General features: G+C 35.9%; 1 long non-coding RNA gene across 2 annotated transcripts; it reads right to left on the bottom strand.

Moving 5' to 3' along the window:
• Positions 1–28,707: 28,707 nt before the first annotated feature.
• LOC146761809 (uncharacterized) lies at positions 28,708–50,162 on the bottom strand. 2 transcript variants are annotated; one of them, XR_014943705.1, is made up of 3 exons: positions 49,966–50,162; positions 45,423–45,539; positions 28,708–29,058 (listed from the first exon to the last, which is right to left on the bottom strand). It is a non-coding gene; the product is annotated as an uncharacterized LOC146761809 (long non-coding RNA). The 2 variants fall into 2 exon arrangements; XR_014943704.1 differs by lacking the exon at positions 28,708–29,058 and adding an exon at positions 44,310–44,431.
• Between the last annotated feature and the right edge of the window lie 21,927 nt (positions 50,163–72,089).

Genomic DNA, 72,089 nt, shown 5'->3' with positions numbered 1-72,089 from the left:
TATTTATATGTGTGTATATTTATACCTTTATCAATGTATAATTCTTCTAGTATAGATGGGAATTTTTTTTAAGTTAAATAAGGAGAAATAACATATAGATCACTTGTTGAGCAGTGGCACCCCAGTTGTTCACCAGTCATTTACTGTCAACTTCAGATCATGAAAAATGATCTTGAACAGAGTACAGAAATAAACTAAACAGATTATTGTCAGTTTTAGGATGATTAGATTAGTTTCCATAAAATGTTTGGAACCTGAAAATAAAGCAATGGGTAAACAAATATTTAAGACACAATGTAACAAAGTATTTCCTACTAAACCATGTCCCTCAGTACATCTAAATGTTTTTTGGATACCTCCAGGGATGGTGACTCAACTGCTTCCCTGGGCAGCCTATTCCAGTGCCTGACCACCTTTTGGAGAAGAATTTTTTCCTAGCATCCAACACGAATCTCCCTTGACACAGCTTGAGACCATACTCTCTTGTCCTATCATCAGTTATATGGGAGAAAGACTCATTCTCATTTCACCATAATGTCCTATCAGGTAGTTGTAGAGGTCAATAAGGCCTCCCCTGAGTCTCTTCTTCTCCAGACTAAACAGTCCCAGTTCCTTCAGACACTCCTCATATGACATGTGCCCTATACCTCTCATCAGCTTCGTTGCTCTTCTCTGGACATGCTCCAGGGCCTCATATATTTCATCTAGCAAGGGGTCCAACACTGATCAGGGCACGTGAGGTATGACCTTACCAATGCTGAGTACAGAGAGAGATGATCGCTTCCCTGCTACTGTTGGCAACACTACTTCTTCTTGACCATGTGGGCATGCTGCTGGCTCATGTTCAGCCAAGCACTGATCAGCCCCCCTAAGTACATTTCTTCCTCGCAGTCTTACATCCACTCTGCCCCAAGCCTGTAGCATTGCCTGGGGTTGTAGTGGCCAAAGTGCAAGACTTGGCACATGATCTTCTTGATCTTCATCCCACTGGACTCAGCTAGATGCCCCTGAAGGGTCTTTCTTCCCCCAGCAATATCAACACTTCCTCTCACCGTGGTGTTATCTGCAAACTTACTGAGGGTGCACTCAAAACCTTTGTCCAGAACAATAAAGACACTGAACAGGACAGGTCCCAGTACCAGTTCCTGAAGGATACTGCTTGTGACTGATTATCAGATGAATTTAACTCCATTCACCACCACTTTCTTGGCCCAGCCTTCCAGCCAGTTCTTTATCCAAGGCACAGGCTTCCAGGTTCTCTAGGAGAGAATGTTGTGAGAGGTTTTTTTGTGTGCTTTGGGGTATTTTATTTTGTAGTTTTTCTTTTTCTTTTTGTTTTTAACTCAAAATGAGATGTATGTCATTACTCCAACAAAGATACAATTTGAAAGACACTCAATGTTATTGTGAGGTTTGGTTCTAACCACTGGCACTAGTATTATTATCAAAAGTAGTATATATATTTTTGGCTATAAATCATGTTTCAACACTAAAACAAAACAAGCATTCTCCAAACCAAGGCAAGGTTTTCAGTTTCTAACTTATTATCCCATAATCACAGGTGCTTTTGATTTGGAGGAACAAAATGACCACAGTTACCACATGGAGGAAAGAAGTAAAGACATATTTCTTTGTCTTAATTTGAATGACTTGTGCCATCTAATCTGCACATTTACACTTTTTATAGAGAACCCAATTCCATCTCCCCCCAGCTTCACTTGATAGCCACATATTGTCAAAATGAACTTTGAATAATTTACCTTCTCCATTGCTGTCACAATTTTGTCATCTCCTTTCTGTCATGTCTTTCCTAAAACAATTTTTTTTTTCTAGGCTGAAAGAATCCAAAGCTATTAAAAGCATATAGTGCATCCTCAAAACAAGAAACAAACAGGAGACAGACGTCATCCAGGTATTTGACACTGTTTCCTACAGCATCCTTGTAGTGAAGCTTAGGAATTGTGGGATATATGAGTGATCAGTGTGGCAGGTTGAGAACTGGATGACTGGTAGAGTTCAGAGTGTTGTGATCAGTGGTGCAGAGTCTAGTTGGAGGCCTATAACTACTGGTTTACTACTCGGTAAAAGCAAGCATATAGTGTTGTACCTGAGGAGAAACAACTTTTTGCATCAGTACAGATCAGGGGCTGACCTACTGGAGAAGAGCTCTGCAGAGAAGGACCTGGGGGTCCTAGTGAAGAACACATTGGCCATGAACCAGCAATGTGCCCTTGTGGACAAGAAGGCCAGTGGTATCTCAGAGGGTGGCTAGCAGAGCAAGGGGGGTGATCCTCCCCCTCTACTCTGCCCCGGTGATGTCACATCTGGAATACTGTATCCAGTACTGGACTCCTCAATTAAAAAAAAAAAAAAAAAAGAGAGAGGGATCTCCTAGGAAGAGTCCAGCAAAGGGCAACAAAGATTATAGAAGGCCAGGAGCACCTCCTGTACAAGGAAAGGCTGGGAGACCTGTGTCTAGATGTTCAGCCTAGAGAAGAGAAGACTGTGAGAGGATCTGACCAGTGTTCATAAATATCTAAAGTGAAAGAGACAATTGGATAAGGCCAGGCTCTTCTCAAAGGTGTGTACTGATAGGACAAGAAGCACTGGCCAAAAACTGGAACATAGAAAGTTGTACACAATATTCAGAATAATTTCTTTACAGTCAAAGCGACAGAGTACTGGAGCAAGTTGCACAGAGTGGTTGTGTGGTCTCCTTCTTAGGAGATATTCAAGACCCTTGCAGGCACCTGCCTGTGAGACCTCCTGTAGGGAACCGTCTTCAGCAGTGGGGTTGGATTCTATAATTTCTAGAGGCTTCTTCCAATCCCCACAGTTCTGTGATCTTGTGAAAATTTAGGAAGACATGAAAATTAGAAAATGTTTCTATTTTTATATTTGCCGTATGTTTTCTGATTCTTTCAGGATTCTTGGTGATTACACTGACAAGTTACAGCCTTCTTGCCTTGTTTCATAAACGTACCTAGATGTATTCATTTTAGCGAGGAGAGAAAATAGTGTCTTCCTCTTTCATAATATCTTTATCACTTCTTGACAGAAGTACACCCTGCTTCCCTCTTCTTATTTGCTGCCTCTGTGAATTATTGATCCCAGCAAAATGAGACTGATGCAATGTGAGAGATCACCCTCCCTGTGTGCCTCTCTGATCTGCCACAGTAGATAGAAAAGTCAGTGGTGTCAGATACTGATTAAAAGAAGTAGACAAAATCCTTCTCTATACAAGTTTTGTTCACTGCCTAATTCCACATACATGCTCAGGAAAACAAATTGGCAAATCTAAAAGTGTGCCTAGCTGCTGGCACCAACAGATGAGGAAAGGTAAAAGCAAAATATGTAGAACAGAGCACAGTGTGCCCAAGTAGTTAGTATAGGAATATTTACACAGCTTTCTTTCTTTCCCATTAATAATTAAGGTAAAAGGCAAAAAATATTGCTTTTCTTGCTGAGATTTCTTGGAATTCTACACTACCAAGAAGAAAGGGTTTTTTTTCTTTTTTTTTTTGTTTGTTTGTTTGTTTGTTTGTTTTGTTTATTGTTTTTGTTATTTTTTTTTCTTAATGAGTTTTCCTCACTAAGTTCTCTGACTCAGTTTTTATTTATTTTGTCTCAGTCATAATCTCTCTCCTTCACATCTTAATATCTTTTGAATTCTTGACCTAGTGCTAGAACGTGGATGGGAAAGTGAACTTACCTCAAGGCCAAGGTGGGGCTGACAATTAGTTACAATTTTCATTTTCAAACTCACCACTGCTTTTGTAATCAGGTGCCCCATCACATCTTTCTCACATATTAGCTGAGATTATGCATTACCATTCTTATTTTATTTTATTTTTTTATCTTTTTAGCATCTTCCGTGATAGGTTATAAGTCTCTTATTTCCTATAACTCATGACCTCTCCTCTCTTTTTCAGATTTCAATGAAGACATTTTCTACCATAACAAAATAGAGGACAGCCTTGCAGCCTCAAAAAAAAAAGGATTTAACTAGCAATCTTTGCTGTGCTTGGGTTGGTTTTGGTCCTTGTGATCTTTGTGATCAAGCCCCCTTCTCACCATTTAAGGAAAAGAGTACTCTCGCTACATAGGAATATGGCCACAGTAAACCCCATTATTTTAAACTACCAAAATAAAAATAGAAATAAAAGGGGGGGGGGGGGGGAGAAGAAAAAAAGAAAAAAAAAAAACAACAAAAAAAAACCCCAGGCTTTTATGATCAACACACAGAATTCAAAATTGAAAGGTATTCTTTGAAAAAAAAAAAAAAACAACAAAAAAACAATAACAACAACAACTGTTTTTAAATAATAACATAATGTGGAAAGCAGTGGTAATCTATTAACAAGGAAACAAGATGCGCTCATTTCCTACTTACAGACTACAAATAAGACAACTTTATTATTTTGGGTTTTTTTTCCATCTTTTTTTAAATAGCACTCTAAACTTCCATAGTTGTATTCTATTCATACTTGTTTGTCATTTTTTTAACAATTTATATATGATTCAGCCACTAATATAATAAATTTTTGTAAGATACAGTAATGAGAACTTGTGAATTTGACTTGTTAAAGTTCATACAGTGGCTATTAATGACACATTACAGAGCTGTGTTGTACAGTCTGCAAAATCTCATAGATTTCATATCCAACTACTGCAAGAAGGCTTTGGCCAGATTTTTCATAGCCCAATGGTGTCAGTGTATATGCATCTAAGGACAATGCACATGCAGAAGAAGCTAATTAACATCAAACACTAATTAGTCCCTCAGTATTTAGCAATGAAGTATCAGCAGCTGTCTTAGCTGCCATATGCTAATTAGCATTAATAAACTTCAGAAATAATTGTCTCCATTGTTCTGTGTCATAATATTCCCTCTAATTATACTTTGGAGAGCATTGCCTATAAATGGTAGCAAGCGCTACATTGCATTGCTTGAAGTTTAATGAGCAATTTATAGCAACTTGTGTCAATAGAAAAAGATTCTATATCAGAAAAAAAAAATTAATAGAATTCTATAAGTCTATAATTAATATGTTGGCTTGTACCTGTGCTTAGGTCTGATGGAGACATTTTGTTGCTGTTCTGTGTGTCTTAGTGTATACAGCAAAAGAACAATAAGGTAATATTTTAATGAAATAGAACTGATTCACTGCCTCTGCATGTAAATACTCCTAAAGATCTGTTTTATATCTTAGACAAAATGGTGTGAGCTATCACACTGGAGTTTTTATGCTCCACTCTTGCATTTTATGGGTGCTCAGAAATCCATTTGTCTAATGGTGAGGAAAATAGAGAAGCACTATTTTTGTCTTGCTCTCATCACTATGGATATTTTCCCATAGATTTATATTTTCTTTGCAACATTGAAGAACTCTGATTGTTCGTGCTTTTAAATCAGAACTACAATAAAATCCATAGGAAACAAAGGTTTAGTATTTGGTGTGTGGAATAAAACCTTCATCACACTGAGACTCTGGAGGTCCATTCAAGCTTGCCTGAAAACTTGTAATAACCGTTACTAAAGACATTCAGGTCTGTATTACTGGCAATGCAATCTTCCATAAAGTGATCCCTCTGCACTGCTCAGTGTCTATGTTACTTTGTTTAAAGCATGACAATAAAGCTAATTAGTTCAAATACAGCAAGCATACATAATATTTCAGAGGGTTAAAAAATGTATCAGAAAAGGGCACATAGCATAGCCTAATGAAACAAAGAAAAAAGAAAAAAAGAAAAAAAAATTGACCTGAACAATATATGAGAAAAGGAGCCCATATCCTACAGAAAATCAAACCCTAATTTAAAAGGCTTAATCCCCAAAACAGTTCAAGGTCCAGAATAGGACAGTTAATGTAGCACTTGTGCTTGTTTCAGCTACTTGTATTTGTAACATACATGTATTACATAAACAAAAAAATTCTCCACATAAAACTGTTTTTTTGTTTTTTTTTTCTTCACATCACTTTTTCTTTCTGTATTTACAGGTTTCCAACCAGTAGAACTGTAAGAGTAGAAACTACTTGAATAAACAAACTAATATGTACACGCATAAAGAGACAGAAAATATTTTCCTAGAGAATCCCTGTAAATGTTCTAGTGGAGGTAACATAGCATGAAAATATCTCAAATTCCATATATTTTGACTCATGGTACATACTATTCTCCTTTAAGAATCTAATTTTTGAGAATAGAATCAGATCCCTGAGACTAATAATTGGTGAGATTGTAATTTTTCCTTTCTGGAAATTCTTTGCCAACTGCAGAAGAAAAGACAGGAAAGAAAGCAGACCAACACCCCACACCCAGAGAAGATGAGAATTTTTCCATTATTCCATATCTATGTTATAGTTAATCAAACATTCACCCTGATGGAGCAAAAGCATCTAGAAAGGTGATATGGCATGTGTTGTTCAACTGTTAGGTGATGTTCTTTAAAAATTGTCCACCTTACTCCTTTGGTTTGATAGGAATGCTCAGGATGAAAGGAAAGCAAAGGGTCTACAGAAGCGATTCTTAAAAATTTGTGTAGCAATTGTTATACCCATTAGAGCTTAACAGCCTGATCTGAAGTTTCAGTAATTCAAGATTGTGGTGGAACTTTGTAAAACATTATTTCCTCCAAGAAAAGGGATCATTTGCTCATTGCAATGACTAATGTTAAGAGAGGTTATTAGTCTATTATTTCTACCAGTGCATAACCTAAGTATAAAGATTTCATTCACTGCACTAGTGCCCATAAAATAAATGAACTGAAGGGGAAAGAATGCATATGCTTAGAATGAATGCATGTTCATCTGAAAATGTGCAGCTTAACATCTGTAGCTAGCGTGAGTTTGCAGGAAAAAAAAAAAATAAAAAAAATCAGTTAAGGGTTGTGTTTGTACTTGCAGGTTATAAATAAGAGCCACCACAAGCCCTCTCAGTATGCACATATAACTTCCCCACAGAAATAATGGTAAGAATGGACGCCAGAACTGAGGTTTGATCCTGTAAACAAGGTTACGAGCCACAGTTTCAAAATATTCATAATCTAGTTTGCAATTATATCTTATTTAATGCTTTCTCCTGCTTTGAAACCATTTAATTGCCTCACATATAGGAGCTGGAAAGAAAGAAAAGGAAACCAATTCACATCAGAGCAAACTAAGGTTATAATTATTTTATATGCATACATTTTTATGAGTTATTAGTTGTTTAATAATATGAAAAAATTACATAGATTGTACATCTCTGTTCGTATTCACCTGTAGGAACATAAAAATAAAAATAACTTAGTAAACATTTCTGAGCATTTACATTAGGAGTAACTTTTTTTATATCTTAAAGAGTTTTCCTTAAAAAAGTTTCACAGTAGTTTTGAAAAGTCAAAAATAAAAACTAAGAAAATTTATTCTGGCCCGAAGGGCTTTCTTTCAGTAGTTAAAGATTCTGCTTGGACCAACAAGGTGATTTATGTACCTGTGCTGTATTTTTATTATTTAAAAATAGTTTAATGCAATTGATTTGGGATTTTGTTTCCACAACAAGCCCTAGGGCTTTTGATAAAGCTTTTAAATGGAAAAATTTCTACCTCTACTGTTGATCAAGATTTTATATCTGGAGTTAATATACTATGCATGTAGTTGATTTAGATACAGCATAATTTTTCTCATTTTACATTAACAAGATTTGTTCCTCCTGCCAAGCTGATGCTTCCTTGTATAGTACCATGTGTTGCAATACAACATTTTTCATGATTAAACATATTAAAAATATAAAAATATAGATCATTGCTGTAATTTTCCCATTACTACTATATACAAAATTATGACAGTATCAGATTCCTACATGCCAGTACTCAGAGTTCTAAGCTGCCCGTTTCTCCCATGTATCAGAAACCTAGACCTTCCCATACTTTATGGACAAGGTGGTGACATTTAACTAGGATGGTGCGCAGCCACACTTATTCCAAGAGGAGCATAAGAAGGTACTTTCCCAAGGATTTTAATTTGCCTGTTGAGGGCAGAGTATGGGAATGAAAAAAAGAAAGAAATTATATGTGTATATATCCATGAAAACTTTTGTAAGTCCTTTTGTAATGAGGGATTTAGCTGGCAAATTACTTTAGTTCCCCACCCATCCACTTCTACCCTCAACAAATCCAGTAGTCTGGTGACTGGGAAAGAGACAGTAAGGAGATACAGCTGACCTGAACTGACCAAAAGGATATTCTGTGGAGTTTGACACCATGTTCAGCAATAACAGCCAGGGAAAGTTGAGTCTCACTCCAGTTTATAGAAGGGAGGCAAGATTCTTTGATATATGTATACCCATCGTGAGATTAAGAAAAAGCAAAAGCATGACCTCTTACAGTTGGGAGTGAAGAGGAACATTTGTGGTTAAGATGTTTATATTCTGAAGCAATTGTTATGTGCACTGAGATCCTGAAGAGTCTGGCCATGGCAAAATGTGGCAAAATGTATATGAATTCTCCCAGTTGTTTTTGTTTTGTTTTGTTTTGTTTTTCACGTGTTCCCTTCCTCATGAATGTTTAGGTACCTGTGTGGATCACTGTCTAATCCCTGGTGCATTCTGGTTGTCTGAAAACCTAAACAACTCCACTTTCCTATTCAATATCCACAGTACAGGTGAGCTCTAATCTACATCCTTTTCTCTCTACCTATTTCTTGAAGAGGCCAAAAAGAATTGCAGGCCTTGTCTTCAAGGAAATGAAGAATGTGCAGCAAACAATGAGATCCACTGGGAACACGTTTGTAGTTAAATAGTGGATATTTTCTTCACTTTAAATATAGACACACTATGAGCATTGCAAGAGGCTTGAATTCAGACAGCCTATTGTCCAGCCAACTGAAAGCATACTAACAGTCTCTATGAATGTGGTTCTCCCTAAGTTTCATTCAGAAAGAAAACAGGCTGTGCAGTTCAAATAGATCTACAATATAAACCACAGTAGGAATAATTAAGAGTTTTGGTTCAAAGAGAAAACATTTAATTCTGAAGAAATACAGAGGGACTGTAGAAGCCTGCAATTCTGATCTGTGACTGTAGGAGCCTTCAATTTTGATCTGTATTCTCTTGCTCCCTACCTAAACCCTGTTTTCTACCAAAAAAATTCAGAAAATTCTTTCTCTAAGAAAATTAAGAATTATTTTGTGAATTTCATGTAATCTTTAGAACATTTACTCAAAACTATCAGGAACCTAAGACAAAGATATTTAATTTTCAAATGACTTCATGGACTTGAGTGTTTATGGCACTTCCATACTGAACATATTCACTGTGATATAAGTAGCTTCTTATGTTCTGTACTACTGATCATTACTGAATATTGAGGACCAGAAGCCTTTTTTCTTTTATTTTTAGTTATTATAAGACGTAAGTCTTTCATTGGTATTTCATCTAAAAACAATAATTTTAAGAGATATGTGGTCAAATTACAGCTTAACAGCTTCCCTTAATCTTTACATGTAGTTTATTTTATCTATATAATTGAATTTATACACTTCAATTGACTAACAGAAATAGCAGATGGCTTTCACATATGGATAAGGAAATTAATACCCATGAAACATTAACTGTATTCATTTCTATTAATTGAAGTGGATGTTCTCAGAAGTCAACATCAACCCTGCTGGGCACTGTGCAACTCAAACAGGTTTGAACTTGAGTTGATTTGATCATATTCATTCAAGAAATTAGTTAATATTTTATTTTTGATTCAGGATTATCACATTGCTTGGCTTTAAGTACAGAGAGTGCCAAAGCCCAAGATCTATTCATACTGTTGTTCATCTAATCCTATCTACCTTCAAATTCAGATTCAGAAGCTGTTCTTTTCATAATCTAATGACAATTTATGTGGAATAGGTAGACACCAGCTCTCTTTACTGAGGTAAAATTTGCTAACAATTTTTTCTTCATTTCATACTCACTCCAGAAAAAGGCCAAACTACTGCCTTCATGTCACTCTGTCCAGTGACCAAAACACCTTAAACATCCAGATTCACACTAAGTACCTGTCTTATAATTAGTCCTCCTTCACAAGATCTGCTTTCTCCAACTCCCAGAAGTGTTCAGATTTCTGCAGCTGGCCTTGTAGTGCTGGGTTATCACCTTATTTGTTCTTCTTATGATTCTTGGAATCACTGTGTCATCTTAATTCTTCAAGAAACGAGCTATTCCTTTTTAAAGGATTTTCAATTTAATAACACTGAGGAAATCCTGGTCTCATTGACTGTCATTCCATAACCTTACAGAAGTGTTTGAAAGAACTTACAAAATAACTAACTATGACCTTAACTTCTCAGCCATTTCTATCACTCTGGTCTTATAGTTCAGTATATTTACCTACAGCAGACCACTGTCCTTGAATATAAGTGAACATATAGTCTGAACCAACTTAAAGAGGACCAGCTGTTAAACACAGGCTCTAATACTAAGCACTTTACTTACTTGTCTTCAAGAAGAAGGGAAAACCATGACTGGCATGGATGTTCCTGCTTCTTCAAAGCCAGATTCCCTGAAATTCAGGAAAAAAAATATATATAAATATATTGTCCAGGATAAAAATAAATAAAATAATAAAAGATAAATATCTGCAAAAGAAAATTGAATTTCTTGTTTAAAATCATAGAGCACTGATCTTATTTGGCTGTGCTTATTGTATAAAAAATATTATTAGCAAATATAGCATCTTCAGGTTCCTCTGGCCTCTTCTCATTATGTAGATTATCAAAGACATACTGTACCATTCCGTTTTCTCGATAAAAGATCAGAGTAAAATATATGAATTGCCCAAAGAAATTCTTGAAGTTAGATAGATAGCTAACTATTTATTGGCTAGAAAGCTTCAGTGTTTCACAGCAGACAGATGTTTTCTAAAGATCTTCAGCAAATAATATCTCACAGGGTTTCTAGTGACAGCAAAGTGACACTTGTGTAGAAACGCATACATATATACTTCAGTGCAAAGAAGAGGAAAGACCTATTCTTTCATTAACAAACTAAAAAACAAGTGTGTGCAAATGCGAATTTTCCTTGGGCAAATCTTTTATACCATACCTCTACTTATCCAAGCCTGTAGTGATCTCACACATAAAATATTCTCATTAGTGTAGTTATCTCTGTGGTATGGAGTAATTGAGTAGTGTATGAAAGTAGTATAAGTAAGTCAGTACCAGGGTGTTTTGTTTGTTTGATTTTGGATTTATAAAGAAGACAAGTAGGATATTTCAGTAAAAATAGAAACAACACAGTATATCTCATACTAACTGAACAAAGCAGAAGAGACACACTGTGAACATGGAGAAACTAAAGTGAGCTGTAAAATAAGAAGATTAATAATAGTTTATCATTACAGGTGATCCGATAAATAATTGAATCTGCAATGAATCTTGTTCTGAGAGGGAGTCATTACAGCAGGGCATTACTTAGACTGACAAAACAGAATTTCACATTCATGTTTGACTGTCAGCCCTACCAATGTGACAGGCATTAAAAGTAGAGGTACTCGCGCTTCACACATTTCTTCCAAACTGTTATCAACATTTTTTTTTTTTTAAATATTAAAAGAAGAAAGCTTTTTTTCTGCATTACATAGAACCTGATAACATGGGAGATTTTACAGCTTACATGCTATAACAAATATTCCTCTCAGTCTACTGACTCGTATAAAGCAATCCACATAGGTAGTAAACACTTAGGCTCTTGATAAATGTTGTAGTTGTCACTTTTGCAGAAGAGCAACAGCAACAACAACAACAACAAAAAGACATTGATTTACAGCTTTTTCCCATGACTTTGCCTTTACAGCTTGAAGAGTTGTTGCCTACCTGACACTGACTTGCGACTTAACAATTGAAAAGAAATAAATATATATAATGTCAGCTGAGAAAAATTTAACCCTTTATAAGACTACTGAGCTTGTCAGAAACTATAAAAGAAATTGCAAAATTATCTTATGTTAGAATTCATGGAGTGTTAATATCAGTGTAGTAAACAGAAATAATTTGTAGGGAAATAAAAGCTTACATTTGTACAGAGACTAAAAGATAAAAGCCATGCTACAAAACCATGTTGCTTTAGATATGGAGATATCAGTCTTCACATTTCTATTTCTGGGATGCCCTGCAAGATATGCAAATTGAAAACAATGTCAAATGTAAAGGGAACATCAAGCTAGCTGTTGAAGACAGTTGGGAAAAAAAAAACAAACTTATAACTTCCAAGTAATAATTGCAGCTTCTGTCTAAAATAATGATCATATTGTTCAACAATTGTTAATTATTGATAAAATATAATTTTCCTTTTATTTACTTTTAAGTAAATATTTCAAAGCATTTAAAGTACTTCAAGTCAAAATATTAGAAGATGGAAAAATTGAACTTGTAGTTGAGGCAGGTAATAAATTTTGTAATTTCAAAAAATCAAATAAGTCTGCCCAGTTCACTCTCTTCAATCCTTCCTTTTACTTTCTGAGATAAGAGGACCTTTTTTTTTTTTTTTTTTTTTTTACTATTCCTTTTAAAGTAAAAGATCAAAATCCATTGAAAGAGTAATCATAAAGTGTATTATTTCAACCTAAATTAAGACTACAGGGAAAAACATGATGAAGAAAGAAAATAGACAGTGACTGGAAGGTAGACTTTATCCTTATTTTAAATGCATCATAAAGAGGTGAAATACTCCAAGTTGTAACACAGAACAAACAGTGGCTAAACAAGATTGCTTCAGAGGGTATTTGCCTTTATGTACAACAACCATCGTGAATTAGTAACATTTGCTTTTTATTTCTTAGTCATAGCAAGAAATCAGTTAAAATATTTTATAATTTATTTATTTGTTTGTTTGTTTGTTTGCTTGTTTATTTATTTTAGTGGTGGTGGTAGAAAAAAATGTCTACTTTTCCCATTAGTTGATGCATGTAATCATCTTTTCTGATCTTTTCTGAACCTTATATTACAACGTTCTTACCTTAACCTGATTTTCAGTGTCGTGATCCTTACTCCTGAATATACTTGTCATTATACTTTAAATGTCAGTCAAAAATATTCATTAAGTTTTGAAACTCCCCTATTCAGGTCTCTTCATATCACATCCCCACAAAATTTGACAGGACAATATTTTACTCTCAACTTCACTGGTCTTTAAAGTGTTTCTACTCACACCATTAAAATTTCATGTTACTTCTGTCATAGAAGCCACAAGAACAAATTTATGAAATTCTGAATTTTTTGAAAAAAATTTTCTCAGCCAGGAGCCTCTCATCTCTTTGTCACACAAGGTTAGTCACTTATACTGTTTTCTTACAAATGACAAAACTACTCTTTTCCAGGGAAAAACAAAAGCAATAGAAAAAGAAAGATATACATCAATGCAAGAAAAGATTGTCAGATGCTGAGACTAAGTGACTAAGTGCTGATGTGGGTGATCAGTGGCACTTCAGGTCTTGCATGGAAAAATCACTATATCCATAAAAACATTGTAAAAATTGTAAAAAGTGTTACTTACACAGAGCCTTTTGAAGGTTATCAGAATCAAAAATCTTTTGTGGTGGTTTTGAAACTTGAGAGAAGTAATGAAACAATAGACACCTTCACCATGTGGATCAGAATATCAGTGGACCTCTCTGAGTAACTTGGGCACTCCACAGTCAGACAATTGAAAAGCAAAGTTTACATATAGTTAGCAATAGTGTATAAGCAAACATTGGATAAAACAAAAGAAAAAGTCCCTATGTTATCCAGACACTGGTGAAGAAAAAAAAGGGGAACTTGTACAGCAAGAGTAAAAAATATGCTATTGTGAGAGACACTTTGAAACAGCAGACAGAAGAAGGACAAGTTAGCTGACTGTTAGAGAGTGCTGTAAAAAGTTCCTGTGGTTCTCATGCCCTAAGGCATTTCTGGCATTAACTGTCTGTATTTGTGCCTATAAACTTCAAAACTGACATCTAAGAAGTTTTGTTCCTTGTGTTTATATTTAATATTTGGTCTAACTGAAAAAGCAACCACATTATCAATATTTGAGTAGCAGAAATGCATTATAGATGGAGACTGTGAAGATGGGACAGCTGGTAAACATTAAAAGATATTTACAGCCTCATGGATTGAAGATTTAGTATCATTTCTAAACTACAATGGTATTTATTTTAAGTTTAAAATGATGAGATATCACTGCATTACTAACAGCTATCTAATAATTACAATAGTGTTTCAGCCCATTTTTTCCTGCTTATCTACAGGGGTGGATATACCAGGTTTAAAAGATATTCTCTTATTTTTACAAATCCAGGAAAAAGTGATATTAAAATTGTGGTCAATGGCAGCTCTGTTGAATCCTCTGTGAATTTCAGCTACCTTTGTTCTGATTCTTAAAGTACAAACTCAGTAATTTTGGCACAGTCAGTATGCACATTTTCTCTTTCTTTTTGGTCATTTAAATCATATTTTATCTTTCCAGATATATTAAGTCACTTTTCAGAAAGTAAAGGGTTTCAATTTAAAAAAATAAAATTCAATATTTGAGTTATGCAATTCATTCTCCCAGTTAATAATTTTTCTTTCTTTCTTGTTGTTATTGTGTTTTTGTTTTGTTTTATTTTTGTTTTGTTTTGTTTTGTTTTGTTTTGTTTTTAAGTAAAACATCTTGGACATCAGTGTAATTAATGAATTGATATTGAGATGAGGCATTTGTCTGGAGTAAGCTTTCAGAAGTATGCATGTTGTTTTTATTGCTTTTTTCTACTGTGAAAAGAAAAATGCCATCAAATTTGACTGCAGTGCTGCATTACATTATTTACCTAATGTGACTTATTTTCATTAAAATAAGGATGCATGATTCCCCCCCCCCTTTTCCTTGTGTTAACAATACATTCTAATTTGCTTTTTGAGGATTACTATAGTAAGCCAGACTCAATTTACAAAATGATACCTTGTGGGCTGGTGGACACTGACAGAGATACAATAAAAAGTTCTGCTCTGTTATACTATTTTGCTTGAAGCCAGAAAACAGCTTCAAGTTCAGCAGTTTCAGAATAAAAACTCACAAGCAAGCATCAAATGCTAACGTGTTTAGTAAAGATTTACTTTTCCTTAGAAACAACAGCAAAAACAAAGAAACAAACAAAAAGTGGCTAAAATGAAAAAGCACTACCCATAAAATGACAGACAAATTATGATTAAGAGCATAAATCTTTTATAACCAAATGTCTGAAAGCTTTTCCTGAAGTGTTTTTGTTTTGTTTCTTTCATGCTCTGACATGGTAGATTACGCATTCATTAAGATGATTTACTCCACAGCCATTACATGCTTCAGGTTCCTCGTACTCACTTCTCACTTATTTACATGACTACAGATGGAAACTAGACTTCAATTTTTATTTATTTATTTATTTATTTATTCCACTAATATGGCAACTATTCAAGATATTAGGCAGTGAAAACTCAAGTATTACTAAAGTTCTGACCTTTGTTTTCAGTCTAAGTAAGATCAAATATTTTCTCAGCTTATTTTGTTTTAGATGTTGTATTAAGACATGTTTATTTAGTTGGGTAAAAGATGCAGCTGTCTGTACTTGTTTTGCACTACTACACCCTAATCTTATTAAAATTTTGATCATGACGAATTTAAAACTTTTGTTTGTTTGTTTGTTTTAATCCAACTAACCCAAGAAACACATTAATATTATTTTAGAAAATCTGGCAATAATTTTTTTTTTTTAGAATGTTCAAATTCGTTCTGCCAAATGGCAGATCAGTAGAGTAGATTGTGGTCATATCTTGGCCAGTCTGCCAGGACTGTACTGTGTTATCACTAACCACTTTTTTGTCCTTCCCTGTACACTACATACAAACAATCATTTACTCATAAACTGATTCTAAGGTTTCTGTAAAACTCAGGTAAGATAAACAAACAAACAAACAAACAAACAAATAAATCTTTATGTGGGCTTGCTTCTATGGATCATTTGTAGCTCCAGTGTATTCTGTTTGTGGGCTGCATGTTAAAAGCATAAATGAGCGAAGGATAAAAAAGTCCTCATATGTTCTGCTAGGAGAGAAGCTAGAGGGCAGAGCCTGTGTTGTTTTAATAAAGTTACTACATACAACAAAATTGCATTGCATCTAACAGCAAGAATGTTCAGGTCCTTCTATCCTTCTGTTTCACTGCTGGCACAGCACAGGCACTGCAAACTCAGGTTTGTCTGCACCTGCTAATTTAGATATGTCATTGGATTGCAGTGGGAGCAAATCACTGTGTGTTACAGACACTACAAAAAATAAATGCAGCAAGAAAAACAGCAGGCCAGCAGCTTCTATGCTACTTTATCAGCTGATCAGCAGGAGGTACCCATATCTTCAGCACTTGTCATTTCCCCTGTTCCTTTGCTCACATCCCTCATCATTAGTCATTCTTCACAGAGGAGCCAAGGTCAGGCTGTATGACTGCATCACCTTCACAATACCAGCATGGCTGAGCTTTCCCAGCCAAGTGAATGGCTGAGAAAGAGAGAAAGACAGATGAGGCTGCTTTCAAACCAAGGTACCCATTCCACAATACTCTGAACAGATGCTAAGCCACCTGGTCTGCCATAAGATTGTACCTTATTTAATTCTAATTCACCAGAACTCAAACAATGTATGGCACTGCTATTTTTGCCTGCAGGGAAAGGATTTTATTTATTTATTTTTTTTACCCCACAGTGTTAGCTTGAATTAAACCAGGTTTTAGTAAACTAGGAAAATCCACTAAAGATATAAGAGATAAACAAAATGGTGACTAATTAGCTATTATTAGAATCATAAAAGAATAGTTTAAGATCATCTAGTTCTAAACCCCTTGCTATAGGCAGGGATAATTAGGACAAGCATTCAGAATAAAAGTATATGTCAAAGTTTGAGCAGCAGATGAGAACTAGGAAGATTTGCTTGTGAAGGATTTGTGAAAAAGGCAGGGAATCTAATTCATCTATACTATGTTTATTCATTTACCAGAGAGACAGTTAAGACTAAGGATATAACAGAAAACAAAGAATCACACATAGCTATAGAAGGACTACTGATTTCAGACAAAACTGAGAGCTTATGGCCAGCTGCAACAAATGATAGAGAAAGAAAGGTTGCCTTTTGATGATCCCCCATCCAAGAAAGAGAAAATATATGAATGGAGCCCTGATGGTCAATAAGACCATATCAGCAATAGAGAACGTATGGTTGTGTTGGGTAAAAGATGAAAATGTTTGGCAGCAGGAGGGGCTGCAGAAAAGCCCAGCACTGCCCTTTGTCGGACCAGAGCCAGCTCCATCCAGCTCCATATGGGATCTCTGCCACTGCCAGAACTGAGCCATGAGTATTGATGGCTATGCTCTGATGAGAGCAGATATAAGGAAGGAAAATAATACCATACAACAGCAACTGGGAGAGGAGTAAGAGATATGAGAAAGCCCTGCAGGCACCAAGGTCGGTGCAAAAGGAGGGCAGGAGGAGCTCCAGGCACACAACAGCAGCTCCCGGCAGCCCAGGAGAGGCCCACGGAGGGGCAGGTTGTATCCTTGCAGATCTCCCCACGCAACCATGGAGGTGCCATGGGGCAACAGTGGATGAGGTGTGAAGGAGACACAGCCCATGGGTACCCCTGCAGGAGCAGAACAGGCCGGGGCTGCTGCCTGTGGGGAGCAGCCTCCAGTGGGATGGGAGGGCTGGGCAAGCTGTCACCTGTGGTGACCCTTACTACAAAGTGACGTTTGGAGATTATCAGAGTGTTTCTTAAAAAAAAACAAAATAAAATAAAATAAAAAGTCACATGTACGGCAATATGATGACAGTTTATAAAGTGTTACTGCTGTATTGGCATTCTGCAAAAAACTGTACTGAAAATGCAATCTCTGGACATGTGAATGAATGTACTCTACTGTGGAAGAGTCAGTATGTCTGTTAGTAAGAAAATTATTTTCTAAAAAATCTAATGGATCTTTATAACAAAGGAATTAATGAATCCCTGGAGAAGAGAAACATAAGGTAGTCTACTTAGATTTCCAAAAAGGTCCTTAAAGAAACTAAGTTGCAATGGAAATATAAGCTAACTTATAATTAGAAGGCAGAAAACAAGCAATGAGGCTGAATTTTCAGTTTCAGAAGTCAGAAATTGATTACAAGTAACAAGTACAGTTATACAGTATTTTTTCCTGTAGCCTCTACTGTTCAGCATTTTCATAAATAATCTAAGAAAAGACTGGGGGGGAGTGTGGAAGAAATGAGTAATACAGTAATAAAATTTGTTATTTAGTTATTCAGGATAACAAAGAAGAATCTAATAACAGTAGCAAGAGAAATTTAATATAGATAAATTTAATATAGATAGATGATTCATAACAGAAAAATTGCCTTGATCTGTATAAATAGTAATGTTCTTTGAATTTTCCTCTGCCACTGAAGAATGAGTAGGTCCCTGAAAAAAAAGCAGGACAAGGTCCAAAGGTGGTTAAGAAAAAAAGGAAGTATTAAGAAATCACATGGAAAGCAATACAAAACATGATATGACCAAATATTCTGAATATTCTGTGAAGATGGCTCCCTTGTCTTGAAATGATACCATGCAACTTGTAAAAGCAAGGGTAACAGAGAAGGGCAACATGGATGACAAAACTAGTTGCATCACTCACATCAAGAGTACTCAGATAATGGGACCTAAATGGACCAAAACTTCTCAATCTCTAGAAGGGGCCAGAGAAGATATGGTGGCAAATGAAACAAGCAGATAAAAATATTATTAATATAGTTTAATAATTCAGTTTAAAACAAAACAAAGTACTTTCTCAGGTGTATAGCTAAACCACTGAACTTCTGGAAAACATTTATCTTAGACATCACACCCATATGTATTGTGAGCAGGAATTTCCATGAAGCATCTCTGAAGCCTGCTGTGTTCCTGTGCTCTTTTCAAGGCATTTACTGGTATTCCCCAGTGGAGATACAACTGGAAATGATGAACCTACATCATGATCAGCTCCAATGTATTTGTGTGCTATTGATGATTCCCCTTCATACAGAAGGTGAAACACGACTTTGAATAATCTTTCATGGCAAAAATAACTAGGACAATAGGTGCGGTAAAGAAAATTTATTATTACAGTATCTCTGCAGTAAGGGTTACTAATTCTTAAATTACAAGGTGCCAGTCATTATCATTCAGATCATTAATGAAGCATATACCAGTACTAGAAATGGAAATTACAGTTCTAAAGAAAGTGCAGTCAAAATCATTGTTGATCAAACTGAGCTTTCCAAAATGTTAAGCAAGGAAATATTATGAAATCTGCCAGATTGAAACAATTTGTATTAGACAGAATTGAGTAATAACCAGACTCTAAGGTACATTAATATATAAAAAATACATTATCTGGTAATACTGCAATGACTGTGAGTTGATCTGAGGAAGCAGATGATCCCATCCATTATTAGAAGGTAAATTCAACCAGAGTCAGCTAGTAAAATATATGAATATGTCATAACACAGAGGCACCACCATTCATGGCTTCTGGGACCAGCCATTCCCTGAGGTGAGTCTGTTGGAACCAGCTGGAATCACCTATGTCCAGCATGGAGCCTTGAATTACAGAGAAGCCCAGTAGCATCCTGATGCCAGCACCTGAGCACTGCATCTGATAGAAATACATACAATGGAAAATTACTATTGATCCCAATATCTTGGAGTACAAGAATAAGAGAACTCTATAATTCCAAGGAGTGGAATTATATGTTTAAAATCTGATTTAATTTATGAATTTATGCTAGTATTGGAAATAAATATTTAGGGCAAATTTGCTTTGCAAGATGAGCAAAGTTGCCCTGGGCATTTATTTTATTTATTTACAGACTGGAAGGAGCAATCCTTGAGAGTAACCCTGCAGAGAAGGACCTGAGGGTCCTGGTGAATGAAAAATTTAACATGAACCAGCAGCGTACTCTTGCATCTCAGAAAGCAAATGGTATCCTGGGCTCCATCAGAAGAGGGGTGGCCAGAAGGGACAGGGAGGTGATTGTCCCTCTTTACTATGCTCTCGTGAGAACCCATCTGGACTACCATGTCCAGGTCTGGAACCCCAATAAAAGAAAGTCAGAGAACGGTTGGAGAGGGTCAAGAGGAGAGTCACAAAGATGACTGGGGGCTGGAGCACCTCCTCTGTGAAGACATGCTGAGGGAGTTGAGCTTGTTCAACCTGGAGAAGTCTGTGGGGTGACAGTCTTATAAAAGGACTAAAAGGAGCCTACAAACAGAAGGGGAGTCAACTCTTTAAAAGGGTAGATAACAGCAGGACAAGGGGAAATAGTTTTAAGCTGAGGGAGGGAATATATAAGCTGGATATCAGGGGGAAGTTCTTTAGTGAGAGAAGGGTGAAGTGCTAGAACAGGCTGACCAGAGCAGTTGGGGATGCCCCATCACTGGAAGTGTTCAAGACCAGGTTGGACGTGGCCCTGGACATCCTGATCTAGTATTAGATATGGAGGTTGGTGGCCCTGCCTGCAGCAGAGGGGTTGGAGATTCACGACCCCTGAGGTCCCTTCCAACCCGGGTCATTCTGTGATTCTGTGATTCTGTGATCAGTTTGAAACAGTTGTATTTTATATATCTAAATATATACATACCTGTACACACAAATTTGCATAGAGAAAGATGATGGGACGTGCACACATACAAGTAAATGTTATTGTTTTTATTGTTGCTAGGCTTGGGATTTCTCAGTTTTCCTTACCATTAAACATTAAAGATGTGTTTACCTGAGGATAGTTGTTCTGCTGAGAGAACATAATGTTTTAGCTGAAAACATGTGAACAGTTAATTCTGTGTGCATCAGTCTCATGTAATTATGAAGAAGATGCATCATGATTAATTGCTTTAATACTTAAGAAGGATTTCTCCTGAGTGATAACTGCAGTAAAGTTATATCTAAACAATTTGCTTTGAACTTTCAGTTTGTATGCTATAAAAACCAGTATCTTCAGGTGTGCAAGAAGATTGACAAGCTCAGAAAGTACTATACCTTATCTTTCATTTTTATTCAAAAATTTATAGTGTTTAGTACAACCCAAAACCAGTTATTTTTTTAATAATTTTTGAAACAGAGAAGTGGAAACAGAGCTCTGTAGGTTGCTTTTTGCATTCACTAGAAACCTTACTAATTTCAGCAGGTTTTTGTTCTGGCAAGGAGCTGCTCCAGAGAGAGGTGCACTGCAGAAAGAGGTTTTTAGACGTACCTGGTATTTCAGAGTGATTGAATGGGTCTATTCCCCTACGGAACTGCTGAAGCAATTACAAAGCCTACTACCTACCCTGGGGAATTGGGAACTATTCCTGGAAACTTGAAGCAGAATCAGACTTTGTGTTTCAGATTTAATCAGTACTCTGCTCTTTCTCATGCCAAACAAGAAAGAGGAAGGATTTCTGTTGAATAGGCAGTTATAAATATGTACTTCATGTTTTTATATATGAATTACGTTGCAAATCAGGTTTCAAAATCTCTTTTCTCTCTCTCTTTCTCATTTTTTTCTTTTTCTTTTTTTTTAAACAAAAGATGATCACAGATTTTGCTGCTTGACTGTAAGTATTGGACATTATTGTAAAGATATGCTTCTTTACGTATGCAAGGAGAGTGTTTCTGACTGCCAGCTCTTGCAATGATTTCTATGTTAGTATTCAATTTTACAAGTGCAAGTGGTATAATTTCCAAAAGAAATTGCTTCATTGAATTTTGTTTTAACATTCATCCTTTCGTTTTCCCCTCTTACATTATAACACAAACAGACTATTATCTAACACTGGTTTCCAAAAAGAAATCCAGTCCTTTGTGATAAGCTTTGGGTTCACATTAATATGAAGTGCATTTCAACTCTCAAACAGAAAACGTAAATGTGAAGATTCTTTGGTTTGGTTTGCTCATTATTAATTTTGTGATTTTTTTTTCACCAGTGTTTAGAATACACTGAATAGATTAACTGTTACAGTACCACTGAGCAATAACTAGAACACTCCATCTAACAATAAAGGGATCAAATATCTTCATCGGTTTCACAGAATTTTCTTGTTCTGGGACTGACTGTTCTCACTAACATATCAGATGATAAGAAGGGAGAATTCTCCCTACCTTTACAGTTGAAAGGTTAGCAGAGTTTATAAGTACGTTAGAGGCTGGAATGAGAGTTTGTATTATCTCAATGATTTGGAGAGAGATCCTTTTAGATAAATGTGACTCAGTAGTAAGAAAAGTTAGGTTACACACCAAATCACAGCTGAATAGAAGAGCTTTCCTTCAGTTAAAGTCACTAACTAAACAAATCTGATATTAATGTCTTCCTTTTGATTGAATCCCTATAGGTATGTTGTTTGTTCTAAATCCTGCAATGCAGAAAATTACCACACAGATGTATGCTGCATCTCACATCTCTGTGAGGATGCAGAACATGGAAAAGAATGAAAGTATGCAGTGTTTGTTCACTATTGTCCTCTGGTCTTTGAGCTGACGGACAGAAACATTCAATGCCTGTGCCTTAAACTGGGCAAGTCCAGAGATGGTGCCTGGGCCTTTGAGAGTCCAAATGATTTACCTTTATGGGAAATGTCTTCTGTACAAAAAGAAATTAGAAATTAATTGATTGAAATCAATTAATTAAAGATATGAATTTTGAAATGAATCACAAGCTAAATATAAGACACTTGTATATTGAAATCATGATAGTACAAATCTAGTATGAACAAAGTGGACTGCCTGGTGCATTGAGTCATTCCTCTAAATGAATAAAGGTATAGAAAATGAGATCTATGGAGAAGTATTAAACAGGTGTGATAGTTCCATTTGTAGAAGAAGTAATGAGAGGCTTACTAACTGTTGTCAGACATGGTGCATGTGTTTATGAATTTGTGCGTATATTTATACAAACATAGGGATGTTGTAGGCTCCTACCATCCTGCAAGTTCTATCTCAATAGGACAAAAATCTTACTTTGAGTATACTTATATAAGGCATTATAGTTTTTTTCAACGGTGGAATAAGATGCTTAATTTGATCCTGAATATTAGATATTTCCTAAGGAAACATTGCTTCTACAGATTTACAGTTCCAATCTTAAGCATTGTGAAGTCCTTTCTTTGTCTATATTTTAATGGACCTTTTGCTAGGAAATATGAGAAAGATTGAGATAGTAATTACACTGCAGAAGGCTAGGTGTATCATTGTAGGGTATTCAGCACATCAACTTTCTCTGAGTTTTAGTGTTAATAAAGAAAAGATATATTGATTTTTTTTTAATTATTTTTATTTTTTTTATTTTTTTCCCAACCGTAGAGAACCAAAGATGTTAAGGATAAATAATTAAAGCATGGGGACACATCCTTCTGGGAGATTAAGCAATTCCATTTTGAAAAAGGTCAGCTTCACATAGATAATAAAGTTCTGATTACTTTTCTAAAATCTATATGTAGAGTTATACAAAGATAAAAGCATATCTTAAAAAAGATTATATATCTGGAAAAATAATATATAATATGAATCTTGAATCCCTCACAACCAAGCTCTTTCCCTATGGTTTTTTATATAGTGAAATTTATGAACAGATAAACAAGGGCGCACTAGACTATTATCTATTATCTATTATTATTAAGGGAAGCTTGAAATGTGTTTTTTACTTGTAGGCTCCTGTACAGGTACAGAAAAATGTCTATAGATCTTTGATGATTTTATGTCTAAATTCTTAACACTCAGAGGTTCTTTTAATATCTTCTGAAAATATTTTGAATTATTAAATGCACAAGCAATTAGACACACAATGTAACTGACTAAGAAGATTTAGCACCTAATAGCAAATAGTATAAAACTGACTTTATTAATATAGAGGCTGGAGTCTAGTGGGAGCTATCACAGCTGGTTGTGAAGTAGTCAGCTTGAAGATAAAGAGGAAGGACTGAGAGAAATATGTTGTTTTTTATTTACACAGACTCATAGATGCTATAATGACTGAAATAACACTCCTTTAATTCAGCCTATTGCCTCACTCTTCCGGTGTAGTGTGAGCTACAAAGGATGATATTTCGGAAAGCAATTCCTAATAAAGAATGAGAATTTTTTTAGCATTATTTTGTTCAGGTGCTATCAAAGATCAAATAGCCATTCCACAAGTATAAATAGTTTTTATGCCAAATGCAGGAAATAAGTATGTTTCTTCTTTGTACTGTTGGACTGTACAAAATATGCTTTCCACAGAGGGAAACATAGGCTTTTAAATCTCAATCCATTGACACATATGTGTCAAGAGAACTGATAAAAACAAAACAAAACATTTTCCGTATAAATGCTGCTTTTTTGTTTGTTTATTTGTTTTCATACACACAAATCAATGCAATATTTTTCCCACAAAAGCTTGATTTGGGAAATACAAATTACCTGAAAACTTAGCCAGTTCACCATCTGTAGTTTTTTTCTTCATTAGTCTTTTCCTTCATGACACACTGAAGTATTACATTTGTGCATTTTCAAAGACTGCAAAAAGTCTTTCTGTGTTTAATATCACAACAGGATCACAAATATTCAAGAGGTACAGAAAATCAGAATCTTACTTTTATCACTAGAGTCTTTTCAAAAAAGGCTCCAGGGTAGCAGTGATTTATCTTTACACTTGTTTAATTGAAATTTTCATGTTTTATGTTGCCATTAATTTGTAAGTCAGAAGCTGAAGAAATTAGTACCCTTGTGATTTACATGTCCCTGTTTTCTCATCACATGCATAAAGACTAAATAAATCTCTACAGAATTTCTCTGTAATTTTCATTACTATTAGCCAAATATCTTTTTGTATTCATGAAAGAATGGAATTCACTTAATTTTCTCATTTGGGTATTTGCAGAAAATTATGACGTTTTTGGAGGAAAAAACACTTTTTACATACGTACAAAAGATAAATTGACACACTTTCTGAAGAATGTACTTGTTGATAAGAATGATCAGCAAGCTAATACTGTTCTAACATTTGATACCAGGAAGAAAAATAAAATAAAATAAAAAAAAATAATAAAAGAAAAAAAAAAAAGTAATAGGATGAATTCCTGCTAAAAAATAGCTATATATTAAGTAAATTGTTTATATGTTTTAAATACCAAAATAACACATACCTGTAAGTTACATCCATAAACTACTGAGATTTTAAGGCTTCATTTGTACATCAGGAAAAATAGTCCATGCTTTCATCATGGAAGCATGCTGCACCTATTTGTCTGTGTTGACAATGAATTTTAATGGATTTACATCAGTTTTAACATTCTCTTCCTAAATCCATATCTGACAAATCAAAATATTGTATCTGTTCCCAAGGGCTAATGTGATTTCTAGCCAGCTTATTTTGGTGTTAATGAAATAGTTTTGAGCACCAATGGCATGTGACCAGTTGGTAAATGTGTGTTCCATAATGTTAGAAAAGAGTGCAATAAAGACATAAGGCCTCAAATTATCTTTAACACCAAAGAAGATTGGGAAAGTTTGACAGGGGCATAAGAAAGGTTAAAATATACTTAGTAGTGTAGTGTTTTTTGTTGTTGTTTGTTTGTTTGTTTGTTTGTTTTAAAGAAATAATGCACTTTGAAATTAATAATCAAATAAAAGACAAATGACAGAGATAAATCATTGGATCCAATTGCTTAAAGAAGATGGGGTGCTAGTATTGGTTTTTAAAATAATATATATTTTACCCTACAAAAACTTTTGATATTCATCTTCACGAAATACACTTAGAGTGAGATGTCATGTTCTTTTGGATGTTTATCACAAAAGTATCTACCAGAAATAGAAACTAGTGTTCCCTTCAAAATCAGCGGAGAGAAATAAACACTTTAAGTACAAATATCTATATCAGGATGAGAATAATCATGTCTTACAACTAATGCCTGTGATTTTAAGGTGTGAATAAATGACTAGCTCAGGTGCTCGTCACTGCAGTTTGATGAGAAAATCACAATCCACTCTGGTTCACAGTGTAAATGTCACAATATAAATTCTTGAGGGCACTGTATGGGCCTATTGTACCTACAAGTCTGTAACTCCACAGCGACAATGATGAAATTAATTTATGTGAGGTTATCAAGCACTAGCATACTCATTAGGTATCTAGTACATTCCTAAAGCATTTGGAAAAAAAGAAAAATGCTAGACATTTTCTCCACAGAAATTGGAACATAGGAATTTCCTCCCCCCAATCCTAGGGCAGAATATGAATAAACTAATAATTCATTTCATATTAATATCATTATGCTCATTCATTACCACTACATGTTTACAAGGGCAAATGAACTTACAGCTAGAATCAAGTTTATAAAATAAAGCTTAATTAAGCTTAAAATTAAGCCTTTAACTTATGATTTAATATAGATATTACTACAGGAAGTGTTATTGAGTATGATTACGTCATAAGAAACCTGACCTCTGTTTGTACTTCATGGTAATAATTGAGATAGCTCTGGATGATCTTGGTTGGACACTAGAAGCTCCACAGTACCCTATAACTTTTGAGTTCTACCTTGGGTACAAAGCAGCCTGGAAATGTAAATCCAGAATGATAGAATAGCAGGCTGACTTGGCTGTACTGCTGAATCTCCTACAGAAGCTTGTGAACAACTGGGTTGCTTTGTTCTTTTTTTTGTTGTTGTTGTTGTTGAAAGCAGGAGGAATACTGTCATAAACTCTTGCAGGAAGATGTCTGGAGTTGTCCATAAGTCTACAATGCACATACAAGTTAACAAAATATATAGCTTTGCATAGCATCTTACCCAAAATGAAAACATCATACTATGATTAATAATGAAAGCACATAGAAAGAAGAGCAAGATATAAGTTTGTAGAAGACAGTCACTAGAGAGAGTATAGTTTTCTATGAAAGTTAGAACCAGCAGCTCCTGTCAAAAATACACATTTATCTAATTATTTAAAAGGTCCCCATTCTGCATTATTGTAGACATTGCCAACACAAGATAAGCTTATGACAGGCATATTGCAGCCCTTATGTAAGATATTGTTGAAAATATGACAGGCCATAACTCTTGCTGAACTCCCCTTGCATATTAATACTGAATTCAGCAGATGAAGTTAAATGCTTTGGTAAAATAAACTTGGCCTTTGAGACAAACCAAAACAAGGTTTTCAAAGCTTCCTGCTCTCTCTGGTAGAAAAAAGAAAAACAAACAACAACAACAAAACAATAAATTACAGCACAGCAATATTTGTTTCCTCTGACAGAAGATGTAGTTTATGTGATGCATTACAAATGCCTAGGTAGATATTTCTCTTCATTAAAAATATTGAGTTTGGGTTTGTTTGTTTGTTTGTTAATTTCACATAGAAAATCTTAAGCATCTATGTATAAATATTTAGAATAGTCATGCAAATTTTTGGTAGACTAGTCAGGTAACACACTCACTTTACCTAACCTCAATATATATTTACACTTAGAAGTCTACCTTCTTTAATTTACTCTGTGACCTGCGGTAATAGTTAGATATCTAAAAGGTTTTGAACACTGTTTTCCTTATCCTCTAACATTTACAGATTTGCAGATTCATTTTTTTGCTGTGTCCCCTGACTGTAAAAATCAGTGTTTAAAAGAGCCCCTATTATGCTATACCAGACTAACTTATTTCTCAATCAGCTTATTTTAAAATATCCTTTCAGTACTCCTGTATATGTATGTACTCTATCCTGAACTGCATAGTGCATAAATATATTTTTATTTATTTATTTATTTGTTTGTTTGTTTAATTATTTAATTATTTTGCAAAATGCAACTAAGCCCTTTATTGAAAATGTAATTAGTAGGAACAGCCCAGTTTTACTAAAGCATATTAACCTACTAATAATTAATAAGCTTGTTTATGTGTAACGTTAAAACATACATTATCCATTGCTTTTTTTACCTTGTTGCTTCATGAATAGAAAATAGACCTGAAGAGTTGCATACTTAATACAATCTAATCTTTCGCAGAGTATGTTTAGAGGTAAATACATAGTAAAGGCAATGATATCCTTTTGTGATGATACTGCCACCCTGCAATTACAATAACAACACTGCATTTCTTAACTTTCTTCAGTCATGTAGATGGTAATCACTTCAATAACAGAGATTTAGAATTTCCTGCCACTGTGAAGAAATTGTTCTTATTGTTGAGGGAAACAAAGAGTAAAATCTACAGCCTGTATTCCTCAAGCATGTATGACTTTTTGCAAAAATAAGCGTGTTTCATGTGACACACTGGAAAGATATGTTCTGTATTATGAAAGCCCTTCATTTATTTTGACTGATTGATGGGAAAGAAAATAGGATATTCTTTTGCTGAAAAGATGAACATCAGCCCCACTGGAATTAATAGGAGTTTGAAATTTGATTGAATTTTACTCACATGGAATAGATGTTCGATTTAGATTGAGGATGATGTAAGTAATTCTGTGAGTAATTTTTGCAGGGATAGGAAAAAATAGGTGGAAAAATATTCGTATAGGAGGCTGAATAAGACAGTTGGCACATAAAATCTATCTTTTATTACTGTGAGGAGAGAGCAAAAAATATCAGAGCCAAGAAATATACATTTTTAGATGGTATCAGTATATGCTTCAGTGGAGTGGAAATGCAAGGGTACCTCCATGCAGAGTTATGCCTGTTACCTCTTTGTAAAACACAAACAGAATAAATGAAACCCAAACAGAATTAAAAATTTTGACATAGAGTCATGCAAGCATCTGAAAACGACTCTTTTTTCCTTGCATTGTAATTTTAAGGCTGTTCAACACACAGTCCTAAACAAATATGCAAGATTATTTTCCAGTAAATGTCCATAGTATAGCATTTTCTTCCTTTGTGTTTGATGGTGCAGACTGGTTTTACTGTCTGTTCACATACCAGAGTTGTTCTCTGAGTTGGAAACAAAGATTCCTCTTAGTTCTCTTTTGGTTCTGAGCTTCTTTTCCACAGTGTGGAAATGCAGAAATCATCTGCCTTCTTAAGTCTGTTCATGCTATAGGACACAAAAGCAAATGCATTTGTTGTGTGTATGTATAGGATGTTATCAAAACAGTCAGGCACTTATTGTATGCATATATGTACTTGTGCATAAAATACTTACTTTGTAGTCCATGAGTCTGCCAGATGTGTCTTGGCACAACATTTAAACAATTCATTCTACTGAAGTTAAAAAGTATTGATGACATCTATCTTCTTGGGAGAACTAAATGTACTCTATTCTTTAGAAGAAACAAGAGTAGCATTTGCATTTGACACAATTTTTTTTTTTATTTTTATTTTTTTAACTTTTATTGTATATCAATGCCAATAAAGATTTTCCATTTGCTTGATTTTTATGTAAGGTGTACATATGGACACATTTTTACAGAGCTCTTGCCAAGAGACTGAGTATTGCTGACAGCCTTACAGTTTTTAGAGCTATAATAACTTATCGATTTGAATGCCTAAAATTCTTGACCATGATATGTTAATATGAACTGTAGTATAAACTGTATCTATGTTTTAGGAGAAACAATTTTTAAAAAGCCAAACACCAATGTTATTAGGGTAATCACCTTAATTTTTATCCTGAAACCAGTTTAATCCCACTCAGCTCTTCACTTTTCTCATCATACCCCTCCAAAAAAACACATCTGAATGTCTTGAATCTGTGCAACTGTACTTCAAAACCACATATATTAATACATGAGGGGATGCTCCAGAAGCAGTGCCTATTTTATGACATTGGCCCATGATATCAAAGGTGGATGGTGGAGATGTGGTAGTAAAGTTTGAAACTCCACCAGTATTCTGCTATGTTTTGTTCCCATGTGACAGATGGCAGCAGAGGGGCAGACTGACAAAAAGTGCAATTCTGTGTCTGACATAATAAAGCAAAAGTGTGGAAACGAATTCCTCCATACAGAAAAAATGGCACCCACTGACATTCATTGACACTTGAAAATGTTTATGGAGACCAAACAGTGGATGTGAGCATGGTGTAGAAGTAAGTGGTATGTTTCAGCATTGGTGACAGTGACAGCAGATTTCTGGTGCAGATTTTCACTGGTAGAGCATGCCTTCACTTGAATGTTGCTGGTGAAAATGCCTGGCTAATTGTGGTGACTATGTTGAAAGAGTGTTTTGTGGCAGATAAAGACTATGGCATCTATAAGGGTTAGGATGAGCAGGCTACCAAGCTCAGTGTAAATAGACATGATCCCTACAATATTGAGGATCTTTTCTGGTCAGACAATTGCAGTTGAGGTGTGGAAGAGCCAGCCTCCTGTGCTCTATAAAACAAGTAGATTCTGAATAATCCCCACTTATGATATTCTGGATCTTCTCTATTTTTTCATTAAGTTTCTATACCTTTTCATGTCAGACACTTTAAACTTTATCACTGAAAAAAAAAAAAAAACCAAAACCCAAAAAAACCAACAACCAAACAAACAAAAAAAAAACCAAAAACACATGTCTATTCCACCACTTTGGATGAATTTAATTTAAAAGTCAAGAGTGCACATGAAAGCAGAGATTTCCAGCTGCAGCAGCTAAATGAGGGTTTTTCTTTCTGTGTTCCTTTGGGAAAAAGTGAATATTAGGTACTATAAAAAATACTATCTTGGTACTCTTGTCTTTATCAATACTGTAAATAAAACTGACTTTTCTGTTTCTTAAGAGTTTGGAACATTTTCATGTAGATTACTTTTGTTATTTCTCTACTGATCTTAAATTTGGGGATGATTCATGTCCTGGATTATATTTGCACAACAAACTGAAAATGTGCAACAGAAATACATGATTAGCTGAAGATGAGATGTGTGCCTCAAACAATAGACAATAAATTTATGTTTTCCATTCTGGAGTCACATTTAGAGGCTTTGATATAAGGGATCAGATAAGAAACTAAATTCTGAATTTATTTACAGAAGTCATTCTAGATTGTAGAGAGTAGGAAAAAGAGAACAATTATTTTGAAGATTTATGGCTGCAGTCCTAGAAATCTGAAATCAGAAACCTTTAGAAATATACAGATGATTTCTACCTATATTACTCACAGGTCAAAATTCCTGATTTGAATATATTCAAACCTAGGGTCATTTGAAATGTGAGAGTGATTGTTAGTCTTATCATGTGTGTGTTAATGGAAAATTAATCATTAAATACAGTATGGACAATGAGAACAGAGTTTCTAATAATTCAGAAATTCTGCTTGCCATTCCAGTATGATTCAGAGCATGTGAAGAAGTACAGACAATTCGTTTGACCTATGACCTTCAGGAAAGTATGTAAGAAAAGGGCAACGCTTCTGCTAGTTCTCACTTTTCCTTGAATTATAATGGATACCTTAACATTAATCTATAATTGCTCCGAGAGCCAAGCAATATGAAGAACAGGATGTACTTTGAAGATTAAAAGAGATCCCATACATATCTATTGTAGTTCTGTGCAAAGAAATCATAGGGTTCCATTCTTCTAGGCACTAAGAAAAATTAAAACTAAACAAGCAACTTATGTCATGAAGGTCCTGCAGTCTATAAAGGATTTTATTCAGTTCATTTATCTCTGCACTAAGGAGAAAGGCATGAATCCTATATGTTTGAGGATACTATTTTATCATCACAGTAAATGCCACCAAACATTGTGAAAATCATTATTATAGAAAGGAATAGCTTAAAGTGTGTGTTTGAAGCATCACACCTCTTTGTGACTCCTTTATGATTGTGCAGATCTAATAGCTTGTTAAAAAAAAACCAAAACCAACCAACCAAACAAAAACAAACAAACAAAAAAAACAAAACAAAACAGCAACAACAACAAAGATGAAAACAAAGAGAGTGAATATCCAAGCATATAAGAGTTAGCCATAGTCATCACTTAAATTCACTGACCACAAAGAAAACACAATGTATTATTATATATTATTATGTATTAGATTAGAAACTTAACTTCACTTTCATTTTACTATATTCAGTTTCCCACAGCTGGATATCCAAATTCATTGGGAAGTATTTATTTAATTTTTCCTCTGAAAGGATTTATTTATCAATGAGTTTTAAACTCTTGTTTATGCCTCTCACTAACCACCTTGAAAAAACATTACTTGAAGAAAAAACAAAAAACTTTTCTTCCAGTATCTTTGCTAACTAACTCAGTATTTCAGAGGAAAATTCCCTATCTGTGTTTCCACTTTACATTCACAACTTGACAAAGGGAGAAGGTTTATAAAAGCTGCCCTGTGGTTTGTTTTCCTACACCAAACAATGCAAATATTTTAAAGAAATCAGACTTCTATTGTTTCATTTTTCTCAATATTCAGACTCCATCAGTTTCTCATTTGTTTTATCCAAATGAATCTGCTAATTTGTCTCCATCTGAATAATACTCAGTGCCACATGCTTGATCTTCACATTCATTCTAGCCTTTGATTTCCTTGGGAATTACAGATTTGTAAGGACTGCAGTCTTGCATCATAGCATGTCTGTAAGATCTACAATGAGCACACTACTAAAATAGGATCTGCATATTGAATGCATCAAAGCATGTACACAGTGTTTTCCCCTTCCCAGTTGTCATATTAGTTCCACAAACAAAAAAACATTCATCTGCTTCTCCCTTCACCCACATAGCTCTTCAGTGCTGAAGGCATATGGCCTAGCAGGAAGCAGGTCCTGACAATAACAACCTGGAAATAAAAAGCAAGACCAACCTGGAAATAAAATTTGAGATATTATTTATCTAAGAGTCAGGAAATAATCTTTCCTCCTATTGTATAAAAGAATTATGTGAGACTCTGTATCTGAATTCTGTCTGGATGGGCTGTGACAGAGACAAAACAGTTCAGTTTGGGTTCATTTTTTGTTTGCTTGTTTGTTTTTCAGACTGAACTGATTGCTGGCAGCAAAGAGAGAAAAACTAAACAACCCTGAGGCCGTTTCCTGTTGTCATGGTTTTATGATTTTTGGTTATCAGTATTCTGCACTGTAACATCATAGTTAATAAAGAAGTCAATATAGAAGAGTGCATTCACATGATCTCACAGAACAGGTCAGAATGTAAGTCAGAACACCAGGTACCAACTTCTTTATGGCTGCGATGGAGCTAAAGCAGAACATATTTTTTCACTGGACTTCATTTCTGACCATACCTGTGGCTATTTTCTGAGTTAGAAATTAAACATAGCCACTCAAGCAAAAAAAATTTAAGTCTTTAGATTTCAGGAAAATGAAATGCATACAGAAAATATGAAAAGTCGCTGGGTTTAGTGAAGCAGTAAGAACATTTCTGTGTGCACTAAAAAGCAAAATCTCTGCCTTGTTCCTGCCCTGTATGTATTTTTGGCACAGATAGGTTCTCTGTGCTGCTGAACTCTTTATATTCAGGTTATGGTCAAAGAAAGTAACAGAAAATCAGGGGAACGGGAGCACTGCAACCAGTCAAATGTTAATAAAAAGAAATCTGTAGGAAAGAACAAGAGAAAAAGAAGTGATGGCAAAGAAAAATAGAAAAGAAAGAAAAAAAGAATAGTGAAGCTACGTATTAAAAATTGACAGAATAAGTTATATCACCAGAAAAAAGTTCTGCTGAAAGACTGGAAAGACTGTGGAAGATGAAATAATTATTGTTTTCCTTAACAGAGTCAATGTATGAATTTTGTGAAAATCTTTTTGATAACTAGTGGTGTTTTTGTTTCATTGTTTTCTTTGGTGTTTTTTTTTTTTGTTTTGTTTGTTTGTTTTTGTTGTTGTTTTATTGTTGTTGTTGTAGTTTTATTTTCCACAGACTGAGTGAATAATGTGTAAATGATATATCTGAAGTTATAACGGATGTGTCAGTGCAGAATACTGTCCCTACAGTTTTCTGAAGAATGTTGCTGCTGAAATTCAAGACTTTTGATCCTCCTTCACCATTGTTTTCTCTAGGTAAATATTCCATATGCTGCTAACATAGTTCTTCAATGATAGAAATATACAACTTAAAATGAAGATTTTAAGCATTGATTTTGTAATAAAAATATAACAATGTCAAGTGATTATTTTGTGTGGATTTTGCTCCTTTCCTCTGTACTTACGCTCTGGTTTTTGTTTGTTTCATTGTTGATTAGGTTTGCTTATACTCATGATTATTTTTGCAGGCATCCTGGCCTGTATAAGAAATAGTGCGGCTAGTAGGAGCAGGAAGCAGGATTCATCCCCCAGTACTCAGCAATGGTGAGGATGAACCTTGAGTACTGAGTTCAGTTTTGGGTCCCTCACTACAGGAAAGACATTAAGGCCCTGGAACATGTTCAAAGAGTGGTAACAAAACTGGTGAAGGGTCTGGAGTACAAGTCTTTTGAGGAGCAGCTGAGGGAGCTGGGATTGTTTAGCTTGGAGAAGAGGAGGATCAGGGGAGACCTCATTGAAGTCTACAACTTTCTGAAGGGAGGTTGTGATGAGGAATCATAGAATCATTGAATCATTAAGGTTGGGAAAGACCTCTAGTATCATCTAGTCCAACAAATCCATCCACTCACACATGTCCTTCAGTGCCATGTCTACATATTTCTTGAACACAGAATCACATAATCACCAAGGTTGGAAAAATCCTGCAAGATCATCCAGTCCAACCATCCACCAATCACCAATAGTTCTTACTAAACCGTGTCCCTCAAAACAACATCCAAACCTTTCCTTAAACACCTCCACTGTTGATGACTCCACCACCTCCCTTGGCAGCCCATTCCACTGCCTGACAACTCTTTCGAAGTAGTGTTTCCTAATGTCCAGCTCGAGCCTCCTCTGGCACAGCTTGAAGACATTCCTTCTAGTCCTATCTCCATTTGCAAGAGAGAAGAGGCCGACCCCCACCTCACTACAACCTCACTTCAGGTAGTTATAGAAAGCAACAAGGTCTCTCCTGAGCCTCCTCTTCTCCAGACTGAACAATCCCAGCTCCTCATAAAGCCTATTCTCCAGACCCCTCGCTAGCTTTGTTGCTCTTCTTTGAACACGCTCCAGGGCCTCAATATCTTTCTTGCAGTGAGGGGCCCAAAACTGGACACAGTACTTGAAGTGAGGCCTCACCAGAGCTAAGTACAGGAAGACAATCACTCCCCTGTTCCTTCTGGCAGCACTGTTTCTGATGCAAGTCAGGATGCCATTGGCCTTCTTGGCCACCTGGGCACACTGCTGGCTCATGTTCAGCTGAGCATCAATCAATAACCCCAGGTCCATTTCCTCTACACTGTCTTCCAGCCACTCTGCATCGAGCCTGGAGTGCTGCCTGGGGTAGTTGTGGCCATAGTGTAGGACCCGGCATTTGCTCTTGTTGAATCTTGTCCTATTGGCTTCATCCCAGCTATCCAGTCTGTCCAGGGTTTGGCCTCTACTCTCAGGAAACAATCATTACCTAACAAAAAACAAGTTTCACCAAAGAATTTTTATGTTAGACATGAGGCAAAACCTTTTCGCTCAGAGAGTGGTCAGGCACTGGAATGGCTACCCAGGGAGGTGGTGGAGTCACTGTCCCTGGCAGTGTTCAAGAGGCATATGAATGAGGAGCTACAAGATGTGATTTAGTAACTTGTGGTAGCAATGGTAATGGGAGGACAGTTGGACTAGATGACCTTGTAGTTCCTTTCCAATCTTGTGATTCTATGATTATTTTTCCCCCCAGATTTGGGAAGAATTTATTTTTTGCCACAGTGTGGCAATATATTACAGTTTCAGACTTAAGTTGCTTAACTCAAATCTCAAATGAGACCAAATAAATAAATAAATAAATAAAAAATAAAAAAAATCATAAATAAATAGTTCTTGTGCACATATTTTAAAATTCACATAAAATTCCAAATGCAAATTGGATATGGTTTTCTATCAATAAACACAGTTACTTAATTGTGAAAAGTCTGTGAAAATGCGCAAATGAAACTCTTTATAAAACAACACTGGATATTTGCTTTCAAAATCTTTACATTACATTTTAATTTGATTTCAGGGAAGACTGTGAACCACATAATCAAATACTTCTGATTTTTTTTTATTCTTTAGATGAGACTCCAAACAGACTTTACTATGCTATTTGGAATCTTCATTAATATGTCCTATAGACAGTTGTATATATAGCTGCTACTATATGATAAGGTAGTAGACTTTTTTGTTTATTCTTCCCCTAATATACCTTCATCTCTTCTGTAATAGAAATGGCTTCCTTTCTCTCTGATACCAGGAGTCATTTTAAGCTCTAAGTATCAATATTCATTTATTTCAGTTCAATGTAATTCAAACTATTTGGCTGCTTTCAGATTCAGCATCTGTCTGAGATATCATTAAAAATAAAATATAGAATGACTAAAATAGTTAATTACTTCTAGACATATGGTAGCAAAAATGTAAATTTATCTCCCAATACAAAGTTCTGGCAAGCCTTTTTTTGACAAAATTTGGTGCTTCCATTTTTCAAGGGAGGAACTAGACTTCAACATGAAGAGTTCCTTTCTGTCAGTGACTTCTTACATCTCCAGTGTGTTTCACCAGACTTTACTGGGCTTCCACAAGCACATTAAGTATAGCAGTAACATATAAATAGAAAGGTGGGACTGTTCGTTAGCATTTGTCCATATGGAATATTAATAAAAGATTTGCTTTGCTTTACAGTCTATGCCTGAAAACACTGCAGAACAGCTTTCTCCTGCAGGAGGACACCACTTGGAATGGATCACCAGCTGGACTTAACTCCATTAACCACTACCCATTGGGCATGGCCCTCTAGCCAGTTCCTTACCCAAAAGAGGGTAGGCCACAGGCAGCCAGTTTCCCCAGGGGAATATTGTGAGAGACATGTTGAAGTCTTTCCTGAAGATTAGGTAGACTACATCAACCACCTTTCCTTGTGTACCTGTCTGATCAGCCAGTCATAGAAGGAAATGAGATTGGTCAAGCACAACCTGCCTTTCACAAACCCAGGCTGAGGGGCCTATAATTCCCCAGATCCTCGTTACAGCCTAGATGGGAATTATATTGTCAAGCCTCCAATATTTTCAGAGTCTAATAGCCAAGCAGTGAATAAAACAAAATTTGCTCTATACAGTAGGACTATTGTGCTCTTTGGTTTGTTGTTGTGTCCATAAAAATAAATAAGGGGCGCTACAGTTGGAGCAAGCAACATACATCCAGCATGCCATTCACTTCAACAGTCAGGGGCTGCCTTTTCCAAGACAACAACTTTGCCTTTCTGTAGCCATCACAGAACTAGCTGTCCCTGACAGGTATCATATTATTCTTAGACACACACCTATTCTATATGTTAATTTCACTATTTACTCCATAGAAACCAAAAAAAAAAAAAAAAAAGAAAAGAAAGAAAGAGAGAGGGAGAGCATATTTTAAATATCACATCTTTGAAAATTAATAGTCCAGAGATGGAAGCTGTATTGATGTCATCCAGATATTGCTCATTATCACATTATAGACAAATGCAATTTGAATCTTTTCCTTGTAACATTTTATATATCAAAAATAAATTATATCCTATTAGCAAGTAAACTGATGAAAAAGGGACAAAAATTGACAAGCAGCTTAAAATCAGTTCCTTCTGAGAGAGAAAAGCACAAAGATTTTCCTCCCTGTGGTTTAACCTGGCAAGAAGCTACAAACATCAGTTTGTTCACTACTACCCCCCTCACTGACTCACGATGGGATGAGAATTCAAAATAAAACAGAAGCTGTATGCAGAGATAATATTATATACTAAGGCAAAAAAGAAAAAGAAATGGAGGACAGGTGGGGGGAGGAGGGAAGGAGAAAAAAAAAAAAAAAGTGATGATAACTGTATCTTTATTTATCTATACCTATCCACAACACAACTCATTTCCACCTGCTGACCAATGCCCAGCGAACAATACAGTGCTCAGTGAGCAACTACCAGCCAGTCACTGAGCTGTGGTCCGTCCCTGGTTGACCATTCTTTGAATCATAGTTTTCAACTTGATGTCACATATATGGAATAACCTCTTGAGGAATTCAGGTAAAATATCTTTAATCCACCACAACCTCAGCTGCAACACTGTGTTGGTACCAGCTTTTCTCCATTCCTGGATTGCCACGAGTGTGCTCCCATCACTCAACAACAAACAAAACATCAGAGTTCTGTCAGCATTGTCTCGGCTGAAACCAGGACACTCTGCTAGTTATATTGCTTCTATCGTTTTGAAAATCCTACATGAAAACATTAAGAATACTGCAGGCAAAGTTTTTTGCTATGAAGTACCCCAAATCCACATTCAAGAGTGTGTTTATTCTAAACACTAGGAAGGACATAGAAATTGAAATAGGGAGTACCAACAGTATTTTTTCATTGTTGTTATATGCAGAATCTTATGCAGCATTTGTCAGCCTTGCATTCAGTCTTGTACTAAGTGGGGGAAACACAAACCCCAGCAAAGATTTTGGGAAGACAGAGCTAAATTAATTGCATGAACTCCTGCAGCAAGTTTGTAAGAAAGCATCCCAAACCCCAAGTACTACTCCTACTGGAGAGTGTTAATGGCAAACCACTAAACATCTCTGTTGCAGTGATTCAAAGACCCAAGTCATACACACCCAAAAAGCATGGAAGCACCAGAAATAGATGAGTCCTTTTAGGTTTATTTTCAACTCTATGTTCAGTGTTTGTAATCTGTTCTGAATTCATAATGTTAGATGTGGTAGCATATCCTATGAGAGAGAAGATTTCAGTAAGCAGCGCATGTCAGGCTGTGCTTTTTTTTTATCACTATTCGAGTTCTCTTGATTTAGGGTTCATACTAGCAAATCTCTGCAGAACACATATCAGAGATATTATCTATGACTTAGCAGAGATTATGATTTCACATCTATCATCTATCTATCTATCTATCTATCTATCTATCTATCTATCTATCATCTATCTATCTATCTATCTATCTATCTATCTATCTATCTATCTATCTATCTATCTATCTATATTTAGTAGGAATACTTTATATTCAAGCCAAGCTCTGGAAAGAAAATCCATACTAGCAGTTAGAAATTTAAGCAGGGTGAAAACACAAGATATGACATCAGTCTAAATTATGCCCACAGGGCTGCAAGGTAATATTATTTTGTACGTACTGTTTTACAAGATCTCTTATTTACTATAAATAAAGCTAATTTTCTTTACTTGTATAATTGGGGAAGAAACACAAATATTCTCCACTATTTTTCTCTCTCCCTATTAAATATAATATAGTGTGATGGCTGTTTGAGAGCCCAAAGGAGAAACTCTTTATCAATTACAGTTTAGGATAGAAATTATGATAATTTCTGAGCCTTTATTGTTATATCTGTTATTAGAAAAAATAATAGTAGAGTAGATAACCTGCATGAAATGTAATGATAACCTGGTAATAGTAAGTTTCTTGCTGTGGATGGTGAGATGGTGGTTTAAGTCTACTTTTAGTTCTCATTGCCTTAGTCTGATAGCAATAGGCAGTGAATGTGATGAACACAGGAAGAGGCAACTCTAAAATGGTGCAGGCAGTGCAATAGGCAGCTTGATTGAACTGGAATCTTTTTCTAGAGATTAGATGGAAAAATAAAGTGTTTGGCTCCTGGAAACAAGGTCAGACAACACAGCAGAGTTACAGGAAAGCTGTTTGTAAGTTTGTAATTTGAAAATTTGTGCTGCCCAAGCTCAGTTAAAGTTGAAGCTGGCCAAAACTGTGGGGGATAATAAAAAAGACTTTTTAAATACATTTGTAATATGTAAACAAAGGGAGGACCAACATGACTATTGGTTCATTACTTGATATGTCACCGTACAAACATGGTCATAGACAAAAGAGAGATGTTTAATGCCTCCTTTGCTTCTGTCTTCAACACTGGTGATGGGCTCTGGGACACCAGGAGGTGGAGGACCATTGCCGTGGTTACAATAAACTTCTTGACAATCCTGAACTCGTGGGATTTACTGCTCCACCAGAATGCATATAAAGCTCTATGGGGCCTGATGGGATCCATCAAAGGGTAGAGATGGTAAGACCTTGTGAGACTTCTCCATTATTTTTACTGGTCATGGGAATTCTTCTAAAGAGCACTGAAGAATTAAGAAGAAAGTTAAGTATTGATTCCATTACAGTGATTTGCTTTCAAACTTTGATAGCATGTTAGCAGCAGCAGCAGCTCCATAAAAGAAAGCAAAGCAGAGAACACAGTTTTTGGTAAGCCACACAGCAATAGTCTTCAGAACAACACCATACAACATCCATTATTACTTTACTTTTCTATGTGATTATTGTCAGGGCAATATGTTCATCATCATTCTATCCTGGTGCCATTTTAGTTATATTGAACCCATTAAATGGAGATAGCACTTGGTGAGATGTTGAAAGAGTACATGGGGATGGTAGGATCCACCATAAAGAAGACAGAAGAACAACTGCAAAAAATTTTCAACTGTGTATGCATTTATAAGCAGTTTCCTGATCTATCCAATTTTGTACGTGCCCTGAACAAAAATAGATGCACTTTAAAAATGTTTTAAGTCCACCTTAAATTCATTAAATATTAACAATTTTAGTTGTCTTTAAGGCATTTTACAGGCATGGGATGCTGTGATAAAGCAATGACATACATGAAGAAAATGAACTTTGTGAAGTATATGTTACCTTGGAAAGGGAACCTCAACTCTTGCAGAGAAGGAGATATGCTAAAATCTTTCAGAAAAATATCCTAACTATTTTTTTAGTACTGCTGCAGAGTAGTTTTAACAAGAATAAATCCATTGGATATACTTCCAGTCAAACTATAGTTGAAATCAGATACCTAAGAGAGATTTAGGAATATCACCATACATCTCTGATTGTGTTAATCTCAGACTGATCTAAAACCAGGAATATACAGTATTCTAACAACATTTATTTCCCCTATGTGTAACTTTTTAAATAACATACATTTAACTGTGGGGATTTCTGACCCCTTATTAAATAACACTAAAATCTTTGTCAGCATTGAGTCTCAAATCTAGCCACATATCAAATGAAAAATAATAATAATAAAAAAAATCTCTTTGGCATTGTGAGAAAATCCACTTGACAAAACTGGGGCAATGAAGAATCATTTTTTCTCAATGAAAATTACATTTTTCTCTCTCTCTTCAAATGCTTGGCACCACTAAAATGGTTTTCTTGTTTATGATATACTACACAAACTCAAATTTGCTGACTACAGGTTCCTTTTCAAGACCATCTGTCATATTTAAAAAACAATCTTTTAGAAAATGATTTATTTTTTTTTTTTCTTTTTCTTGCTGATACATTTTGTTATTGAGTGCTCACACAGGGCACTGAGGTGTTCAAGGCAGGGGGGTTGGAACTTCATGAACCTTCCAATGGTCCATACTGCACATGATGTTATGATGTAGAATATTGACAGCAACACCACAAAACCATGACATTGAGAGTGCTTAAAAGTTAATGGGATTATTCATTATTATTATTCCATATCTGTCTGGATTTCATCTGGTTTCAAAATGTCATGGCTTTATGTAATCTGTCGTGTTTTCTAGAGACAGCTTTATCTTTCATTTTCGTATTCATTTCATACAGTAGGTAGACTGATGATGTTAATGTTTCTAGTAATGCTTGCATGCACTGGCTAGTTTTGGTAGATAAAGATCTTGACTCATGATCAAGCCATTCTAATGTACAATATAAATTAGTTCAATATAAACATGGCAAAACTAATCAGTGTATTTTACACATATACCCAGAGGAAAAAAAAAACTCCTGTTTGTCTTAACTTTCTTTTTTAAGTGTATCTGACCATTTGCACCTATAAATAGTTCAAGGCATTTTAAAAATACAGGAAAAGACCAGTGGCAAAAATAAATAATTCTAATTGAATTATTAATGATGTACAGACTTATAATAATCCCTCCAGCAGTTCAAAACTATACAATAATATTTGAGGTATTCACCTCTGGGACTGGAATTCAAAACATTTCTCTCCCACAGATTTTGTTATTACTTGACAAAACAAACTTCATCAGAAATGACTGCTCATAGAAAATATGTTTGTGTTATTCCCAGCATGACCAAGTAACCTTGCCAAGGGGTAATTCAGTGCAGTTTCACAAGCTTTGGGTTAGTAGTCATCTACATGATGCAAAGAAAGAACAATTATTATTTGCAAGCTAAAAAGATATATATATGCCAGCTGCCTAAAACATATTTCTGTTATTGTGATCTATTCTAGTAATGTTGTTAATGGCAGAATAAGAGTAAAACCTTACAGTTTGACATTGTGAGTTGATGACCAAGTGATCAAATTCCAGAAAGACAAGTATTTGGTTTACACTTTTCTTCTTGTCATTTTTTGTGTTGCTAAAGAATAGAAACAAATCCATGCAGGTGTTTGAAATTAGGAGAACTCTGTGAGTTTTAAGCACTGCCATCCAGAAATGAAATAGCTATGATTGTTAATTGATTATTGTTCATTTTCTTCACAAGGTTAAAAAAATTCAGCCTGGTTACTTATGTAATAAAAGTTTGTTGATATCAATAACGTCTTCCATTAGAGCAGCTAATACATGTGGAAAAAAGAAATTAAAAAAGAAAAAACAGCTAATTGTTGTGGGTTTCAATTGTCCTCATTCCCTTCCAAAGGAGAGCTAGGAATTATTTTGCTCCCTCTCCTGATATTTTTTCTTGAACAAATGAATTCTAAGCTACATGAACCATATAAACCGACAGAAAACTGGGCCAAACCTGATCAAAATGATTTTCATGAGTACAGAATTGGTCTCCATGTTCTAACAAACCTAGCACTATGGGTGTTTTAAGCATAAACTGAGTTTATGGTACTTCTGAACAAGCCAAGAGCACCAAGTAATGAAGGCTGGAGGCTCCCAGATAAGACAAAAATTTATTTTTGAAGATTGCTAAATGTCACCGAGACATTTCCAAGAGGAAATTTTTAGGATTTTTTTCCTAGTATCCAACCTAAATCTAATCCCCTTAAGCTTGAAACCATTTCTCCTTGTCCTATCACCACAGATCCTATTAAATGAGTCTGTGCCTTGCTTTCCTTTCTTTTAGATATTGAAAGGCCACTATCTGATCACCTCAGAGACTTCGCTTCTCCAGGCTGAAAAGCCCCAGTTCAATCAGCCCGTCCCCACAGGAGAAGTGTTCCATGTCTCTTGGATCACTTTTGCACTCCTCCTCTGGATGCAGTCCAACAGGTCTATGTGTCTTCTGTACTGAGAACTCCACATCTGGATGCAAGACTCCAGGTGAGGCCTCACCAGCACAGAGTAGAGGATCACCTCAGTCAGCTTGCTGAAAACACTTCTATTGATGCAGCCCAGGGTGGAGTTGGCTTTCTGGGCTGCAAGGGCACATTGCTGGCTCCTGCCCAGTTTCCCACCTACCAGTAACCCTAGATCCTTTTTGGAAGGCTGTTCTCAATCATTTAATTCCCCAGCTTGTATTGGTAATGGAGGTTGCCTCAATCCAGTTGGAAGAGCTTGCACTTGGATTTACTGAACTTTGTGATGTTCTCCTGGGCTTATTGCTCAAGCCTGTCTGGGTCCCTCTGGGTGGCATTCCATTGCTTGTATGCGTTGACTGCACCCCACAGCTTGGTGTCATCAGCAAATTTTCTGAGGATGCACTTGACCCCACTGTCAGAGTCACTGATGACGACAGTAAAGACTATCAATCCCAGCACTGACCCATGTGGAACAAAAACTTATCACTGATCTCCATGCAGACATGGAGACATAGACTGTCACTTCTGAATTCAATCTTGCAGCCATTTCTTCATCCAGTGAACAGGCTACTCCTCAAATCCTTTCCAATTTGGAGAAAAGAACAGGGGGCAATGTGTAAAAGGCCTTACTGAAGTCCAGATAGATTACATCAGTGGCTCCTCCCTTACCCATCTACATCATCACAGAATTATACTAGGTTGATCAAGCAGAATTTCACAGAATCACAGAATCACAGAATGACCCGGGTTGGAAGGGACCTCAAGGATTATGTAGTTCCAACCCCCCTGCCTAGCCCTTAGTGAAGCCATGTAGTCTGCTAAAATTACAAAGCACATAAATTTCTCAGAATGAGTTCTGCTGATCAAAGAATACATACAGCCATCACTGTTAATAAATTTCTGCAGGAATAATGAAGTGAAGAAAGGAAATAAAATGAGAGATGTGTGAGAGATCATGGATCTTCAGTAATGCTGAATAAGTCAACTGTGTTTACCTTAGACAACCACCTGGTCATAGCAACAATGATATTTTTAGAGCTGTATGCATACAAAGGTTTTGGTCTTTCTCAATCAGTGAAAATCATGAGCTCTTCTTCATGATCTTGTCTTCTAAATACTTTGATGACAGTCCTGAAAAAACACATGAATTTCCCACCAAAACAGCACAAAGAGAAGCAGAACCTTTCCTTTAAATTTCTTAGCTTACCTGTCTAGTTTACTGATATGTCTATGACTTGCATGGGAAAAGAACTTTTCTTGGGAAAAGAACAATTAACAGCTGTTTAATTGTCCTTGAACAATAAACCAAATTCTTTTCAACAGTAAACAAAATTTCAAGTCACTAGGCATCATTATAAGCCTTCTAGTGAAATTTCAAAGTCGTAGACACCATGAGAACTAAGTTTTTTTGATCCATGATGCAACTGGTAGAAAATACTTCTACTTCTCCTTCACTTACACTTTTTAGTTAGCTCTTACATGTATCTGTCTCTCTTTCATTATATTCCCAAACCAATGTGATAATGGAAGAACATAATAAAATCAGCAAATAAGAGGAGTATGCCATGACAATATTATATGCCATGTATAGAAAAAAGTACATAAACGATTTGAGAAAATGTCAGTGCTGAACATGTAGTATTAGGTTTAGCCACAAAGGATGAACAACTAAGTTGTTTTTTTTGGTTTTGTTTGTTTGTTTGTTTGTTTTTGTTTGTTTGTTTGTTTTTTGTTTGTTTTTTCTGTTTTGCACTACATCTATCTGAAGAGAACCCAAATGAGGATTGTAAGTAAGTTCACTGAGAATGTATTCTATCAATTCTATTGATCCAACTTTATGATTTAGGTGGCAAATCAAGAAATTTTCCTCTTCATCTCCTTCTCATGCAGCACTAATTGTTGGACATATTCATTCTTCTTGCTCATTTCCACACCCCTGAGACAGTGTGATTGATATATGCGGTAAAAGTGTGACTATGCTCTTCATTGGAAACTGCACCATGAACTCTCAAAAAAAAATCAGTGTAGTTCTATCACCATGCCCTGATCTTTCCCTCAACTTACCACGTAGTAAACTTAGGGCATTTACTTCCTTGACTTCTGTCTTAGATGTAAAAATTACCTTGTTCCAGCAGAGACTTCTCTGCAAGCCACTGCATGAATCTTCTCAGGGTCTCTCTGCAGACATCCCGACTGTGAACCAGCACAAAGTGTTGCCAAGGTCCCATCCACTAATGACCTAGAAAAGGAGTTTGACAGCCTTTGTTTAAACTTGTGACAAGATGATTTCAAATACACTTGTCCTTGTTTCTGCTAAAAAAAGAACAAAGTTTCTCATCACAGTAGGTGGAGGTCTGGTAGGTGGCGGAGCCGCAGCTCTGTACTGCCAGCAGCTTTATTCAGGGGCAAGCAAGTACTCCTCAGGGCTGTGCCATAGACCCATGCAGATAAACCACCTTTGCTGCTCATCTGAAATAACACTGACACACTTCAAATGGGATGGGAAAACAGCTTACTGAAGACAAAGAGGTAAAAAAATAATTCAGGTCCTTACATCCTGACACTGCACCACAGTGGTTGTAGTCTGGGACTGGAAAGAAGAGGCCCAGAACTTCTAACAAGATTACCGATGTCTGTGACATCATAACTCTTCTTAAGACCAAGCATTAAACTACAAATTGCTTTCCAGCTGTACTAATGCTGAAGTTTTAACTTGGCTTGATGAGTCAGATTAGTGAATAAATTGATGCTGTTGTCAGGATCAGCCCCTCACCAGAGCTTGTATGTACCATTATTCATCAGCCTAGCACACCACAGTAAGACCAACTGAATTATGTACAACATTTTCTTAAAATATCGAGCTATAGCTATTGCTATAGCTTACAAATTTTTTTTCTGCACCTTACATGTTGATATTTTTGCAACTCGGACTAAGCATGTATATGTTTCTTGTGAAAACTTTGGGAGTCTTTATTTTGTAGTAAATGCTTTGAGAAAGAGATTTTTTCTTTCTCTTTATAATGCATATTCAGACAATGTGGGAAACATGCTGATATTTTTTTCCTCATCTACAAAAAAAGAAAAATAATAAACTGTTAAACTACTGATTAGATAATGCCAGACTATATTTCATAAATATGTTTATAGCTGAATAGTTAGATTGTTTGATTATTCTCCAAATGCATTTAATATTGAAAAAATGGAAGGGAAGGGAAGGGAAGGGAAGGGAAGGGAAGGGAAGGGAAGGGAAGGGAAGGGAAGGGAAGGGAAGGGAAGGGAAGGGAAGGGAAGGGAAGGGAAGGGAAGGGAAGGGAAGGGAAGGGAAGGGAAGGGAAGGGAAGGGAAGGGAAGGGAAGGGAAGGGAAGGGAAGGGAAGGGAAGGGGAAAAGAAAAAAAGGAAAAAGAGAAAAAAAAAAGAGAGAGAGAGAGAGAAAGAACAGGAGAGTAGCTCCGCTTCTGCATTCTAATCTGAGTTTCTTAAAAAGAAAGGCTAAAAATAAAATCTAATCCAATCACAAAATCTTTCCAAACAAAACTGAAACTGTTGTACTTACTACTGATTCAAATTCTGCTTCTTGAAGTCTGAAGGAGCTTTTGCATTTACCACAGTGTCTTACATTTAAAATTGAGTGATGTGATTGGGACTTTTTGTTAGATATTATTTTATGTGAGGAAAAGTAGCAACTAATAGGAGATCAAAAGTTCTTTGTCCTATAGACCCCCATGAAGAACTCTTTTTAAAACCACCAGTTGTCTGTTGATAATCTGGGAAATGCTATATTTTATGCAAAGTCTCTGTTGACTATTCAGCTAGCAGTCCTGCTCAGATTCAGAAATGACTCATGTAAGCATTCTGCTCACATGAAAAGTAAATAAATCCGCCTACATGAAAATGCCAGCTCATTAAAAAAAAAATAAAAATATTGTTTAAATCAGTATTTAAACCAAAACAAAAAAAAACAAAAAACAAAAACAACAAACAAACAAACAAACAAACAAACAAAAAACAATGTCCAAGCAAGCTTACCATCATTTAATAATTCTGTTGAATCTAAACCACTAAACCACTAAGAAGCTGCCATAAGCCATCATTTTCTGTAAAATTTCATAGAAACTGGAAAAAAAGCACTCTTAAGGTACAGGTGAACTTTAACAACTAAAGAAGAATCCTAAAAGCACTCTACTTTTATGTCTTACCCTACTGAGATTTAATATGAGTTGATTTGCTAAATAATAGGCACGTTAATAAGCATCCACATTAATGTGTGAAAGGTGTCATTTGATTTCCTGCTTCCTGAGGCTTTATATTTAACATATATCGATTTGTGAAGTTGCTGACCAGAGCATGGTTTTCATTTCTTTTTTTATAAATTCTTATATACCAACAGCAAAAATCAAGCAGTTAAGTGTTGTGTTGAGATCAGTCCAGAAAACCATTTAACATTTATTTTAACATTTAATATTCTTGACCAATTCTTGTACATTATTTAATTAAAACTCCTTAAAAAATAAAAATAAAAATAGAAGTAATCAGTAATTGATGAGTCAACTATTGAAATATGGAGCTCTGAGAAGTGTCCATATTGTCTGCAATGTCATATTTATTTTAAATAAGTGTTTCATTGAAGTAAGAATCATTAAAGTGAGAAGTAAATATTTATTATTTATTATTTAAAGTATTCTTACTAAGTACTTCTTTTTTTTTTTAGTCCTTAAAGACAGTAAGCAAAGTAATACCCTGATAACGAGTTGAACATATGATCATTTTTCTAGGTAAATTTCAAATGAGAAAAACAGAACCACAAATACATTGTTTTTCTTGTAAACCAAGTATATAAGTTAATTTAAATGGTTTGATCTTATGCCCTGTTTTTATTCTGCCACCAGTAGAAAAGGAGTAGCAACTTCTCTGGAAGGAAATACACTCCAAGACAAGTGCTCTATTGAGGTACAAGTCTCTGTACTCCAGGATAGCTGCTGCACTTCATCATACCACAGGTGATTGATAGCTTTGCTCTGTGCAGTGACTCTGTGGTTATAAGTGCATATGATCATCATAAGTCATTGTACCAAATGCTCCCTACAATGTCAAACAGGATTCTGGTTCTCCTGTGAATATGTTGTAAATAAGCCAATGGAGCTTTGATAGTTCTAAGCTTCCATCAGAGGAAAAATAAAATAAATTAAATAAAATAAAATAAAATAAAATAAAATAAAATAAAATAAAATAAAATAAAATAAAATAAAATAAAATAAAACAAAATCTTTAGTTTCAATACCAAAATGCAAATTGTTCACTAGCTCCTCATTAATGTTTTAGTAATGTAAATGCACACATTTAATATACATATATTTCTGCATGAAAGTAGGAGAAAAAGAAATGTAAAATCATGTTATATGTTTGATTTACTATTTCACGTGTATTTAATTTTAGACATAAAAATGATCTCTAAACAGCAAGTCATTTTTACTAGTTCTTATGAGAAAACAGAAGTATTGCTTTCTTTTCTATTTGACTCTAGTTACAGTTTGCTAAAAGGTATCAGATAGATCTCAAACTTTACACAATATAGCTTTTACTTTGCAACCCCAAAATACGAAATCTAACTGAAGGAATGAACTCCTATTTTCCTTTTTTATTTTTGTTTCATTTTCTTTCCAGAATGAGAAACACTGTGAAATTAATAGAATCCTAGTAAAAAACTAAACACTGCGGATTTTTGTTCTCTTTCCCCTATAGATGCATCATGTAAAATAACTGCATATATTTATTGAAGACTGAGAACAGATGAATCATTTAATGTCAGGATAATCAAGGTGAAAAATAACCCTGGACAGTAGCACTACGTGTATCTGAAATAGGAGTGTGATTGTTTTAAGACATCCAAAATTTTCTTGTAGCTTATCAATCTAATGTCACTAGAGGCAATGTCTCCTACAAAATGGGAAAAAACTATTACTCGGTTTTAAAATATTTCTTAGAATTTACTGTGCAATTGTAAGTACATTTAATAAGATTTTGACAAATAAGCTAATCTTGACATTTTTACTATCTATTTAAATTTATGAATCCATTCAATAGGGTACGTTATATTGCATTGATCTTAGCAAAAATTTACTCTTTCAAGACAGATAGCTTACTGGGATTAATCAACCAACAAATACACTTTTTAATATTGGAGTTTAATAAAATAGATTCTTTGTCAGGCCCAAGTCATAAATCCCTTTATTTTCAATATATTATTTTTCTTATGTTGAGTATTCAGTGTGTACTATTTACCATGCACATCTGAAATAGTAATATGGCAGTGTCTCTGCCATGGTCTCTGGAATGATGAAAAACAAACAAACAAACAAACAAAAAAAAACAAAAAAAAACAAAAAGAAAAACAAAAACAAACAAACAAAAAAAACAGTCAAGGTTGTCATTAAGAAAACATGATTTTCACTGACGATATGTAAAAAAGTAAACAGTTTCTAGATGGAAAAAAAAATAAAATCTTTTTGCATTAGCATGAGCTTTATCTTACTTTAAAATAAATCTACAATATTGATATCAAAAGGATTTACTTCGTGATGTGATTTCTGTGGTTTTCTCAAGTGGGTCAAAGTCTATATAATGAAAGAGAGGTAAGAAATGATAAAAAACTAATACTATGTTTTACCTGTTGATGTTGAGGTAGGAAAAAGGAAAGTATGTTTTGTTGGATGATCCATGTGTTGGTCTCAGATGAGAAAAAGTAAAAGAAGTGGAGGAGAGGAATTTGTTTTAGAAACGCTGGGCAACAAAAATTGGTGATGCGTCTTAGTAGTATGGCCTTATGTGACAGTACTGAGAATGATATTGCTATATACAGGTCCTTGTATGGGTGGATCAAGTCAGAGCCCATTATGACATCTGTTGTAGGTATTAGTGAGGATTCGGGTTGTGACGTGGCAGTGCCCTCTCCCTGCTCCATCCCCTACCTTGTGATGTATATCGGGTGCGTATTTCAAACATCTTCTCAAGGGGCGTAGACAAAGTGATTAAAGTATCTAAGGTGCTATCTGCACCACAATAAATGCCATTTTTGCCATCCATCAAAGTGGTGTCAGTGTGGCTGATGGTCCTGGTGAGGTGACGGCACCAGCTTAAGGGCAGGGGGTGGTCGAACCATGGAAGAACAGGGCATCCAGCTCCTACTGCAGCTTATCTTTCACAGTTAGAGAAAGAGAGAAATCCAAGATAAGGTAATTTTTTACTTTCAGACCTAATCATTAACTGAAAGATACTGGCTTATGGAAACAAAAGTTCCCGCTTCGTTTCTTCCTTACATTGTACATATTTATGAAAATGGGTTTGCACTTTCTACAGCATAATAAAGATCAAATGAAGATACTGTAATTTAACTTGTTCTGGGTTAAATCCTGAGACACAGTCTCATGACAGGAGCTCTGATAATAAGCAAAGTCACGCAGGTTAATTTTAGAGTTTTCTAACCTGATTTGAGAGTCAAATATTTTCTACTAGACTTTTCAGAAGAGGACAATGTATTTTGTAAAGTGATAAACATCTTAAGCTCTTCAAACAGAACTCAGCTATCTTCTGAGTAATATATGTATATATATATATATATATATATATATATATATTTAATGTATTGTAACACAGTCAGCATCTTTTGTCAAAATTCCTAACAGTCTTACTGGTATCTGTATAATTGAACTCTTGAGTGTTTCAGTTTTCATTTTCAAGATATTTATTCAGAGGACAACAGTCATAACCTCTAATTTTAACTGCGAAATATTATTCTCTTAACTCAGAATTACATGACATAAATACATAGGAAAATAGATAAATAAATAAAATGTCACTCTTACAGGAATCTAGTAAAGGCGTATGTTTGGTGGCCCTGCTAGGCAGGGGGGTTGGAACTACATGATCCTTGAGGTCCCTTCCAACCCGGGTAATTCTGTGATTCTGTGATTCTGTGAATCTAGTTCTGTATTTCAAACTGAGAATTTGGCATATATATTTGGACAACAGTCTCTGTAAATCACATAACCAGCCTAAAGCTGATTTCATCATAACATTTTCTCAAAATATTTCCTATGCTACATTCCAGAAATGATTGCATTCAAATACAACAATAATATAGTGCAACACATGGGAGAGAAAATCTTTTTCAAGTATTATGGCACAAGACTTGTTTTTAGTTACCTTTGTAACAAAAGAGCCTTGAAGTCTAATTACAATATCTGATAGGATGACCACATTTTACAAGTTTCACAGAAGTGACTAGTTGTTGCCAGGAGATTTGGTATATTTTTTTCTAATAATACTAAATCTGAACATCTAGCAGTATTTTCAAATAATATACTATGAGAAATGCCCAGAATCAACAATTTCTCATCAGGGAAAGATCTTCATGAAGCAGCAAATGTATACATTATTGCAATAATGGCAACAAAGAAATCATATGTGACACCAAGTTGGGAAGTAGTGCGGATATGCCTGAGAGTAGGGAGGCCCTTCAGAGGGATTTAGATAAGCTAGAGCACTGGGCTGAGGTGAATGGGATGCGGTTCAACAAGGTTCAACAAGGCCAAGTGCAGGGTACTGAACTTTGGCCACAATAACCCCATTCAGTAATACGAGCTTAGGGATGAGTGGCTGGATGACTGTGAAGAAGAAAGGGTCCTGGGGGAGTCGGTCAATGCTCAGCTGAACATGAGCTGAGAGTGTGCCCAGATGACCAAGAGGGCTAATGACATCTTGGCCTGAAATAGAAATATTGTGGCCAGTAGGAACAGGAAGATAATTGTCCCCCTGTACTCAGCACTGGTGAGGCCACATCTCAAGTACTGTGATCAGTTTTGGGCCCCTCACTGCAAGAAAGAGGTTGAGGCTCTGGAACATGTTCAAAGGAGGCCAACAAAGCTGGTGAGGGGTTTGGAGCACAAGTCTTATGAGGAGAAGCTGAGGGAGCTGGGATTGTTTAGCCTGGAGAAGAGGAGGCTCAGGGGAGACATCATTATACTCTACAACTTTATGAAGGGGAGTTGTGATGAGGAGAGGCTTGGCCTCTTCACCCAGGCAACAAACAGGACCCAATGAAATGACTACAAGTTGTGCCAGAAGAGATTTAGATTTGACATAAGGAAAAGATTTTCTCTCAGAGAGTGGTCAGACACTGGAATGGCTACCCAGGGAGGTGGTGGAGTTACTGTCCTTGCTAGTGTTCAAGAGGCATCTGGATGAGGAGCTGTGAGATATGGTTTAGTAGCTTGTGGTAGCAATGGTAGTAAAAAAATGGTTGGACTAGATGACCTTGCAGGTCCTTACCAACCTAGTAATTGTGACTGTGAAATTGTTCAACTTGCTTATCAATGAAATCCACCCATTAAATGCCCTCCCTCCATCACAGGCGATACCTCTCTTGTCACTCAATACATGCTGGACTCTCCCCCCTGTTACCTTGCTCTGGTCTACGTATTCTGACAACCCATCTACTTGGCAAGCTTACTCTACCCTGTACTAAGCTATGCCTCAATGATTCACTGCAAACAACAGTCCTTGCAGCCATTTTGTGAGAAAGTTTAGCAAAAGTCTATACCTTAGTGTTAGAACTGTTCTCCTACAAAAACACAATCTAATTCACACAATACAATAATTTGATGGACTGCTAGCCAGATGGATGCATACCATGGAAATGTTATCTGTTGAGTTTAATTTGCTCCTACTATAACTATGTCTTTGCTGTTCTCTGTCTTTCTGAAAATGTGCCAGACTTCAGACTGAACTAAACTCATTAGTTTTGATTTCCTGTACAGAAATAAAACTAGAAGTGTTATTTCTGATTCTCGCTAGAAAAAGAAAAGGAAAAAAGAAAAAAAGGTATAGGAAAATGAATAGGAAAAGGAAAAGGAAAAAGGAAAATGACAAACAAGAGCTCCCTTCGAAATGTCTTCTTTTTCTGATCTCTTTCTTCAGTTACTGTACAATAAGGTTTTGTGAAAACTGTCCCATGTTTTCTCTGACTAGGGAAGCCTGTAAAGATTTGCTTTCTTTTCATACTGACATTGTCATTATTGTCTGCAAGAGTTCATGAAGTGTGTTTAGGTCATATAGTTAATACTTGTGAAAGTATTTCAAGTGCCTTAGAAGGATGTGATTTGTTAACAAAGACTTTTTCTCCTTACCCAGTTTGCTGCAGTGCAGGTAAGGTGGAAACTTCAGTGAGGTGTTCATGTTCCCTCGTTTGGTGAACAGACCATGTGAAAGATACACTGAGAATCACAGTCAACCCACCAAGCTGGTGTGGAGTTTTCTGAAGCCTGGAATGCAAATATGTATCAGAAGAGGAAAGGAATTGTTTATAAGCTATCCTGTTTCTACTCTTTCTCATCTCCAGTTCTTTTTATTTAAAACAGATTTTTGTTTCAATTCCTATTCTAATAGCAAGATGGCTTTATGCTGTCAAAGACCTCTAATGTTAGTTTAGTGAAAGCAGAGCTATCTCAAGGTTAATGGACCATGGTACTATCCCCAAAGAGGAAGATGAGCTCTTTCCTTTGCTACATTCTTCCCTGCCTGACCCACAGAAAAATAACTAATTCTACTTCTCCTGCTGGGAGGGTTTGTCTGCCAAGGAACATATCCCCTCTATCACACTGCTTTTTTTGGACCCCATCCACCATATTCCAGCTCAATTTGTCCTTCTACCTCTCTACCTGTGATGACAACGTTCTAGTCAAGGACTTCCTTCTGTTTCTTAAACTCAAAAAGAAAGGTTCCTTTCTGTGGTAGTTTGACCCCTGCCCACAGCTAAGTCCCTTACTACATCTTTCAGAAAGATGGGATAGGATAAACAGAAGGGTAAAAATGAGAAAAAAAATATGGATCAAGATACCAATAAAGTGGCATGCACAAGCAAAACAATACAAAATATGTATTCACTATTTCCCACTGACAAGCTGATGTTCAACTACTTTCAGGAAAGTAGGGATATACACATGTGACAGATACTTAGGATGACAAATGTCATAACTCAAGATGTCACACCTTCCTCAGATCCTGTTGTTGAAAGTGTTGTATGCTTTGGGATATCCCTTTGGTCAGTTCAGGTCAGCTGTTTTGGCTATGCCCCATCCCAGCTTCTTGTGCACCTGCAGACTATCAATTGGTAAAACAGCATGAGAAACAAAGATGATGTTGATGCTGTGCAAACACTTATCAGAAGCAACTACAACACATGTGCTACTAGCCCAAAGCACAGCACTGCGCTTGGTATGAAGAAATTTAACTTCACTTCAATCAGAGACTATACATCTAAAACAAAATAAAAGACAAAAATCACACCTCTTTTCTCTCTAGTGAAAAATAAAAATAAAAATAAAATAAAAATAAAAATAACAACAACAACAACAAATCCCATGACTGTATTCTCTCTATTCATATGTATCTTATATTCAGGTATTTAGAGAAAGTCCAGAGGAAGACTGCTTGACATAATGTTATAAATTGCTAGAAATAAATTTACATGTATAGATGGCTCTCTCTGAATGTAATGCCTACTATTTATTTCCAAGAAAACTACAACAGATTCAAGTTGTAGAAGAAAGCTGTTTGATGGAGTAAATTCTCAGCTACAAAACACTTTTTCAACATAATCACCACCACTAGCCCTGCATTTTTGCCAGTGATGAATAGGAATCTCCATGCAATGCTTGTAAAAGTCTCTGCCTTTGGATGTGATCCACTGTTACTGTTTCCAGTGCTGAAATGCACAAATGCACTACCAACTACCTCACTGTGCTCACACAAATGCTCAGCAAGCATTTCTGAAGGTCTTTGGGTGCATTTATATATATATTTATTTATTTTTTCCACAGGAAGGAATTAAAAAAATAATAAAAATAAAAATTCTGTTAGCATCAAGTTAAGATGTTTTGGAAAATCAAGGAATTAAGATATGCAGACATCATTTTTTGTTGGTGTTTTGTTTGTTCTTTGTTTCTTTGTTTTTGTCCTCTGCTAGAAGGGTACGCCACATGATCCATACATCACTTTTGGAACGTGGAATATCTTGTCAGATTTGGTCTGAAACCAATAAACCTGTTTTCCTGTTCTATTTTCCCCTAAAAACAGCAATAATAAATTTTTCATTTGTTACTTTTTTACTCACAGGGTAAAAGATTATTTTCACTTTCAACATGAAAACACTTCATTCTTTTCATAAGTTCTTAACTAGTTACAGGATCATGATTACATTGATCATGAGTACATTGAGGTACACCTTGTTACCTCCAGCAGTACCTGCAACTAGATCCAGTGCCTCTTCCTGTTGAGATCCCTGATGTTGCTTTCTATGACTTCCAGCTTCTCTTAATTAGGGACATCTTTCATGTCACGTTAATCCTCTTAGTCTCTTCCACTTGTCAGCTGAACGCATGTAAGGAGATCATTTCCACAATTTTCTTTCTATGAAGTCTGGAATATTCATCTGGTAAATTCCTTGCTATTCGGTCACCTAAGCAAGCTGCCCGTGCCCTTGAATTCTACCGCCCTTTCTTTATGTCTCTTTATGTATTCCTTGAATATACTTCTATGTCTGTCTATATGTTTTAATCTTGCAGAATGTTGGGGTGATTTTGAATTGTGACGTGCCTGTGTAGAAGACTGGAAATAGAAGATTTTTCTGTGAGAACTTGAGTGTCAACTTCTTAATTATATCTATGCTTGCAGACCATTTGTCATGGTGTTCTCTTGCTGCATAAACCTGATGACAGAAACCCTACCTGCACAGCACGTCACTGAAGAATAACACCACTTCTGAAGGAGTATCACCATTTTGTAACCATATAGGCCTACAGAGAAGACACTTCACACTTAGCACCCACTCCAACTGCTCCATACAAATGATGCCTAACAATAAATACAATCCAAGTATTTACAGAATTTATTTTAATTTACTCTATTTTATTTTGTAGCTATTGAAAGATACAAGGTGAAAGAAATAAGACTGCATACATATATATTCTGTCATTTCTGATTTTAGGCTGTCTAGCTTTGCTGAACCCTTTTGTTAGTGATTTTTATTTTATTTTTTTTCTTGTTTGTTTCTGTCTTTTCCCTGTCTTATACTATGCAGACATGCAGTGGTATATACAACTAGCTGCTTTCCTGGGTATCAGTCCTATTGATATGAGATAATTGGTTGACAGAGACAGAGAATAAATACATGTGCAGTATAGTTAGTTGTCAGTTGCTCAGGAAATAGGATCATTTTTTTTCCTGAAATTTTGCTCTCACTCTGAACTTTGCCAGTTGCACTGGTTAATACTCACTTCTGGAGTACCTGAAATGGCAAGAACCTTGACCTAGACAAAAGTGAATGTTTCCCCTTATAAAGTCAAATTGTACAAGTTCTGTTTTAAAAAAATTTCTTACCCAAGTCTAAGGACTGGCTGTTAGACTAACTTGAAGACGCATTAGAAAAGCATACCTTCAAGGTGGCGGTTAGTAGAGAATCTAACTTTGTCATTAGTTTTGCAGTACAGGGGAAAAAAAAAAAAAAAAAAAAAAAAAAAGGTAGAGTTTAGAAATGTACATACATGTATCTGTTACTTCAATTTCACTTGGGAAGAATAGCAGAAACAATCAGGTTTAAATCTTTATTTTTTCCCTTGTGATCTTTTTTTTCCTCCTGCCATTTATCTCTGTAACAGTAAATACAGACATGGGTCGGAAAGCTAGTCTTTAACAATGTAAACCCTTACTTATATGTTAGTCTTAGATACAAGTTATTTTAAGAGTAACATCTGATAACTCTTACATGATAACATGAAGCATAGGAAATTATATTGATTTTAAACAAAGAATAAAGCTATGTTACCAGCACATTACCCATCTACTTTGTAGTATTATGTCTAAATTAGGGAATAATGAAAAAAACAAAAAAACAAAACAAAGAAAAAAACAGAAAAATAAAACAATTACAATCTTATAAGTATGGCTACGAAAAAAATAGGCAAAAATATTGAAGTTTTGTACAGCATTTCTGAAAGCAAATCTTGCTGGTGTTCCACAGAAACAGGTATATAACTTCATCTGAAGTTTGAAATTTTAATTGATTTAGAAAAAAACACAAAAGTTCTCTCTTCTCATTGCTTTATCTACTTATATCCAATAGTGCAGAGAGAGAACGATCACATAAATAACAAATTCAAATTCTCATTTGCCATTAGAATGCTATTTCAACTTCCTAACTTAAGTATTTGGGTAGAGCAAAAATGATAGATAGGTCATTAAAGCTTCACTATGTTAAATTATTTTGTACAAACTAGATGAAAAGCTAAATTTCTTATTTAGAGTTTTTCAGGAATTTTCAGAGAAAATGTTTTTACTTTGCAATTGAAAAATGTTTTAGAATCATTTTACACTGACGTATTGGCAGACTTGGCTGTCTCTCTTGATTTATTTTTAAAAGAAATTTATTTTGTACTCCAGATAGATGAGAGCCTATTCTGAAGAGCCTTTCCTTTAACCTGGAAAATAGAAATGAGATGATATACCATTCCAGTCACCTCATAAACTTGTTGTGGGGGTGGATACAATGTGGTTATTGTCAGTTTGACTTGAAATTGTTTCTCTAGACAACTGAAAACAAGTACAATACTTAAATCTGTATGTTTTACCAGGCATCGGTGATAGACAGACTCAAGGAGGGTCCTTTCAAAAACCCTCTATGGTGAGAACAAACCTGCTTTTGCTCTCCTATGTAGCAGAGATTATTTGAACTATCACAGCTGGAATCATGGAAGTTATAATGGTGAATTCAGAGAGATAAAGGCTAGGTTGTATAACAAGGAAGACAATTTTTGTTGCTACCATTTTTCTTCTGATTAGCAGAGCTCTACTTTTTGATGCCATAAAGCAATGATTGCACAAAGATCACCTTCTGCTTCTCAGCTCTGCATGACTGCAAGGTATATCTTCTCAGAAAAATAAATAAATATATATATATATATACATATATATAATATATATTATAATAACAATATAATATTTTAATATTATTAATATTTATAATATTTTGTATAATAATATAAAAATATATTATATATATATATATATGTCTGTGTCAAGATCTCTTATCCTTCTCACTGTTCATTTTCTGGTATAAAGGTGGTAGTGAGCAAAGATCACCAAAATTATGTATGAAGTTTGTAATATTTAATGTTTCTCTAAAGCCACAGGAACCTAGGTATAGCAGAAGAACCTCCTGTAAAGAAATTTGTTGAAGACTGTGTTTGCTGAGAGTCAGAGATTGAGAGAGAGGCTCCCATACTTTCATATGGAAAAAAAAGTTTCTTAGTGATAGCCATGTGAAATGAGTCAAGATACCTGGGAAAAACAGCTGAAATCTATTCATGCTCATTAATAAAAAACATTGCTATATTTATCTCCTTTTACTTTTCAACTATAAATGAGATAAAAGTCCCAAACAGTCTTGTCAGTCTTCCTAATGAGCTGAAGACCACTTACATAAGAGGAGGGGGTGTTTGTTATTGAAGATAACAGGGAGAAAGAGATTTGGGGTGGAAAGAAAGGAAGAGAAAAATCAAGACCCAAACAGTTAAATAACTGAACAGAATTTTCTCTGAGCTGGTGAACAAACAAGGGAGAGGGCACCTTAGTGTAAAAATCAAGACTTCTGTATCTTTTCTTGCTGAGGTTACTCACAGATTTGAGCCTAGACCCTTCAATGTGCTTTTCTTAGGGGCTTAAAACTGCAAATTGTACCACCTAAAATAAAAACAAACACCATGCAGGCAAAAAGAGTAAAGAGCCTAAAGAAAAGTTGAAATTGAAAAAATAAAACAAAAACAAACAAACAAAAAAAACTTGTCTGTAATGCAAGGTGCTGAAGGCACCCATGTGATCTCCCAGGCTCAGTCTCTGTGATCGCAGTCAGGTGATTCAAGGCACACAAACAGCAAGAAATCATGGCCATGGTACAGCTGGCTTGTGACAAACCAAAACTGTTAGTCATTCATAGTCAGCTCTTCTAATTCGTTGTCTATCTGTTGTCACTAGATGCTGACTTTCACCTGAAGTTCGTTCTTTCATTTTCATACGTACACTCCAAATATGAGTTAGTATAAAGTGATATGCATAGCAGAAAAACAAAAACAGCTGAAGAAATGTGTCGACTCAGCCAACATGTTATTACAATAAATACCTCACAAAAATAGTAAAATAAGTAAAAATACACAAATTCATTTACTGCAGATCTGGCAGATTTATGCTTTATGGCTTTCCATTTACAATGTCTTACATTCCAGCCAAAGAAGTACAGTTTTGTCACCTTGTTTGTCCAAGGACAGAGATTTTAGCAAATTTAATTATTCACTTTTGTTCAGTCATAAAGGGGCAAAAATAAGATATTTAACAATAACTTTCTTTCTTCATGAAGTTGGTAATGCTGTTCTTATGGAAGCATAACAGTAGTTTTCAGTCTGCTGATTCATGTGTCATCTATTTTCACTCACAAGTTTACCATCTGTACAGCTGATTTAATGAAAGAAGTATATGTCCAGTTACATTTATGATCACGAAATTTCTACCAAAATTCAACAATGTATGGAAAATACAAAAATCAACAAAAGCAAGCTCCTAATGTGGATTTAGAATTCAAAAACTATTACAAAATAAGGAAGTTTTATGACTATGATTTTTTTTTTTTTTTAATTAATTAATTAATTTATTTATTTTGAGTCTTGGACTCTATGGAGAGAATAAGATCACTGAGTCACAGTGTAATAGAAATTACTTGCAAATTTGAATTGCTCCACTGGTTCATTGGATATGTTAAGAAAAACAAAATAGTACCAAAGGATCTCCTTCAGATTTCCAATTTCCATTCCCTACTTGAAAAGGAAAAGCATATGCTTTGCGTTATGCAGGAAAGTAGATCCATTTATCATTCCAACTGTAACAGTTGTTTAAATAAATGTTTAACTGGTCTTTGTAATTTTCATTCCACACATTCTGAAAAACAAGATGTCTAATAAAAAAGAAACAAACAAACAAACAAAAAAACCAGACACCATTACATGATCTTTCAAAAAGAGAGATTATGAGATTATGTGGGGTCAATATGAGATATTAACATATTGAAAGTTAAAGTTAGATTAATTGTAATATGTTTAGGTTGAATAAAATAGTACATAGAATTGCAAGTCAGTGTTATCTGTGGCGTATCTTTGACAGTGTTAAAATACTTGAAAATAGTACAAATAAATAAAGTTGAACTGATTTTGAATTAATTGATTTATAAACAGATTGATATATGAGTGAAATAGCTATTCTCAAAACTGTATTACCAATGACATGTATCAATCTGGCATTTTACTCTAAAATGGTTAAGTGCTGCTTTTCAGGCTTTTAATGAATTGGTCTCTGTGGATCGATTAGTTAGAAACTAACCTTTTTTATAACAAAGTGAAATCAGAAAATAGGCAATCACTTTAGTGTTCAAGTAAATTAAAAAAAGTTCTCTAACTACAGACACTTGCAAAATTGCACCTATCCAGCAGAATAATATCTAATTTAACACAGTTACTAAAGATAAATGATTTTTCCTGATCAAATTATATCAGGATGAATAGTTTTATACTATACAATTGGTGAGCTGGATAATTCAATAAGCCCATTTGCTATGGTTGACTTCCTTTCACAAGTGGAAATTCTGTAATGAGGAAGGCAGTTTTGTCAAAACAGCTGCCAAATGGCAGTAGCGTAATAAAAAAAAAGCCCATTAATCAGAAAATTAATTAAACATTCTGCGTATGTAAAACCTGCTGCATACTGAGAAAATGTGAATGGACTGACAACAGCATTTGTAACAATTTATTCATTGGAGAATTGTAGGAAATAACCAAAGTATTACAACAATATACATCTATAGCTATTTTATAGGAAGAAAAGGATTCTGTTTCTAAGGTTATTTGGCTAGAGAAATAATAGCCAAAGATCACACATTTCCATTCCTTTTCTTTCTAATTTCTGTGTAAATTACATAGGATACTATTGCTCTTTTTTAAAGTAAAGAGTACACCTATGAAGAAAGACAGAATACAATTATAACATGGGTGGTGATCATCAGACCAATAACATTTCTCAAAATTGATCAGTACTGCTGGATGAACTTGGACATTCTGTATCACTTGATGAATGATCTGGAGAAGCACCCGAGTTTTGTGTTGTTTCTGAAAATAGTTTCCAAAGTTTCCTCATAATTACTGAAACAGTCAATCTTACAGAAGGCAGAAAAATACAGTGTTCATAGAATCATAGGACCACGGAAGTCAGGAAAGACCATTAAGATAATTAAGTCCAAACATCAATCACCGAATGACCTGGGTTGGAAAGGACATCAAGGATCATGAAGTTCCAACCCCCCTGCCTGGCAGGGCCACCAAACTTCCACATTTACTAGATCAGATTGCCCAGGGCCCCGTCCAACCTGGTCTTGAACACCTCCAAGGACGGGGCATCCACAACCTCCCTAGGCAGCCTGTTACAGGACCTCACCACTCTCCTAGTAAAGAACTTCCCCCTAACATCCAACCTAAATCTACCTTCTTTCAACTTAAATCCATTTCCCCTTGTCCTGGTATTATCAGCACTTTTAAAGAGTTTACTCCCCTCCTGGATATAGGTTCCCCTTAGGTACTGAGAGGCTGCAATGAGGTCACCCCACAGCCTTCTTTTCTCCAGGCTGAGCAAGCCCAGCTCCCTCAGCCTGATTTCATAGGGGAGGTGCTCCAGTCCCCTGACCATCTTTGTCGCTCTCCTCTGGACACTTTCCAACAGCTCCAAGTCCTTCTTGTACTGAGGACTCCATACCTGGACACAGTACTCCAGATGGGGCCTCACAAGAGCAGAGTAAAGAGGGAGAATCAATTCCCTGTCCCTGCTGGCCACCCCTCCCCTGATGGAGCCCAGGATACCATTTGCAGTTTTGCTTATCAACTAATTGTTTTAACATGAAAGTTCTTGAATTTACAATCACTTTTCACAGTCACCAAGACATTCTCCTCACAGAGAGCAGTCCAAAGTCCCAGGGGTACAGCTTTTTCTTCTTCTTCTTTTAGGATTTGTATCATAGTGCTTTCTAGTATTTCCAAGCCATCAGAATATTTATTTTGAAAGCATCATTGTTTACCTTTCTGAAGCTAGAACAGTGAGCTGCTATGTCATTAATAATCTAGATAAAGTAACATCTGAAGGTGATGGTAGGCATCAAAAGATGGGTCATTGTAGAGTGATCTGAAAAATTGTATATTAATAGTTTAAAATCTAATATGGATCCAAAACTGAAATGAGACTGGAGTCATTACCTAATGGATTTATTTCACATAACTTACTGTTGAGCAGTATAATATTATGTCTAAAACTTCATATTATTTTGAAAATTAAAGGGATTGTGTGAAGTTTATTAATCTTCAATGGATGTAATCTACATCCTTTTTTCATTGTAAAAAAATGTATCCCATTTTTCTGGGCTGTATAACTACAGGAGATTACAAACTAGAGTTTCAAAAGCTTCTAATGAATTCAGATCTCTCTCTCTCCTTTGAAAATCAGTGTGAGTAAAACAGGTAATGGCCTTAAGCGCATTCTTTATTTCTGAATAATTGAAACTGAAATAAGTAAAAGAAGCAACTTTTGTGGCCTTCCGTACAATGCCTGACACTTTTCTATAACACCAAGAATAATTATTGAATTTTATATTACATTCCTTGATTCCTTCTTGAGATGGCAATGAAAAAGTAAAGATATAGGTGGTTGAGAAGAACCCCATGTATGTGCTCATAACCGGATGGAAATGTACTCTGTCTTTAAGAAAGCATGAAAATTTATCTGATAGATATATTTGAAATGTCCTTTCCTTTCATCAGATGTATTCTTTTCCATCCCACATATTAGGTTTGTATTGACAAGATTTTTTCTGTTTGTATGTATTTTATCTGGTTGGATGAATAGAATGCATAAATTATTTTCTGCATATAAAGGGATCCAATGATTTCTGCAGTACCATCTATAGAAAGTATTAAATCAGTGTTATATGTAACAAGTTAAATTTTATATCAGAATGACATTTTTTATTTTTTTCTGCAGTTTGCTAAGGGAAATGATTTATTCGTAGATAGTTAGTGCTTGAAGAGCCCATGTATATTTTCTCCATGGAGGTCAAGATCATGCTGAAATAATGGGAAGTCACCTCCTAGTTTCTATAGAACATTTTATTATTGCAACAGTAGCCAAATAATGGGAAATTGAAAACGAATAGATTATTTGGGAATAAATAAATAAATAAATAAATAAAAATAAGCCGTTGTGGAGAGAAAACAATGAGGAGATAAAACAAATAGCTTTAATGAGCAATAGCCTTTGTGAATGTGTTTCACTTGCAATATTTTAAAACTCTGTCTCCAGCTGCAGAAATGGAATGTTGAACTGAAGCCGTGAAAGCCACTGAATCATTCATTAACTTGCTGGAGATAGAGGGTGGTTAGATGGCACAGTGGGTTAATGCACATGCTTTTCATGCTGGCAGTGAGTTATGTCTAGATTTAGGTCACAAGTGAGACACATTCAGTGGTATCAGCTTCCTCTCTGTGGATAATTTGTCACCTGAACAGAGATATTTTATGAATGGAAATCAGTTCCAACATTAAAAGAGGCCAGCATAGTAAGAGTATTGCTGTTAAAATTAAGAGGCTGTGTGTCTTCACTTCCATTCAGACTCCCAAAACATGACATTAAAATACTATCCTTCTCACACAATAAATGCAAAAACTATTGTTTGTTTTTAAAATAATGCAAAGTTCAAAGAAAAAATAATATGAATTATTTCATAGAAATACAGTTTCACTTGCAGCAAGGAAATGAAACCAAGTCTTACATTATGGAGGGTAGTCAAAGTAGTAAGGATTTAGTCTCTGAAGTACTAATGACACTTAACTGAATACATGAGTATGCATATACAGAATAATAAATGACTTATATAGACTAAGTTATGAGTAAGAAACTTCTGTTGTTATCATCTAGAAAATGAGGACTCTGGATAAATGGAGACATTAGTACACAGTTATTCTTTATTTCAAGGCTAAAATAAACAAAGCTGGACTGCTGGAAAGCCAGTGAAGTGAAAATCATGTTACTCGCAGTTCCCATAAGGTAGATGGTGAATGGGTTGCAACTATGTACAATAAGGGCGCTCATGGTGTAGTACAGATGCACAGGAAAATGAAGAGAGCAGATAGAAATGAGAAGGCAGAAAACTAATGGCAATCTGGAATGTACTATGCCTCTATAAGTATTTTATCTTTACCATATGCTCATTCCTCATGGAAGCCAAGATGAAGCAGTTAGAATAATAGCTTTGTTGTGTCGTCTGTAGACTAGAACATAAGAACGATTTACGACATTCAGTTTTATAGACAGTCTCAAGTTGTGGGTTTCTACGACACTAAACTACATTCACACTAAATATATGTGTGATACCTTGCTCCAACAAGTCTACTCTGCGTAAGCAGAACAAGCAGAATCAACATGAAATAGTTTGTAAGCTGCATCGTAGTGTTATGGAATATGTCTGTTACTATGTTGGGTTTTTTTTTATGTAAGTTTTTCTTGACTTTCTCAGAATAACGCTTGAACCTGCTAAGTTGTCATATTCCATTGTACCTTTTATTTACACCATTTAAATACACAACTGTATATTTATTTATTCTAAATTTAAATGCAAAATTTATCCTGTTTTGCATTCTTCTGCTCAGCTCTCCTCATTTAACAGTCTTGTTGGAAGCTTTGAATAACATCTAAATTAACATCAAGGTTTACAAATTAGAAGTAAAAAACAATTTAATCCACAACTACAAGTTTATGAGCCCAAAGCAAATGCTTTATTAATTTATTTGGGAAACTCGCAGTTGAATTAAATTATTGAGAGCAAGTTAGTGAAAGAAACATCCTTCTAGGTGGTATGTTTTTCTCTTGGGTTTCTGGCACAAAGTAGATATCCAGAGGAAATATGTTGGTTTTCTATTCTTTTTTTTTTTCTTTTTTCTTAGGAAGCAATGTTATTTTTTAGTTCACTTGCCAACTGTGACAGCAATGTAATATCTTACTAAGAAAAAATCAATACAGACACCAAAAGTAAAGAATCCACGGGATAGCTCTTTTATGCCTCTCTGTTATGTCTGAAGCACCAATTTGGAGAATAAAATGAGCTCTCAGGGCTCTTAGCTAATTCAAAGAGCAGGATAAAAACATTTTCCTTTTTAAATACACCACTATGGACATTATTTATATATTTCCATGTCTATTCCATGTTCATCTTTTTATTGGCATAGTTATTCGTAACAGGAAACAAGTGTCAGCTTTGGTTTAAGACTTGCCAGTGGTCACAGGGAAGAAGTATATGTCTTATCCACATATTATGAATTGCCTTCTGAACTGTTTGACAGTGTTGGAAATATAAAATTTTATTTATGAAATGAAGCAGGTGCTTTAAATAACATAGATGAACATCTGTGTTCAAACTTAGAGGATATGAATACTAACAGATAAGCCATATGTGCACTTCCACCTGTAAGTTGCAATGCGATCTGACAAATAATTGAAAGGAGAGAGGAAATACATCTCCGTTTTCAGTTTCAAGACATCACTTCCTAGATAGTAGGCTTATCAAAGGTGCCTCAGTGATTTAACAAAACTTAAATACCATTCACATTTTTCTTACATACCAGCATTTGTATGCCTTTATGGTCCTATGAGAACTGAACTCTTAATTAGATGCATAGCTAAAATACTCTTTTGGAGTTTCATAAATGTTATCTGCCAAACTGTCATTGCCAAATGTGCAATAGCACTGTTCTATTGCAATTACCAGAGGGTTTTGAAACACCTGGAGGAAATAAACGCTCCTTAAATGAATGAGCTTCTCCTGTTATTATAGAGTTAGCAAGACACAATGAAGTATCACACAAATAAAAAGTAATCCAATGAGTATGGAAATATAATGAATTAAACTTGCCTTGACAATCTTAATTTTGGAACTCCTTAACTTCTGATCATTTATCTTGGCAACTTTAATGTTAATGTTAATGCAAACAGATGATGGATAGATTTCTGTAATGCAGTCTAAAATAATTGTTAATTAAGTAGAAGAGTTTGATATGGATGTTTTTTATTAATTCCTACTTGTGATGCTATCTCAAAAAAAAAAAAAAAAAAAAAAAGGATTCTTAACATATCATGCCACCTTCCACTTTGTCCCTCACTGCATGCATAACTGTATTTCCAAATGCAATATACTATGTGCTAAAATGCTAGAATGAGAATTAACTGAAAAAAAAACATGCCCTCTCTGAGATGCTTGGTGAGATGCTATTGGGCAGGACATCACTCACTGTGGAGCAAACCGAACAAGAAGATATATCAACTATTGTCCTGCTTTTGGCCAATCTGACAACAAGGCTGGCTGCAGTCAGCTCTCGGAAGGCATGAGGAGCTCCCCTTCGGATGCACCTTGGAACCCTGTCCTTTTCTTCTGTTGCATCCCAGTCTGCCCCAATTATAGGTGCTTCTACAGCCACAGCTCTGCTCCTTCTCCTCAGACTCCAAACTGGGTAGCATCCAGAAACAGCAACCTCCTGCACTTTGCAGCCCTTCTACAAGGACAAAGGCAACAACCAAAATTTACACCACTGAGGAAAGGTGACACTCTAAGTTTCTTGATGGCAAAGTCACTGCTCACATAGCACAGCAAGCTAGTTATCCAGTATTTATGAGATAAGTGAGCCCTAGCCAAGAAGTCCTTCTGCAGGGGTGTGCAAGGAGAAGAGAATGGCATTCCAGAAACACTGCACAAAACTGGAGATACCTGTGCTATAGAGGTGACATGGGGAAAAGGAGTATGTAACTGTGATGGAATTCACAAGCAATGTGACCAGGAATCAGGAGGTGTTTGGAGTGTTTATTTTCTCATAAGGAAGAATTTGCAGAAAAGAGTGTCAAGGCAGGAGGCACACAGAATGGAGCTGAAAATGACTGTGCTCAGCTTCCATGAACTGCTTTGCTGGCACCTAGGAAAGGCAAAAAGCCAAACTGCAGCAAATGGGTGCTGCAGTAGGGATGCAGCAGTCAGCAGGGCAGTTCATATGGAAGGGTATATAAATGTCCTCTTTTCTTAGGTCAAGTCTGCTGCTGGTGTATATTAGTAGGATACAGGCTGGTAGTCATTTGGACAAGAGAGAGAATGGGATCTCCACGTGCAGCCCATAGGATTGTCCTCATATGCTGTCATCATTTCTGATGGGGATAGCAGTTTTGGAGGGTGGTCTGCAGGTAGGGCCTTGAACTCTTCCCTGGGCTTTCCAAGTTGGAGTAGGGGGGCTGTTCAGTCTTGGCTTTCCCCTCTACTCTGCTCTGGTCAAGCCTCATCTAGAGAACTGTATCCAGTTCTGGGCTCCCCAGTACAAAAAGGACAAGGATCTCCTGGAGAGAGTCTAGGAGAAGGCTACAAAGATGATAAAGGGCCTAGAGCATCTCCTCTATGAGGAAAGGCCAAGCAACTGGATCTAATCAGCCTTGAGAAGAGATGACTTAGAGGGGATCTGATAAATGTTTATAAGTATCTTAAGTATGGTTGTCAAGGAGACATGGCCAACCTCTTTTCAATTGTCTGTGGGAACAGGGCAAGCGGATATGGCCATAAACTGGGGCATAGGAAGTTCAGCACCAATATGCCAAGTAATTTATTCAAGGAAAGGGTGACAGAACACTGGAACAGGCTGCCCAGGGAGGTTATGGATTCTCCTTCTCTGGAGATATTCATAACCTACCTAGATGCCTATTTGTGCAGCCTGATGCAGAGGGGCTGGACTCAGTGATCTCTGGAAATCCCTTCCATCCCCTACAATTCTGTGATTGGCTTAAACAGGTGCTTGAGCACATGATGAAAGAATGTGACTGTCTCAGGGAGTACAGGCAAATTCTTTACACCTGTATTTCCATATGAACAGAAGATGTGGACCCAGGGTAGAGCCACCCTGGGCTCATATCAGGGCAGCCATCCAGGGAGAGTATCTTTTGGATACAGGCTTCCTTCTTCTGAGGAGTGCTGTATGGCCAGAGATCTTCACCAGTTGGGTGAGTTCAATACTTTTTTCTGTATGTGATTATTAGTTTACCCATGAATTTATTATTATCTTATTGTCAAGAGCCTGTCAGAAGCAATATTGCTTCTTTGTGAGCAGAACAGAGGTTGAAGAGGAAAGTGACAGAATGCAAGTAACAGTACTGTAGGGATGAGGTTGAAGACTCAGTACATTGACATATTGGGTCACTAAAAGCACTGAATGGCTCAGGGATGGATAAAATAGTGACTTGCAGAACAAGGCATCCTGGAATCTTATCCTACATGGTAGGTACAGCTGTTCTCCACACTTTTGGAAAAGTCACAATTATAACAAGGATAGGCAGGAAGGAAAAACTGGGTCAGAAACTCCTTCTTAATAGGCAAATCCATTAGGGAGAAATGATATGTATCTGTAGCAGAACAGTCTGTTCTGTAGGAGACTGGAGAACTCATCTGCCATACTGACACATGGGAAGTTTGTTGCTTGCCTAGAGCCTAGAACCAAGCCAGCAAAGCCTCCATGGAGGGACTGCCAAGATTCCTTAGGCCCAGAGGTTTCCTGTCATGGTTTGGTGATGTTGCTGTCAATATTCCACATCATAACATCATCTGCAGTATGGATTATTGGAAGGTTCATGCTTCAGTTCTGTGGAATGGTGGCGTCCCAAGTACTCAGCTCTTGGAGGAGAACTACATATCCCAGAGGACATCACGGCCAGAGATAAGTCACAGGAGAAGGACATATATAATCTCACTCCCAGGCTGGAGTTCTTTCTCTCTCTTGGACACTCAGAGAGTGGGAAGCATTCCAGCTGTGTCACCTAGAGTTCACAATAGGCCTCTCAGTTTTTGGGGACTCTCACTGTTTTGTTCGATTTTTTAGCCTCAATCATATTGTATTATATTGTGTTATCTTGTATTCTTATATCATATTTAGTAAAATAAGTTTTCCTCCTTAGATTGCGACCGCTGTTCTTTTTTCCCTTCCCTTACGTGCCGGGGACCCTACGGGGTGGCTGCCCCTGTCAGGGGAACAGGTAAATCTAGTGACACCTTCCTCACACTTTCTGAATTACAAAAATATAACAAAGAGTAGGCCAGAAAATAGCAGCTGGAATTACTGAGTTCCAGGGGCTTAAAGCAAAAGGGGCAGGAGATCAAGTTGTTTTCTATTAGTCCTGCCAGTGCATGGCCAGGGTGAAAGCAGGAGGAGTATCAAAAAATCAATACTTGGCTACATGGCTGATATTGCAAGCCAGTTTTCAGCCGCTATGACCATGAGATGCTATTTGAAGACAGTTCAGAGATTCCTGTCAAGACATTTTTCCTTATGGACTCAATAACTTAGCAAGTTAGGTGTAGAACTTGGTTTCATAGGGAGTGCTCTCTGAAGACAGGAGGCCAGAGAGTACAACGTGAAAACACATTTGAAGCAGAACCTGGGGGGAGGGGAAGGGGGAAGATTCCATACTGCACTTAAAGTCCAGGGCAGGGAACACATCCTCTCAAATCTATACAGCAATACTCATGCTCTGGGGAACAGAATAGAAGAAATGCAATATTGTGCAATCCACAGCTATAGTGCTTTTGGAATTGCAGAAACATGCTGGATTAACATAGATGAGATTCCCACTATGAACATGTACAGGCCACACCAGAAAGACAGAGCAAAACAGTGTTGTGGGCTCTCTGGAAAGGGATTTGAGTGTGTTAGGTGAGTTCTGTAGAGTGCTTTTGCATCTAAATGAAAGCAACTGCCATCATATAAGACTTTGTGGTAGGTGTGTTCTACAGGCTACTTGATCAGGAAGAGGTAAATGAAACCTTCAAGCACTTCCATATAGGCTTCAGAACTGCTGGCTACGACAGGAACTCAAACAAACCCGATTTTTTTCAGGAAAGCAACACAGCAGCATGTTAGCTATGCAGATTTCTGGAGTGCACTGAGGAGAACTTCCATAAACTACCCCTGCATGCATTCATTGTATAGGAGTGTTTGTATAGATCAATCATGTACAAATAAGGAAGACTTGTTAGAGACAGGAGTATAAATGCAAACTCTAATGATACAGTAAAGTTTAAGTTTCTAAGGATGAGGAAGACATGGAACAAAGACCTTGAGAGGAAAAGACCTCAGCTTGTTCAGGGAATAGTGAGGAGAGTTCTTCTGGGAGTCTGATTTGGAATGCACTTCTGAGACAAAGGACAATGCAGGATTTTCATGACGGTATGCAGCAGTGAAGAAAGCAAAAGTTCTGCTGCAGATCGCATAGGAAAAGGAAATAAAAAACAACATGAAAGGTAGGTAAAATATACAAAGATGATGTAAGTCTGCTGTTAAACGATGCATGCAAGCCAATTATAAATGTCACAGTAGAGACCAAGGTAGTCAATGCCTTCTTTACCTTAGTCTTCCATTTCTTACTGCAAAGAGTAGTGGCAGGGGAAATAAAGAAGCTCTGGTGGTAAAGAAGACTTGAGTTAGGAACTGTCGTAGGCAGACAAAAGAGTCTATGAGACCTGATAAAGTTGCATCCAAGGGTTCTGAAGGAGCTGGTTGGCATGAAAACAAGACAGTCCTTATGTTTGAAAGCCTACTGGGGTCAAGGGAAGTCCAAGTTATCAGAAAAGAACGAATATTTTTCCCAGCTACATACATGGGAAAAAAATGGGGAAAATACAAACAGTCATACTTACCTTACAACACTAACAATAGAAGAGATCCTCAGATGAGTTCCTTCCAGGAACATGAAAGAGAAGAAGGTGACTAGACAAAGCCAGTGTGAATTTGCCAGTGGTAAATAGTTCTTGGCCAGACTATTTGTTTTCTCAGATAAAACAGTTTGCTGAGAGGATTAGACAAGAGGCATAGATGTCATTTACCCTAATTTCTGGCAAGGTTTTTATCTTAATCACTCAAAAAATTCCCACAGACAAGCTGCCAAGCTCTCACTCAGACAGGTTGACTGTTAGTTTAGTGGAAAGCATCTGGAAGTAATACACACCAAGTATGGTGCTGAATAGCCATTCAAAGTCTAACTGACAAAAATCAGATATGTGTTTCTTTGGAAGTTACAACTGAGTATCTGGGATCTGATTAATGCCAAATATTTAAGGTGTGGAAGGGAAAGGGATGAGGCCAGGCTCTTTTCAGTGATGCATGGCAAAGGGACAAGGGGAAACAGCCACAAACTGAAGCACTGGAAGCTCTGCACAAATGTGTGTAAGAACTTCCTCACAGTGAGGGTGACAAAACACTGGAACAGGCTGCCCAGAGAGGTTGTGCAGTTTCCTTCTCTGGAGAAGTTCGACACCTGCCTGGACACCTACCTGTGCAGCCTGCTCTAGGGAGCCTACTTTGACGGAAGGGTTGGACTAGATGGTCTCTAGAAATCCCTTCTAGCCCCTATAATTCTGTGATTCTGTGAAATGATTTCAATGATAGAGTTGTATTCACACTCACCAGGTTTGTGAATGACATTGAAATGAGTTTTTTTGTCTGGAAGAATCACTGCATGAAGATCGTAATAGGCTCAATGATCAGGTGAGCAAGCATTTCATGAGGTATTACAAAGAAATACATATTTTTC

Source organism: Coturnix japonica, chromosome 2 (genome assembly GCF_054131305.1).
Source record: "Coturnix japonica strain WE chromosome 2, WE-NBRP24, whole genome shotgun sequence".
NCBI lineage: Eukaryota > Metazoa > Chordata > Aves > Galliformes > Phasianidae > Coturnix > Coturnix japonica.
This window is presented reverse-complemented; position numbering and strand designations above follow the sequence as displayed.